The following is a 72,089-nucleotide window of genomic DNA, read 5'->3' on the forward strand; positions in this document are numbered from 1 at the left end:
CTACTCTGATTGCTGCAACACGCATCACCTGTTAACATAATACTCAGCGGTGGATCGCGTGAAATATTGAAACACGGAAAGTTAAGTAATTAAGGAGGACAAAAAGATACACAGTTTTCTACAAATGTTATTTTTATGAATAATGACAATGAAAGAAAACATATTTTCCAAAACAAATACAAACTATTTTACAAAAAGCTGAAACATAACTGTATTTCTAATTTAAACAATTACTGTAAAAACCTTTTAAAATGATATAAAACGTACAATTCCACAACAGTTAAAAAGTAATGCCATAATCTGAACCTATTTGTTTTGAAAGGGCATCAGTCACTAATTTGCATCCTTTGAAAATAAAATTAAGAAACTAAGGAAAAATAGATTCTTAACAAAATATCAAGCACATTACGAAGAAACAGAAAAGCAACAATTAGGCTATTTTTTTTTTAACTTCTTACTGTAGTTCTTTGTTGTTTTTGTTAATTTACGTCAATTGACTCGTGCCCTTAAAAGAAAGGATTCTTTTATTCTTCTTCGTCACGTAAATCAGCAAGTGTTTCAAAATTGGGAGTTATGTCAGACATTGCAATTGTGAGCTGATAGAATAAATTTTCGTCTGAAATGCGTGATCTTGATTTGGATTTTACAGTGGCCAACTGAGAAAGAAACTGTTCACAAATAAAGGTTGAGCCAAACATAGAAGCAATTTTCATAACAAAACTCCGAAGATGTGAATATTTTACTTTGCAAAGTTGTTTAAGCTTATATACTTCTAAACCAGTCATATTTGTGCACTTGCGCTTGGGGTTTCGCGGCCAGATGCGCTAACCGTTACTCCACAGGTGTGGACTACTATTATTATAAAAAATAAAATTAAAAAAAATTGTTCCATTAAAACGAGTCTTTTCATAATGTCGCTCAACGTGCTAGTAAAATTTTGTAGCATAATAAGCACCTAACGCTTTCCCGTTCTTCGCAACAAAATAATTAATTTTTCCATTCTTTGTGGAAATAATATTTTTGGACTTTTTACTTCAGGAGCTTCCTTAGAGAGCGACATTTTTTTTAGTGAAATCCACCGCTGACTGCCAGTATAGTACTTCAACCGGTCGGACAGGTAGCCCAGCTAGGGGTGTGGAGTGAGGGAGATCACGTCCTTGCGTTCGACTCCGTTCGACATGTACTACTGATGCCCACGTCTGGTTTAAAGTCATACCTGGTATGGGTGGCCAATGACCCCTCGTTTTGAAAATATTGGCTATTGTTTGTGACATACTTCCATTAGGTGTCTAATAGGAAAACATTAGACTGTGTAATGGCGTAGCTCATACAGTTGGATGTTGAGTTGTCATCCAGGCAACCTGAGTTCGAATCCTAATGCCTTCTCATTTTTTAAAGTTTGATATTATTATTATTATCATTTTTATTTCTTTTTTCTCTTTTTTTTTTATTCACTTTCAGTTGACAGCTCCTATATTCAAAGCCATGTTGAAATATGCGTGGTATGCATCAAAATTAATAAACGAATGAGAAGTGTTTGTGAACGTGAAGGATCTCTGTTTCGCAGTAGAAGTGCGGAAAAATGTGTGTGACTGTGGACAACCTTCTTTCATTTGCTGTGCATGGTGCAGGAAATATGTATCTTTTGTGTGTTTTTATAACATCATAATGATTCGGGTACAAAATGAAGTCGAATAGTAGCTGCTACAGAAACAGAACAGACACCAGTGGCACATCTTACCTGGCTATATGAGCAATATTGCATTGTTTATCCTTTACAATACAATGTTAGTCAATTAGTAATTTGTTTAAAACATGATGAAGCGTTGAGAAATATGATATATGTAAATATATAACTGTGATCACAATATTAATCATTATTAAAAGAAAAAAAAAATAGGACCAGTTAAGATTCGAACTTAGGTTTTCTGGATAACAACTCAGCATCCAACCATATGGGCTACGCCATTACACAGTCTAATGCTTCCCTATTAAGCACCTAATGGAAGTATGTCACAAACAATAGCCAATATTTTCAAAATGAGGGGTCATTGGCCACCCATATCAGGTATGACTTTAAACAGTACGTCTTGTACTTTCATCTCACAATCTTATTCCATTCGGTGATATACAGAGCGTGTCCTCTCCTTGTGAGTAGAGAGAAATGTGCATTTAACACACACACATATATAAGATATTTTGTAGCAAAACACTAACTACTCTGTTGTCACTTCTCTTCTGTTTTGAGAAACCCTAAAAAAGTGACATTTTTTTTCCTTCCTCAGTGGTTATGTACATAAGGTATTTTTAATTAAATCTTGATAAATGATATTAGTTTAAAATGTACATTATTTCTTATCTTGTTATAATTTTTGTTCTTTTCTAATTATATTAAAAAGCGTTTTGCTAAGCAATAATCCTCAAATATCAGGTGCTTGAATTTTATTGGTTGTGTTATGTAGTGTTCCCCACATGTCAGTTACTGTACTGGAAGAGTGATTGTGCGCGTGTGCTTGATGTGAAGGCATGACGATGAAGTTGTACAAGTTTGAAGAGACGAAATTGTGTAGTGATCTTATTGTGATAGAGAATGTGGTGATATAATGAAACCCATTTCTAGACTGGTAATGTTGGGTCCATAACTAAATTTTGCATTTTGCTTAACTAATTTTAAATGAACTGTTACTTTCTTTGTATGTTAATTTGTCACATGATCTAAACCCATGTTTCATTGGACAAATACACTAAAAATTCTTTAAAAAATGTGACATATTTTTCGTACCCAAATACTGTGTGATTTGACCTAAAGTTGAGTAGTTGCGTCACATGTTGGAAGGCTTGTTTGCTGCCAGTGTTGCTGATTTATATCTCACTTTACAATAAACACAGCTGGCAAATAAACCGTGTCTTTTGCTATGTCATGCAGTTGCTCAAAGATCACCAAAATTGGACACCTACTGTGAAACCCTCCAAAAACATGAGGATTATTGTATGGAAAGTGAAGATGTTTTATAACTGAGTTGGATGTCTCGTCTGCTACCATTTGTTAGTCTCTTAACACTTGCATCACGATGTGTTGGACATTAAAAAGAATTTTGCATGACACTAAATGATGAATAATTTTGAATCCCTGTGTATCCTTAATGTTACATTACTTCCTCGGCCAAATGAAACCTAATCCAGTGTCATGTTTCCTACTCAATCAAGTACAAAGAATTTGTTGCATTTATAACATTTTTCTACCAGAGGTCTGCATCGGACGTTTTCGCTCGAGCGCCAAGTAGTTCATAGCATAATCCGATAGGTAGCGCACATGCATGATGGGTAAAATTGTCACGAGCGATAAATCCTCGAATGGTATAAGCCGAGCGTTAGACATTCGTTCTTGTTACAGTGAAGAACTGTGTAGTAACATCGTAGATGTTTATCATTTCAAAACTTCGCAGTGTTTAACTAACCTCTCCATAGTACAACTACAAAACTTGCTTAAAAATGTAATATAAATGTTGTAGGTAAATGATTTTTTTTTTTTTTTTTTGTTTTCTTTTTCCCCCACAGGAATGATTTTGTTTTTGCCACATCTGATAGATGTTATTGGATGTAAATGTAATTATTATAAACGGAGAACACAATCACGATAATGCAAGAACTGTATCAAGTTTTATAATAATAATAATAATAATAATAATAATAATAATAATAATAATAATAATAATAATAATGGCACGTCCTCAGGTTGTGGATAGAGGAGACGGCCTCCAGATATGGAGGGTAGGTGCGAATATGTTGAATAAGCAGTCGTGGACAGCCGATAAGGGGTGGTCCTCCAGCTTGGGGGTTGGGCGAAGGGCTAACAACCCATCACCGTAAAAAACAGCTTGTTATGAAACCTAACAATAAGCCTCGGAATGGGACTGATTCTCCGGCACGACCACAGCAAAGGAACAGAGATTGAGGGTTTTTGAGAATGAGGTTCTTAGAAAAATATTTGGGGCTAAAAGGGATGAAGTTACAGGAGAATGGAGAAAGTTACACAACGCAGAGCTGCACGAATTGTATCCTTCACCTGACATAATTAGGAACATAAAATCCAGACGTTTGAGATGGGCAGGGCACGTAGCACATATGGGCGAATCCAGAAATGCATATAGAGTGTTAGTTGGGAGGCCAGAGGGGGAAAAGACCTTTGGGGAGGCCGAGACGTAGATGGGAAGATAATATTAAAATGGGTTTGAGGGAGGTGGGATATGATGATAGAGAATGGATTAATCTTGCACAGGATAGGGACCAATGGCGGGCTTGTGTGAGGGCGGCAATGAACCTCCAGGTTCCTTAAAAGCCAGTAAGTAATAATAATAATAATAATAATAATAATAATATTCTCTAATAATTAGTGCATCAATCTTTGCGTCTGTAACAGTTGTGCGGCATGATTATTCGTTTTATTATATTTTCTGTGACGTTATCTCTATACTAATATTGTTATTAATCTACTGCTATATCAATAATATTTTGTAAAACGTTTCTACATTGTTGCAGTATATAGGCAGAACACTATGTATGGACTTATCATTATATGTGGTAAATCAAATATTGAATAATTATTAATTAGCAATAATAACTGTACATCGAAGTTTTTCATACTATTTTATTTATAACTTCATGTTCCTGTTTTGGTACGTTCCATTGACTGTTCCATTAAACGTTTGTCATAAACGCAGAAAATAAAGCCTTATTTTTACCGTGTGAGCAGAACATATGTGTATCTTATCTGTCGCCTTCCATACAAAATAAGCCATGTCGGTGAGATGACCTTATACTGTGCTTCTATTTATTACGAGCGTATCACGACCGATCGTATCTCACTCGAGGGTGCGACACTCGACCGAGTTCAAGCGAGCGATTTAACTCCAATGCAGTACTCTGTTTTTTACATTCTGTGTCTCCCCCCCTCTTTTAAAGAATATATTTCATATACTTTTGTCAGTGGAATTAATGTTGCTAGACTGGTGTTGAAAAGAGTGCCTTTTGTTCCAGACTATAATATAATCTCACCGGTTTTTTTTTTTCTAAAGAATATTCGGTTTGAATCTGAATCAATTAAGCACATGTTTGATATAGAGTGTGGCAATTTTGATCTGTAACCTCCCATGTAGTTCAACGTATGTTACTTTTATCAATAATTGCATGCACATTATTACATTTTTATTTAATTACATGTACTAACCTGTGTTGCAGAAGTTGTTCAAATTGCTGTCTGTCTGCATGGATACATTCCAGACAACTTTTGATGAAATGAAAATTGACTCACGAGTTCACTGCCGTGGAGTAACGGTTAGTATGGCTGACTGAAGCAAGTGAGCCTAGGTTCAAATGCTGGTTGGAACAAATTACCTGGTTGAGGTTTTTTCCGAGGGTTTTCCCTCTTTCCTAGATTCAAACTTCAAATTATTTTCCTATCTTAATCCTGTAAACACTGAGAATTAAGTATCTGAGTGTAGCCTAAATCTGAATTCTGTATATATAATTTACATGGGGTTTGTGAGGAAGTCTGTTCGTTAGCATTATAAAAGCATTATTACATCCACTGCATAATATTACAAGATTTGTGCAGAACTCTAAATTGAAAGAAGAAAGCCTTTGTATTGTATTGTATTGTATTGTATTTATTAACATTCCATGGTATTCATACATGGCTTACAGCTAGAATATGGAACAAGTCAAAGAACTTAATACTATTATAAAATCTTAATTTATAGTCACAGTCTAGATGAAATATATACAGACGAGATTTACAATATACAGTAGCGTGCAAATTAATCCGAACAACGTAATTACTTATGCAAAAACACTCAAACGGGATAAAAAAAGGATCTAAGACATACCTCAGTAATCTATGTGGCCTTCCTTGTTCCTAATAACAGCTCTGAGACGATTTGGCATGGATTCCACTAATTTCCCACAAATATTCTTCATTTCTTCACCGTGAAACCATACACCAATGAGGGCAGAAATCATCTTCTCCTTTGTAGAACAATCCATTTTTTGCATTCTTCTTTTGCAAATTGACCACAAGTTCTCAATGGGGTTGATGTCGGGTGAGTTGCCTGGCCAGGGGAGGAGTACCTGAATATTCTTCTTGTTGAATTCTGTAGTTTTTCGAGACATATGGCATGGTGCCAGGTCTTGTTGGAACACACCTCTGCCATCCGGAAATGATTTTTGCAGCTGGGGCACGATTCTGGTTTCCAATAAGTGAATATATTTGTCAGAATTCATCATTCCCTTGATAGGTATTAATGCTCCAGGCCCCTCATGTGTAAAACAACCCCAAAACATTACTTTAGGGGGTATTTGGGTGCTTGTTGGAGATGAGCTGCTGTTACTTTTTCGGATCCTTTCCGTACGTAAGAAACACGGTGGCCGTGGACCTCGAAATGAGACTCATCAGAAAAAAGTACATTCTTCCAGTCATTCACTGTCCAGTGTTGATGTACTTTTGCCCACATTAAGCGTTTTTTGCACATAACAGGGGTTAGCAGTTGCTTCTTAATAGGCTTATGAGCCCTTCGTCCAGCTTCCAAAAGCCTACGCCGCATGTTGTGACGTGAATATTCGCCCAGTGGTAGCCATTAACTCGCGGGTTTAGTCGACAGCAGTTAGTGTAGGATTTAATTTACTTTTCCTGACAATTAAACGATCATCTGCAGGTGAAGTCTTCCTTTTCCGGTCACAGTTTCCTTTTTTCTGGGGTGTGATGGATCCAGTCTCCCTGTATTGTTTTATGATCGAATTAACAGTAGCCAAACTGATGTGACATTCTGCAGCAATTTGCCTCTGTGTCATACATAGAAGAATGCTCTGCTAATGTTATAATTTTAGACCGTTTTCGTGGAGTTGTATCCATTTGTGAAGACGACAGAAGGTACACAGGATTGCAGTATTAAGTCTTCAACACAACTGAAAAGCTTATAAGTACAAAACGACAGGCAAAATGTCACATATTATAAAAAAATGACAGACCTTCAACAATGGAATTACACGTACTACAGATGTCAATTAAAGCGGTATGAGCAGCTGTGAGGCCAACAATGAAAGAAAATGTAAAAATATGTCGTGTTCGGATTAATTTGCACGCTACTGTAGTCTACTAGTACAAAAGAAAGTTTTAGTATCAATTTCATGAAGTATTATTGAATGTCATGAATTCACCTACAGAATAGAAGGTGTGAGAAATTAGGTACTTCTTTAATTTGGCCCTAAATAATTTTATGTTTTGAGTTTCATTTTTTATATCAGTAGGGAGGCTATTAAAAATTTTTACTGCCATATAACGCACTCCTTTTTGATAGCACGATAGACTTGCCGATGGAGTATTAAAGATATTTTTTTGACGGGTATTTATGCTATGAACTGTTGAATTAGTTACAAAGTTTTCACGACTACATACGAGGAAGATTGTTAATGAAAAGATATACAGACAAGCCATGGGCATTATTTGTAGTTTTTTTAAAATAGTCCTACACGATTCTCTAGATTTGGCACCGACTATTATTCTAATTACTCTTTTTTGTAATAGAAATATATTGTTACTATCTGTGGAATTTCCCCAGAATATTATTCCAAAACTCATTACCGAGTGGAAGTATGCAAAGTATATTGTTTTTAAGGTATTGATATTTACTATCTTTTGCATAGATCTAATAGCTAAACAAGCTGAATTTAGTTTGGGGGTAATTCCTTTAATATGATTTTTCCAATTTAACACATTATCGATTTTTAAGCCAAGAAATTTGGTTGTTGTTTCTAATAGGGATCTATTATTAATTATTTTGCTAGAAATTTGCGACGTTGAATTTGGACAGGATTTAAATTGAATTATGTTAGTTTTGTTACAATTTAATACCAATTTATTGACTGAGAACCAGTCACATATTTTGAAGAGAATTTCCTCTGTTGAAGATTGGAATGTGTTGGAGTTATTGGCTGTAATTACTATACTTGTGTCATCTGTAAATAATATGGGATGACCTACATCTTTTATTAGGGGGGCAAAATCATTTATAAACACTAGAAAAAGTAGGGGACCTAATATTGATCCTTGAGGAATTCCATTATTAATAGTTCCCCATATCGATGCAGATTTCGTAGTTTTGTAACAGTGTGCCATTTTATTGCCTGTATTTTCTTTTAATGACATTTACAGTATATAGTATATTATATAGGGTGTAAGATCATGGAGTGCCTTTATGCTAACAGGTACTAAAGGATATTATTTGAAAAAAAAAAATGTCTAATGCAATTTTTAATTTGTTGAGTGGTTTTGCTGAAAATTGACGTTTACAAATACATCACTTTCTCACCACACAGAATCCTTTCTGGTCTTTGTTTGCTTTCATGTTTGTTCTGTGTTGTTGTATTAGGATCCTTTTTATCACGTCGGCAAGGAGTCATTATTATAAAGATAATAAAAAAGGTATGTATTATTGAGAGGACATGGTAAAATGCAATAGTGGCACCAGCATTCTAATTTGAGGAGGCATTACTTTGTGCAACCCACTTTTCTTTTACTCCAATGCATTGCAATTATTATGGAAGTATATTATCTTAAATAAACAAAATGAATAAGATAAATAAATAAATAAGGTGACAAATAAAAAACAAAAGAAATAAGGGAAAAAAAAAGAAAACACACACAGACGCACAGATATATGCTAAAACTAAAATTAAATGAATAACATTTATGAACATAGTTAATAGACAGTGATAGAAGCTATGAAGTAATAAAATTCCAAAGGAAATCGTGAGTTAAATATGACAAAGGAATGTCTAATCTTTGTTGACTGTGCCATGGACTATGTTTTCACTGCAATTTTAATATTAGTCGGGGGAGGTGACAGAAGGCTGGATAGCAGATAACTTTGGATGTGTGCTAATGCACTGAAGTCGTATTGTTGGTGTTGCCCCTGTTGAAAGAAACCACCCTTACGAGAAGAAAATATGAAACTAAATCTTTGGGAAATGTAGTAAAATGTTTTACTGTAAAATTCATTAACGTCTCAGAACATTTGGTTATCATTCTGTAACGAGAGTTGAAAATGTTGATGAAAATGGAAAAAGAACGAAATTAATATACGTACATAGATAATTTCGGTATGCAAATACTTCAGAAACTGGGACAATTACAAAAAAAAAAAAAAAAAATTAAAGCTAAAAGGACGAAGTGGATTGGAAGATTAAGTGCAGTAAGAGGCTCGGAAGGAAAATACATTAAGAACGGATGGTTTGAAAGAACTACCACACCGACGCAAGCCACTGGGAAGACCAAGATTTCGATACCGTAGGTACTTTGATAACTTAGGAAAAGACATGTAGCTGTTAAAAATTTGTGATTGGAAGGTGACCTTGCACAGATAAGGAAGTGCAAGATGGTAATTTGTCAATTCAGCAGCAAATAGCTTGGAAAGAAGACGACTTAGAAGATTGAACTTTTTTTTTTTAGTACAGTACGTATTATTTTTGATGGACAAATTAATGGTATATCCTGTGGCTTTGCTTGTTGGTTAATATCAATTTATTTCCATCTGAAAATAGAACAGGGTACTAGATTCTATGTCATACAGTATTTTTTGTACTGGTCTGCCATCTAGTCCGAGTAATTGTATTCTTTGTAATAGTCTGCCATCTAGTTCAAGTAATTGTAACTACGAAAAAAAAAATCGAACAACAAGCGCTCAATGCTATTATAGAAGTTATATATGTGATAAATATTTCAATCGAACTATTTATATTAATATTTGCATTGCATTTCTACATTCTAACTACATGATTTAAATGTATCATGTTCAACATGGCATACAGAGAGAAATTTTGATTGTTATCTTTTCGAGAGGGTAATTTCTTTAATCAAAACTGAATTGCAACGAAAATGAACGATGTTGGTTTTAGCGATGGCCGCTTAATTTAAAGTTAATTTCGTACCTAATTCATTATCAGTAGTTTGTAATCGGGTTATATTCATGACTATTTTTTATAATGGAAATTGTTAACTTTATTTTACGTGTCACTTTGTTTCTTGTGCAAAATATTATTTCCCTCGTTTGTTTACTTGCATCCATTTTCGTTTTAATGTGTGGTAATATACGTCCTGTCACATGTCTTGCAGATGATCTTGTGTTGATTAATACGGACGGATTTGTAGAGGAATATAGTTTTATTGGAACATTTTGAACCACATTTTGGTGTGTTTAGCCGGTAATATATATGAAGAATTAAGAATGGCATCACGAAGTAGGTATTCATAATAATTTATACGACACAAATAATTTGTTTAAAAAGTTAAATCCATATCCTGTGATAATAAGATTATTTGTAAAATAATTTAGTGTTATCTGGGGGACGGGGGCGGGGGGATTCTATTGTAATTATTTACTTCAGCTGTCTGCGCGTTTTCTCGACGAAATTGATTCTGAACTGCTTTATTTTACTTGGGGAATATGTACAAACTAGGCCTACTGAAATTGAGCGCAATCTAATTTGTATTTACGCCTTTATGTTAGCTATATATTTGACAGGGGGTGACAGAAGGAGTGTTTATGAGTTTGTTTTATTTGGTACATATTAGTGCGATTCGTGTTGCACTGTGGTTCACCTTCCACTAGCGTATATTTCTGTAAATATTGCATGTTAAACGTTAGGTTGAGTTAGACGAGGGGACAGCTAATTGAAGTGACACCGAGAAATGTGACAAGGTTTAATGTGTTAAATCAGGGGATAGCCAAGTGACATGAGGCTGAGGTATGCGACAGAGTTAGATGAGGAGATAGGTAAGCGACAGGAGACCGAGGACTGTGACAAGGTTAGAGTTATTTATTATTGCACTCAATTTTAGTAGTTTGTACGTATTCCCCAAGTCAAATCAATACATATTCCCTAAGTCAAATCAAGGAGTTCAAAATAAATTTCGTCGAGAAAACGTGCCGTTAGCTGAACTAAGTAAGGTAAAGGTTGAGTATGTATGCGCCACTAGAAAACATTTCTAAAATACCTTCAAAATCGCTAGGATTTATAGTGTGGATTAGTGGAAATTGGAAGTGATCACTAGGAAAGTTGTATGTCCACCAGCCCGCCCCAAACATGTAGGGGAGACTCGTCTAATTTGGCAATATTTTATATTTCGACACAGTTTGTAGTTACATATTCTGAAATTAAATATTCCTCTATTGTGGAATGTGTTTAAACATTAAATCCCAATAAACCTCTGAAAGAAAATTCTACAAATCTAAATTACTTTGCACATAACACACTAATAAATAACAAATTACATGTTTCCAGATTTGGTACTTCATCAGGATAATTTGGCAATAGTACAGGGGTAATTTGGCAATACGATTAAAAAATAAAATTTTCAAAATAAAACAGTGGTACAAGGTTTATAAGACTTAATTTACTGGGACAAGAAATCACTAAATACCATAAACACAAAACAAAAGCAAGAAAAAAAATTGAATGGATTTTTCCGACCACTCTTATTAATTATATTGAAGGGTTGTCTTCTAATTTCTGTTGTCGATAGCCCAAACCCAAGTTCTTGCATTCTGATTACATATGTCACCAGTTTTTGCTCTTCCTCAACGGTTAGAGCTAGAGGTCTTCCTTTCTTGGGAATGACAACGTCATCGGGTCCTGAGAATGCATACAGAAACCTCTTTAAGTTGTTAAAGGGCACATTGTACTTCTTAGAAGCCCTATAAGTCGATCATCTAACTTTCAAAACACTCCCAATCGCAGCCCGCAAATCATCTTTGGAATATTTTTCAGAATAATGTCCTCGTTCCCTTGGCATATCTGCAACACACCACACACACAGTGCTGCATTGAAGTCTGTAAAATCCCTCATACATCCCTATTCTTAAATTTTACCATCGAGTACACATTCTTGTACAAAGATAGCAGCAATATATCACTATAAAGGAAAATGGCTAATTCACATTACCCTGGAGAAGACATTTTTTGCTAAGAAGAACATAAAACGAGCTAAGGCCTGATGAGTTATTGACAGAAGATATTAATTATATAAATGGCTTACCTTATTATATGGAATCTCAGCTTTTGATATGTAATTCACAAACAACGTAGGTAATGGACAACACTTTTCTTCCGTCTTTGTATACACACGTCCACACAACCACCACGTCAAAAGGAAGTATTCAACACTTCTTTTTATTAGTAACAATATGTGCCACTATAATGCGCGGATTCGAATGAAACGAAAACTAGAAGTACACTCAGATGTTGCACTCTATGATCGTGTCATTGAATGTCTTAAAAGTCTGGAGGAAATTTGGCAATAGAAGAAATGCAAGAATATTGCCAAATTTCCCATATTGCCAAAATTTCCGAGTTTCCCCTACCTTACTTGTACAGAGCATTCTATGATATTCTTTATGGCACTCGGCAGCAGGCGGGCCCAGAATCAGCGCTTGTCATTCTGGTGAACGGGGACAGCTACAGTTGCTAGAACCGGCAAATAAAATTACAGTATTCATATTGTTTACTAACCTTGACTGCAGAAGGTGTTGAAAATGGTGTCCCTCTGCTGCAACACATTCCTGACATCTCCGAAGGAAATTGGCATTTACACGTGCAAGTTCGTCTTCTGTAATTCTCCCGATTTCTCGTACAATACTGTCTTCCCATCTATGTCTCGGCCTCCCCAAAGGTCTTTTTCTCTCCGGCCTCCCAACTAACTAACTAACACTCTATATGCATTTCTGGATTTGCCCATACGTGCTACATGCCCTGCCCATCTCAAACATCTGGATTTAATGTTCCTAATTATGTCAGGTGAAGAATACCGGTAGCACATAAAATTTGAAAATGTTGCTGATAACACAAATTCATGGAATATATTTTACTGAAATGAAAGAAAAAGTTTATTTCCAAGGAAGTTCCCTTTTTTCCTTTTGTATATTCTTGTCGCCCATCTATACTAGTCTCATTCCTTTAGATTGGGCTGGGTTTTGTTGTGTTAAATGAAGATGCGAGAGTGAACTTTTCTTGGAAATTACATAGGAAAGTATAGACTATAATATGCTAATACAGTTAAAGATACTGTTTTTAAACTCTGCAGGTATATGTAGCTACTCACTTATCATATGCTCCTTACGTGCACAGATAAGTTCTCGTAATTGTTGAGGATTCTCTTGACTGGGTAGCATGTAATTTTTCTGTGCTAAAACCAAAATTCAAACCTACCAATTTCAAAAGGTAGGCCTAATTTGTTGATCTTCAAGACAGCTGTATTTTCCTTAGCATAATATTTCTTCAGTGTAGGGCATAGTCCTGCCCTTCTAATAAGCACATTTACGGCACATAACAGGATATTATCTCTAGCTGTAGTAACTGAACACAGATTCAGAGAGAAAAATGTAACGAGTATGCAGTTATGAAAGCTTCTTTGTGCACTTTGGTATTCTCAAACTCTACGTTTTATAATACTGTATTAAAAATGCATTTTTATTTCTTTTATAGAATTTCGTATTGCTTTAATTCAGTTGGCTGTTGGTGAAGACAAATCAGAAAATGTCAAACGTGCTTTGAGCTTCATAAAGAAGGCAAAAGAAAATGGATCATCTCTGGTTGCCTTACCAGAATGCTTCAACTCACCATATGGAACGAGTGCGTAAATATGAAACAATTATCTTTGGTTCTCATTTCTATTGTAGTATATGTAGTAGGTAAGAAATTGCATGTATGCTTGGAAGTTCATGTACTTGCATATTTTTTTCCTGGAGAGCATAATTATTTTCTTATTTTATGAAACCCACATTGTGGCATTGCCACAACGAGGTTGAAACTCTTGCACACGTCCTGGGATCCTGTCCGCACAGCGACGGTCTGCGAAACGCTAGACACCACCAAGTACGATCAATTATAGCCACTGCCCTTAAAGATGCCGATTACAACACCTTTGAAGAAGTACATGGTCTCTCAGTCACTGGGAGTACACAGCGCATAGATATAATAGCTTTCAAGGAATCTACAAGATCTAGATTCATAATTGATCCCACTATGTGTTTCGAAATGAATGAGGAACAGCCAGCAGAAGTGGATAAGGAAAAAAAGAATATCTACAACCCTACCATTCCATATTACCTCCAAAAGTACCAGCTAAAAAGGCTTGAAGTAATCGGACTTCTGGTTGGAGCAAGAGGTACCACTACTCTCTTCATGAAAGATGTGTTTAAGAGGCTTGGAATACCGACATCTATTATTCCGATTGTAACTTTAGCTGCATTGAAAGGATCAATTGCTCTCCTGAAGCATCACCTATATTCGAAATGAAACCAAGTTCATTAGCATTCTTTACTTTTTTGTAACACTTCCTCTCTAAAACTAGGTATATTTACACCAATCACAAAATGTATTTGCAGCTATGTACTTGTAGGAGTTTCATTGTCAAAACAAAATTAATGGTTCACTGAACTTGTAAACATTTATATGGTTAAGTACTCTTTGTCCCTTGTGGCAGGTCACGAATAGTGAGAAGATTTCTAAATTAATCAATATACGAATGAATTTTTGAGTTTACTAAGCATGATTTTCTGTTGCATTATGTGCATATTTTCTTCGTTTTCTAAATGCATGCTACGTCAAGACCTAAACTGCATATTTATAAAATTTACAATGTTTTTTCCCCTCGTGGCTGCAAAAGCTGAACTGAGATAGAATATGTAAATCACTGTGATGAAATACGAAAAGTCAAACATCACGTGCTAGGTCGCTGACTTGCATGTCTCCATAAAGAAAGTTTTTGTTAAATGCCCATCAAAGAGTTCAGTTACTTACACCAATAGCACCTAATACTCCATTTCCACCTGCACCAATGTTCACCTGATAGGGAACGTGGCTCAATGCAGCATTGTATTATGTTCAGCATCTGCATGTAGGTAAAGATATGGTTAATTCATTGGACTCTAGTAATGCTACATCTATTAAGACAGCTCAACATATGCTGGCAAACAATGAGGTGGAAAGGAATTTTGTGTTTATATCTGCTCATTTTTTGGTTTACCAAAAGCTATCACATTATTTGAAACTGTTGGCACTCCCTTACATATGTTACAAGCCGCCTTTTAATAAACTCAATCTAATCTGAGATGTTTCTTTAGTGAAGGGCAAAAAATAAAGGAATAAGTGACTAACAATATTAAACAATTTTAGATACCAACAGTTGTACGATATTAGAGACATTCTCGGAGGAAAATCCTCCATTGCACCTAAAGAATTAACTCTGTCTGTGGAACAATAAATCAACGTCTTGTGACGTGGAAAGAAGGTTTCATGATACAAGAGCATCTTCAGGGACAACAGACGCAGTTTCTTAATTGAAAACTTCAGTCACATGTTGGTCGTGCACTGCAATTCATCGCTGTTGTTAGACAATGAAACTACTTCTGCTTCGACCTCTAAGGAGTAATGTAAGTTCATGCTGTTGCAGGACACTCTTATTTATTTGTGCACATTTTGCACTTTTTAAGGGCCTATATTCAGTAGGCATAGTTTTTTAAGGTATGAACTTCCGGGACCTACTAATTACAGACACATTTAATTAGGTTAGGTTAGGTTAGGTATGTTTATGTTTCAATATTTGTTTTATATTTCTCTTCCAAAAAGTTAGTAGCCCTTTTTTCTTTACATCCTACATTCCATATAAGCTATATGTTTCTCATTTCTGATAATTTTACGTATCTTATATCCATAACTGTTTTCATGTTTATATCACAGTCTAGTATATACAGTCATGAAGCTCAATATGTAGTAAATATGCTTCCATAGATAGTTGCTAACTACTAGGATCGCTAATATCGTCTCATTACAGACAATGCGAAATTGTACTGACACAGTCTATTGTTCCCAGCACCATCACAACTCAAGCTTCGTGACTGTATATACTAGACTGTGTTTATATTGTGGGAAAAATAATGAAGTTCTTTTTGTGTCGGAAAGTGTCCTGTAGTACTTTGCAAACAAACTGGAGACATTTTCTATTTCATGTAATTGTGAGTAGTTTTATTTTCGTTATTGAAAGAGTTAACATGTTCAAACATAAACTTACTGTTCTCTGTACAGTTATAAATATTTTTTTCACAAACTTTCAGTTACAGTAGACCCTCGTTAATCCGAATTCCAAGGGACTGAAAAACAATAAGTTCGGTTTAACGAAGTTCAACCTAGTGAGGTTTTGGTAAAAAATAGGTCCCTATCATGTAAAATGGCAAAATAAGTATATTCAGTTGATTTCTGTCACTGTGGGTAGTCAGCACTTCAGGGTTGTTTCATAAACACGATCCAGGGTACCCTATCAATAAATAAATCTATACTAATAATAAATCTGTAGCCAAAATTTTTCTGGTAATTTTCGATTTCCCAAAAATAATTGGTGTTAACATGTATAATTAACCATCCTGAAACCGAAAATCACTTTTTTGAAATTTTTGTTTGTATGTATGTATGTCTGTCTGTCTGTCTGTCTGTCTGTCTGTCTGTCTGTCTGTCTGTTTGTTACCTTTTCACGCGATAATGGCTGAACCAATTTATATGAAAATTGGAATATAAATTAAGTTCGTTCGTAACTTAGATTTTAGGCTATATGGCATTCAAAATACTTTATTTAAAAGCGGGGTTGTAAGGGGGCCTGAATTAAATAAATCGAAATATCTCGCTTATTATTGATTTTCATGAAAAATGTTACATAACAAAAGTTTCTTTAAACATAATTTTCGATAAGTTTTATTCTATACAAAATTTTGATAGGACTGATATTTAATGAGATAAATGCGTTTTAAAATTACAATAACAACGCCATCTAAGGCGCTGTACTGAAATAATAACAAATGACTTCGTCTATAAGGGGCCTTGGACAACAACAATTTTAAGCTATTAAACATAGCCTACAGAGAATGTTTCTGTGTTTGTATGAAGTAATATCGGAAGCTAATTAATTGTATAATTATTATTTCACCATTGGAAAGTGTAGTTTCTCTAGATGAACATAATTCTACAATGTTATTACAGTAACTTCTGAAACATATAGCAAGTAATATAAAGTATACACATTAAAACTAAATGATATGTCAATCTTCATTAAACTATGGTTGCATGTAATAACAATTAAGAAACATGTTAAAGGAATTGTCATTGCACCAAATGATTGCTCTCTGGACCAAAATGACCCTCATTTTAATTATTTAAATACAATTTAAATTAAGTAACATATTAAACGATTTATCCTTCTATCAAACACAAATGTTCCCTGGATCAAACGTCCTATTTTAATTATGCAATTACTTTATATTTATTTCTAACAGGTGCAGCGGAGCACACGGGTACGGCTAGTAAATAAATAAATACTTATACAGTATTGTATTTATATCTGCCTTCTTTAATGATTAACAAACTTTCTAGAAATGATACTACCTACAGTAAATGTCCTTCTGATCATCTTCTTCAACAACAACAACAACAACAACAACAGCCACCGGTGTGGCTCAGTCGGTTAAGGTGCTTGGCTGCTGGTTTGAAGTTGCATTCGGGCGCGGGTTCGATCCCCGCTTGGACTGATTACCTGGTTGCGTTTTTCCGAGGTTTTCTACAACCATAATGTGAATGCAAGGTAATCTATGGCGAATCCTCGACCTCATCTCGCCAAATATCATCTCGCTATCACCAATCTCATCGACGCTAAATAATCTAGTAGTTGATACAGCGTCGTTAAATAGCCAACTAAAAACAACAACAACAACCTGAGATGTTGATACAGCGTCGTAAAGTAACCCACTAAAAAATAATTTCAACAATACAATTCAGTAACAATAGGCCTACGTACTGAGTAAGTGGAATACAATGCTACAGTACATTTTAAAGGTACTGTAACATAAGTTTCAGTCAGAATTGAGGTGTTTCAAGCTATGGAATTTGCAACAAAGATAATTGAAACATGTATTACGTACATTAAATAAATACCAAAACGGCTAAGCCTTGAAAGCCCAAAGAATGAAACACTCCTGTACACTGTACAATATGTTCGGTTTATCCAAGGAATAACTTATGTAATGTGTACTGAAGGGGCAACATTTCAGTCTGTAGTATGGTTTATCCAAAATTCGGTTGAAGTGGTGGGTTTTTCTCTATTAATTCAGCCGGAACCAAACAGTTTGTTTGATTTAACTGAGTGTTCAGTTTATCTGATTTCAGATTAACGAGTGTCTACTGTAGTAGGCTATTTTCAAAGGTGAAAGTAAAATTTGTGAAACATTCTAGATACAAGTGTAAAATATATCATATATTATAATATTGCCTTCATGAGTAATTGCAGTTCGCAGTATATATCTCCATCCTTAGAAGATTAAGTAGCTAAACATTTTAGTATTATTTTAATTTTATTTTCCAGAATTTTTTCCGAAGTATGCTGAAGCAGTCCCATCAGGAGAGACAAGTTTGGCTCTGTCTGCAGCTGCCAAAGAGCACAATGTGTACCTAGTTGCGGGCTCCATTCCTGAAGAAGATAATAAGAAGTTTTATAACACATGCACGATATGGAATCCATCAGGGAATCTTATCACTAAACACCGAAAAGTAAGTTTTACGACAAAGCAAACGCCATTTCTTCATATAGCACGAGATTTTATCATTTTCCTCAAATTACATTTTTGCAAGTGGTGTGTAGTTAAGTTATTCTTTAAGGTTTCCTTTCTTAAAGAAACAAATAATCTTATCTTTTTCTCATTGATACTGAGAGAATGACATAATTAAAACACCGAACAATAATCCTACTTGTTCCTCATACCAGGCATATTCAGAGAATATGTATCATCTATGCACATCTTATTCAAAGATAAACCACACATGTTGGGCCAATTATACAGTGTTCATAGATTTGATAAGAAACGTAAAAAATTATATATTACATTTTGAATCTTGCGTACACTACTTTTAACACTTGAATATAATTAATTGGTTAACTAGCGGACTTACTCGTGTTAATTATGTAAGATTTGTGCGGCTTACAGCTGTTTCAGTGCTTCACGCACCATCCTCAGAGCCTACCAGATCTCGGCGTCATCTCGAACTTCTCTGCCTGTTATGTGGGTGTGTTTGATTGTTGAAAGGTGTTGAAGTGTGGAGTCAAATAGTGTGTGTGTGTACTGAAATTGATCTGTGTGTTGAGAATTTGATTGGGGTGTGTTTTAGTGTGTCTGTATATTTCGTATTGTTCTAGTGTGTTGAGTTTTTGGTTCTTGGGTTGTATGTGTAGGATTTCCATGTCAGAACACATTAAAGCAATAACCAGAGGACACAATACATCTACATATGCCGATCACATAACTAATGCTAACCATACATACAATAACATAAATGCGGACATGGAAATCCTACACATACAACCCAAGAACTAAAAACTCAACACACTAGAACAATACGAAATATACAGACACACTAAAACACACCCCAATCAAATTCTCAACACACAGATCAATTTCAGTACACACACACTATTTGACTCCACACTTCAACACCTTTCAACAATCAAACACACCCACACAACAGGCAGAGAAGTTCGAGATGACGCCAAGATCTATTAGGCTCCGAGGATGGTGCGTGAAGCACTGAAACAGCTGTAAGCTGCACAAATCTTACATAATTAACACGAGTAAGTCCGCTAGTTAACCAATTAATTATATGTTACAGTTATATGAACACTAATAAATATAATATAATTATTAGTGTTCATATAACTGTAATATGTAATTTTTTACGTTTCTTATCAATGCACATCTCTCATACAGCTGGAATATCATTGCCTCACTTACATAGTTACATATGAGGAGTTTTAAAATGTTTCTTCCATAGTGAGTTTGTGTGATGCCACTCCATGGATTGTCTTTTTGTCTCAGGCTTAAAATGATGAATCCATGTCCTGTCACCATATAATGGTGGACAGGAAATTGTTACCTTCAACCTTATAATGAGCAAGCAACTCCATGCAAATGGTCACTCTTTGTTAGGTATTAAGGAACCCTTCGGGCACTGGACAGGAAGTGGTTATCCTCAAAGTTATAATGAATAAGGAAATCCATGCAAATTGTCATTCTTTATTAGACATTAAGGAACTAATCGGGCAAAAGAATATCCTAACTGGTGAATTATTATATCAACGCATTTTCCTTATTCGTCCAAGTGGAGTTGAAATTTCCCTGGTTGAATTTCTTTGAACTTTCCAAATAAGCAATTCATTTTATAGTTTTCAGAGAAGTCTGTATTGTATATTAAAAGTATTTATGCTCGACCATGCCGAAATGTAGTAATTATACACCTGGTAGCAGTCCTTTAATGCATGTCATTAAAGTACACCTACTCATTAAAGTCATTAAAGTACAGGTGTTCAGCCAATGACAACTAAGCTTACAGGTGTTCAGCCAATGACAAGTCAGCTTTGTACCGTTATAAAACCGCAAGTATCTATTATTCTCGGATATGCAATCGAAAGAGAATTAGCGAAAAGTCACGGAGGCTGGAAATCCAATACTGTCGCAGAAGGTTATGTTCTGTTACTATAATAATTAGCGTTAATTGTAAATAATATTCAAATAAATTCAATTTGTCATCTCGTTTTTCAGTGTCGAATTCAATAATCAAGGTTATATCAAGTTTAACGGGATTACATCAAGGTCAATGACATTATTGTTCCTCGGAAAAAATCAATACTTTCGCGTCTGCGCACATCTCACAATTCACGACCTAGAACAAGGTCACTTCCGATCTTGTCAGATACAAATAAAATGTATACATCTGAATAATTTCAAGTTAGAAATATGGTCGAGCATAAAAAGTCGTATGAAACTTGCCTATAATGGTAATTAAGAAGCTCGTATGAAAATTATGAAACTCGCTTGCTCTCGTTTCATAAACATCCATACTCGCTTCTTAATTACTATCATTATAGGCTCGTTGCATAATGTACTATTATTTCAGTCACTGACTTCACAGCGTATGTTTAAGGTGTTAAATCTTTGCATTACATGTTTAAAAGACGTATGAACGTTTTCGTTGGACTACGCCCACATCATCAGATACAAAGTACATTTCAGCAATATCAATAAAATCTCTACATAATCTCTACAAATACAAAACATATTTAGTGACATGCAAAATAATACAGTTTATTACGATTACAGTATTGGATATCGACCATATATTGCCATGTAAGTTTCTATCCATTTAACATAGTACATAAATTAAAATTTTAAAATTGTTCAAAATTGGGTCATCAACTCACTGATTGCAATTATTTCCAGATTGGATGAACAGCATCATCGTCAAATTAAATATACATTAGTATCAACATTAAACAACCCAACTTATAATATATTGGCGTTTTTAAGACAACCATATTAATTTGAAAAACATTCAAGACAAATCACGAGACACACACCATGATACACACGTTCTGAATGGTTGAAATATGTGCATTATTGGGATATGAATATAATAAATGTAATTAAATACTGTAATTTGCAACTCTTCACACTCATAATACATAATTACCTTAGTTTTACATTTTATATTTTTATTCCTTTTATATCATGTTACTTCATTATTCCATGTGTGAAGACTTGCAAACATACATATTTTGCAACTTACACGTGTATTTTAATTAATTGACAATAAGGGCAGTCATGCAAGAATGTCAATGCGTATCATAACCATTTTGGTTTTTAGTATGTTTTATTTTGCATGCCATTAAATATGTTTTGTATTTGTAGAGATTATGTAGAGAGCACTGATATTGCTGAAATGTACTTCGTATCTGATGATGTTGGCGTAGTCCAACGAAAACGTTCATACGTCTTTTAAACATGTAATGCAAAGGTTTAACACCTTAAACATATGCTGTGAAGTTAGTGACTGAAATAAATACTTTTAATATTTCCAAATAAGGTTGTGTTAGCCACAGGACCAAGAAATGTTGACATAATATGAAGATCATTTTCAATCCTCTAATTCACAGCAGTCATAAGGAGGATAGGATTTGCAATCTTATTGTGCAAGAGTACTGTCATTGTAAAACAAAATGAGACCTCATTCATTAATTTATTAATCTTTGTTAAAATACTAGGGGAGGAAATGTGGAATGAAGTCACGTTAGTAACAGGACATGGGCCATGTTAGTTACAGGATATATTCGTCCACCAATGTAAATGAAGCTACCAAATGATCTGTGTACATTTATTTACCGATTTACTTGTGATTTTTGTTATTAGTTATTTTACGACGCTTTATAAACTGCTATGGTTATCTAGTGTCTTAGTGATGTGAAGGTGATAATGGCAGTGATATGAATCCAGGGTCCAGTGCCGAAAATTGCCCAGCATTTGCTCTTATTGAGTTGAGGGAAAGCCCCAGAATAAACCTCAACCAGGTAGCAGTAAAGGTAAAGGTATCCCCGTAACATGCCATGAAGGCACTTGGGGGGCATGGAGGTAGAGCCCCATGCTTTCCATGACCTCGGTACTAGAATGAGGTGGTGTGGTTGGCACCACGCTCTGACCGCCTTTGACCCCCGGGAAATCGAAAATCGAAAAAAGAGAGGAGAATTGGGAGGACAAATTTAAAAAGGTATGCAAAACTCGTCCTTGCAAGGGGTTGGGGGCTGTAAGAAACTAAATATGTGAGCTCCAAGTCTGCTGGCCACTAGTCTCACTCTGGTTTACACTGCTCCACTGAAGAAGTTCTAGAAAATTTTGAAGGGGAAAGCCGAAAATGGACGTAACCTCTTAGGTACCACATACACGAGGGGACGGAATGTGATCAAGTGATCACAGGACGGGACGAGGTGGTGTAAATCTACACATTGAAATGAACTGTGTCATATCGCAGTGCAGGAGGAGTCGAGAAGACTCGTTTGTTTACCGTTAGGATGGCAGGTTTTATCTTGCTCATTGAAAGGGGCTTAGCCATTTAGCAGTGCAACTGGAGTCGTGAAGACTCTGTCATCTGTTGTTCGATGACAAGGCAGGTGAAGGCTGTCAGAAGAAGTGCCGTGAAATCTAAATCTGCAAATTGAGAGGTTCCCTGTCCTTTCAAATTGTGACTGAGTGACCTCGCACATTTAATAGGCAATGTATAGGTTCTGAACTAGGGCATTACGTCGTTTGGTAGAAAAGGAGAATATATATGGGGAAGACCCGGTACTCAATTTTATAGGAGCCTGAGTGAACCTCGGGGCAGTTCTGAAAGTTTGGCAACGAGAAAAAATCCTGTCACCACCTGGGATCAATAATACCAGACAAAAAAATTCAGTCCAGAGTTGAATTATTGCCAACTGAAAGAAATTAATTCTAGTTACTCTGGGTATCAGTCAATTCATCAGGGTGTGATTTATGATTGGTGAAGTCTACCGTGGTAATGGTTAGCATATCTGACTGTGAAATGAGTGGGCCTGGGTTCAAATCCTGGTTGGGTCAAGCTACCTGGTTGAGGTTTATTCTGGGGCTTTCCCTCAACCCATTAAGAGCAAATGCTGGGCAATTTTCGGCACTGGATCCTGAACTCATATCGCTGACATTATCACCTTCATATCACTCAGACACTAGATGACCATAGCAGTTGATAAAGAGTCGTAAAATAACAATTAAAAAAACCACAAGTGAAAATTTTGTTTACCTACTGCTATAGTTCTGGAGAAAATTCAGTTTCTTTTAAGGTAAGGTAAAGCATATGCAGCAGCTGGAAATCTCTACTAAGTGTCCTTAAATGAATTACAGTAACTGATATTTGTGTGTACTGTTTTTCAGGTACATTTATTTGATATTGATATCCCTGGTGGAATTCGCTTCAAGGAGTCTGAAACACTGAGTGCTGGAAATTCTTTCACAACTTTTAATACTGATGTCTGTAAAGTTGGAGTTGGAATCTGCTATGATATAAGATTTCCTGAAATGGCTCAAATTTATAGGAAGGAAGGTATGTTAATATAAGTTGTCATTGATTCACGTTATTCTTCGCAAAATGTATCTGTTTAAATTTCAATACAGTGGCAACTACTGGAAAGAGAGTAGTAGTAGTAGTTTGTTTAAAGTTATCTTCAACTGCATACTTACCCAATGTATTGTATTGTATTTGATTGCCAACATTTACATCCATGTAATGTGGAGCTCACAATTTTTGTATCTGGTGCCACAATTACGTTCATTACAGATATACCTTTTGTAGACGCTCTTATAATTTGACTTTAGATCCCATTTAAATTGATCATTATTCTCACCTTTCAAAACATAACAACTTGATTTAGATCATTCAAAATTGCCACTTTTCGACTTTGTTCTTGATTTTCAGTACACTTATATCGAACACATACTGTTTCTAATAATACTTGTTACTAAAACATACTACCCCATTGTCCAATAAGTTCATTATGATGTCTGTTTGTTGTGTGCATTTCCTTTTTCAGATCTCACTAATTTTCTACATATTATACTTCGCTATCCTAGCTAGCCTCCTCCGCCAGACTCAATTATCTCTATCGTTTTACTTAACTTCCTATTACACTTCTCTAATTCATTCAGAATTGACACTTTTATCACTCTGTTCTATTACCATACACAGAAAGGGCCATAGGAAAATATCAAGCTGGCTTCAGAAGCGGAAAGTCGACAATTGATCAAATTTTTACTTTAAGATAAATTATTGAGAAAACATATGAACAAAATATTGAAACTCATCTCTTGTTTGTTGATTTTTCAATGGCATATGACAGCATCAGTAGAGCTGAGCTTTATAAGGCGATGGTAGAGCTGAACATTCCTAAGAAGCTGGTGAGACTAGTTAAAACATGCATGGATGACAGTCAGTGTCAAATAAAGATCCAATCTGAACTATCAGATTTATTTCAAACAACTAAGGGTCTAAGACAGGGTGACTCACTAGCGTGTCTTTTATTTAATATTGCCCTTGAAAAAAAAAGTGATAAGGGATGCAGATATACAAACTAGAAGTACAATACTCTACAAATCATCCCAAATACTGGCCTATGCTGATGATATAGATATCATTGGTCGATCTGAGGAGAATGTTAAGAGAACATTTACTGCTTTAGAAACAGCAGCCCAAAAAATGGGGCTGAAAATTAACGAACAGAAGACTAAGTACATGATTGTTGGATGTAAAAAACAAAAAAGAAACTTGACAACAACAACCCATTTAAAAATTAATCAATATAAATTTCAGAGGGTCTCTAGTTTTGTATATCTGGGCTCCTTAATCAATGACACTAATGATATTAGTGAAGAAATTGATAGAAGAATTCAAAGTGCTAATAAAGCATATTTTGGATCATTGAGGCACTTTAAGTCAAGACTTCTTACAAGGGAAACAAAATGCAATATTTATAATGTTTTGATAAAACCTGTATTAACATATGGCAGAGAAACGTGGACCCTCTCAAAGACTCATATGTCAAGATTGAGATCCTTTGAAACCAAAATTCTAAGGAAGATATATGGCCCAATATGTGATAATGGAGAATGGCGAATAAGATACAACTTTGAACTTTACCAACTATATAAGTCCCCTGATGTGGTTACAGTCATTAAAATATCAAGATTACGATGGGCAGGACATGTGCAAAGGATGGCAGATCATGAGATACCCAAGAAAGTTATGGGGAATAAATTTGAAGGAAAAAGGAGTGTAGGACGACCAAGACTGCGATGGATGGATGGAATGTTAGAGGATCTAAAGAAAGTGGGAATTAAAGGATGGTTGTTGGTTGCCAAGGACAGAGGTGCATGGAAGAGAGGCCGAGGCTCAAATTGGGCTGTAGCGTCGATGATGATGATGATCACTCTGTTCTTGATTTTCAGATCACTTAGACTATATCGAACACACACTGTTTCTAATAATACTTGATACTAAAACATATTACACCATTGTCCAATATGCTCGTTATTATGTCTGTTTCATGTGTACCTTTCATTTTGCGATCTCACTAATTTTCTACATATTATACTTCACCATCCTAGTTAGCCTTCACCCCCATACTCCTTACCTATTTTATTCCCTCTAAAAAACTGCTCATCATTAGCAGAATGCCGTTTTTTGTAGCCAGATTACTTGATGACTCTTCTCCTGTTCTGGGTCCTGGATTAAACTCGTCATTCTTATTCTTCACTTCACTTCTCACCATTTCATCTCTTGCACTCACAGAAACACTTTCACTTCTCCTCTCGGCACTGACCTTCCTTCCCACTAATCTGGTTAAATCACTTGCATTTTTACTCGTGTCATTAAACTTCATTGCCATTGTGGTACTTGAGCCGTTCTTATCTGATTTCTTCGCATATGTTTGCTTCTTCTGTATTCTTGATCTCAGCATTTCTTGGTTCTGTCTCGCTTCCTCCGGCGCGATCTGCAATTCAGCTAATTCTCAGTCGTCTACACATACCTGGTCAACGATCTTGTTTTGATAGTCACTATCCACCACAATTGCTGATTGAGCAGACTGTCCATCACTTGTCAATTACCCAATGTAGAAATTGAACATGAGTGAGAAATTGCCAACGAATTTTGTCTGGAGCCCTGTATAAGGGTCAAAGTTGTTACATTCTGTGAATGAAAGACACAGGCGTCACAGCTCTACTTTCCACCGAGAGGAAGCCAGGCTTAGTATTTTATTGCCTTTTGAAATTCAACATCCTTATTCAATTTTACAATTCATTTTGTCTTCAGATAAATCTAATATAATATAATGAAAATTTTTCAAGTTCAATCTTAAGATTTATACATTTTGCAAATGTTTATTTGCTACAACATTGTATATAGAATATTAACGTTTTCGCCTTTTCGGCATCATCAGATATTGTTAAGAAACACGTAATCTAAACCTTGAACAAATTAAAAAATGTACATTGTAATATGCGGGCAGCCGGGTAGCTCAGTTGGTAGAGCAGCTGGCTACGGACTGGAAGGTCCGGGGTTCGATCCCAGGTGGTGACAGGATTTTTTCTCATTGCCAAACTTTCAGAACGGCCCCGAGATTCACTCAGCCTCCTATAAAATTGAGTACCGTGTCTTTCCCGGGGGTAAAAGGCGGCCAGAGCGTGGTGCCGACCACACCACCTCATTCTATTGCCGAGGTCATGGAAAGCATGGGGCTCTACCTCCATGCCCCCCAAATGCCTTCATGGCATGTTACGGGGATACCTTTACCTTTACCTTTTTTTTACATTGTAATATGCATTACAAATAGATTTTCATGAGTTTTATGTAGTATGTCTTATAAGTGAAAAGGTTTATGTAGAAAAAGATTTCCAGGAAATATAAACTTGGAAGGTCGATATGATTGCAGATACATATAACTCATGTTACAAAACACATATGAAATGATTAAAATGACAAGCATATTATGTTATATCTTGCATTAAATTATTAACAAAATACGAATGTCAGCAATAATTAATATTGGTGGAAAGGACTTAATTGTTGAATTTTATAATTAATTATGAGTAGAATGGTGATGTAATATCAATATATTTAAAAGACAATTTATAAAATCAATAATAGATGATTAATAAAATTAATAATAAATAATGATAAAATTTGATAAAATCTTATGTGTCATATATTGCCATGCTGTTACAATTGATCCTTAGTAGTTGTTTAGCAATACATTTGGCTATTCTTCATTCATCAATCTTGAATTTATTGATTGCGTATATAAGTACTGCAGTCAAATAGTAGCAAACATCATTGTGTTGGTAGAAACATATGCTTGTACGATCATTCTGTTCTCAGTACGCATTAAACCACCAAGTAGAACACCCACACGTAAGCTGAGGCGTACACATACCATATCACCCATTCTAAAACCTACAAGCAATCTGCAATCATATCGACCTTCCAAATTTATATTTCCTGGAAATCTTTTTCTACATAAACCTTTTTACTTATAAGACATACTACATAAAACTCATGAAAATCTATTTGTCATGCATATTACAATGTACATTTTAAAATTTGTTCAAGGTTTAGATTACATGTTTCTTAACAATATCTGATGATGCCGAAAAGGCGAAAACGTTAATATTCTATATACAATGTTGTAGCAAATAAACATTTGCAAAATAGATAAATCTTATAGATTGAACTTGAAAAATTTTCATTATCCTTATTCAAGTTCAAACTCGTGATCCTCATGTCAACTACCTAACATGGTAACTGCAATACCAGTGAGGACAAATACACATATGGCTGCTGGAGCAGGGGTGAGTATCTGAACACTCAATAGAGGAGTGGAAAATGGATCTTGCTCACAAAATACTACTGCCAGCTCTCCAGTGCAAAACAGCTGTGCAGAGGCAGTATACAAATTACAGATACATGGCGAAGTGCATCAACATCGGTTAAAAACGCAGTAATCATAGATTATGAAATGACGATTGAACAGTAACCGTGGTTAAAATGTAATTTCTGTGCACCATTCATAATCACCGATTACTAAAACATGGCTAGCTGACACCTCATTTAACCAGAGTAAAGTCTATGAGGGTACATTGTTTCTACAAAATGACTAAAGGAAAGCATCCATACCACTGCGAAGATAATAGTCAACATCTAAAAACAACTGCGCTCACTATGTTCTACATCGAAATGAACGTGTCCTACATTTTCGCGTTGCATTTGTTTGCCTTTGGGTGCTGTTATATTTGCAAGTTGCATTTCTTTGTTTTTCAGTACTATTAGGTTAAAATCGTACAAAATGGAAAATTGAATGCAAAAATGATTATATCCCAATGTGAGGTTGAAGTATCTATAGACTTAATTACTAGATTTAAATATATTATATAAAAAAGATGGAATATCCATAAAGGAAAATGATGCAGAAGATTAGTAGGAATGTGTGTACAATCGTGTACCCCATTTACACCAGGGAATTGTGCATTATCCTAAGATCCATCCATAACCTTTCTTTGTTCAGCCAGTGACATAGAGAAAGAGATATTCGAGTATTCCCTCTTAAAATACAGAAAATAACAGTTACATAGAATCGTAATATAAGGAGCCAATCCATAGGGGAAATATGACTGTTCTTGTGTTATTTCAAGTAATCCATTTGTAGATTTTGATAAACGAAATCCCTCCTGAAAATTTCTGTCACCCAATTCCTCGTAAGAATTCTCTCTTTCCCTAAAGAACCTTCACGCTCATGCTCTAACCAAGTAATTCAAGTACTGTACAATAATAATCGTCTTCGAAATAATCACCTGTGGCTCTGGCTGCCATTTTCCTTTACTTGCTCTACTAATCGCTGGTTAGCTCCTTTAACCGCTCGAATATGGCTGATTAGAGATTACTGTGGTTAACATCCTATTTAAATCATAACCGAGGTTGATCCGCCGTAAAAATGCTTAATCAGGGGTTAGGTGGCAATTTTAACTGATGGTGACACTAACCGACGTTGATGCACATGGGGATGAACAGAGTCTTATCACACATTGATATAATAAAAATCACATTCACAACAATTAATAGACATTAAATGGGATTGAAATACATAATTAGAACATTAGTATTTGAGAAAATAAACTTACACAACTGGTATATGACATTTAGTAAGAATACCTATGTAGTATGAATATTATAAAGCTCAACTTATGTACTGTTTTATATAATTACAATCATACTTTATCATGGTGACATACAAATAATCCATCACTCTGCAACAAAATACAAAACATTAAGAATAGTCAATATAGGCTTATTATAAATATCCGTAATATTTGGTATTGTTTTATTTAACGCTTCTCAACAACTAGGTTATGTAGTGTCAACATTCATTTTCAGACGACAATTGAACATGCAAATCACATATTTCCACCACAAACTCTTCAGTGGTTTTTTTTTCTTTCTTTTTATTTTTCTTATTATTCTTCAAGATAAGATGACGTTAAAATTAATTCCATTTGTCTTCGTTGCTGTTCAGACAGAAAAATCCTTTATCAGTAGAAGACTCAAGTACAGTTACGTCGTCACCTACAGTTTTGATTATGGCATGATAACACAGTGTTATAACTTCAAGTTAGATTTTCAATATTTTAGTAAATTTTTAGACTAATATTTTCAAATGCTTCTTTATAATCGTCAATCATTTTCATCCTATCATCTTCCGCGACATTCTTGTATTCATGGGAATTATTTACATGGAATGTCGCTCTACATTTAATTTCTTAATACAGTAAAACCCCGATAAGACGCTGTTCAAGGGACCGGGTGTAAAACGCGTATTAACCGGGACCGCATATTAGGCGGGTATACTAATTTTGACTTATATACAGTATCTATTAGCATTTTTCTTTATTGAAATACATGATTCATGAAAGGTAATACAGTATTACTCCATTATGTAATTACTGTACTGTACGTCAAAGACATTTACAATATGTACTGTACTTAATTCTTTCGAAAAAAAAAAGCCATTTATAGTTGTTTGCCATGTGCGTGTTCTCCAAGTCCTCATGTTTACCACACTTCAGTTTCTGTGATTACATCCTCCCGAAATCGCAACTGTAGTGATTGAGTCGCGATTTTTTATTATCGTTCTTAATATCGATGATGGATTCCTAATGCATCAGAGAGTTGTTTCTGAGTAAGAGTACTGTTCTAATCGTACTTTCGTAAGATTTCCAATTTTTTCCACACAGAAAGGGCTTTTCGTTTAACACTCATTGTAATCACATTCGCAGACACTTCAATAAACAAAAGGACAACAAACTGCCCAGCAAAAATTTCCAGAATTTTATTACGGTCGAGTGAGGAATGTTGTTTGAGAGAGAGGGTTAGCAAGAGGGTGAGGTATTGTAACTGTGTGTAGGCTTTAAGTATGCAGATAAGGAGTCAAATAAGAGAGCGTAACAAGAGGGTGGGGTAGTAGTATACTATGAAGTATGAAGGTTTGAATGTGCAGGTAAAGGGTCGAATACAAATACTTTTCAGGTTAATAGCACCAGTGAGTTCAATGACCAAGGTGTTTCATTGCTATTACAGTACACTGCTGAAAATTACATCGAAAGTATTCCACAAAAACAGTGTATTGAGCGCAACAAACGGGGTATTTTATAAAGGCTTTATATATGAAATGTTCAGGGACTGGACAAAAAAGTGTATTACACGGGATAGCGTAATAAGCGGGCGCGTCTTATCGAGGTTTTAATGTATATATATATATATATATATATATATATATAAATTTCAGTAGATACTGTAAAGCAAGCAATCATATGTTTCGTACTACTGGTGTATTTATTCACTTCTGCCACCCCTCTTGTGGCGTAAGAGGGAAGGATATCAGTGCCCAAGAGCTGAACTGTTTACATGGTGGGCGACTTACTCATAGCGAGCTGATGCTGTCATGACTGGTGTAGTGGCTTATATGCCGGGCATGATTTGTAACCATCTTTTCCAAAATTTTCTAAAGGAAAGTGGTTAGTCTGACAGTCGATAGTTCTTTGGCCTAAGGTAGGCATTTCTACCAGGTTTAGAAATAAACAATACTCTTGCTTTTCGCAAGGAACTTGAATTTCATGTTTTCTAGATGAGGTATTCGGAATTTTATTAACAATTACTGAATGATAACTTGCGTTATCCATAACAATTATACTGTATTTTCTTCTTCCAAATAATTAATGAATTGGTTCAAAAACCAGTCTTCGAATGTAAGAGCTGTCATTTCATCATGATAGTTTAACGTTAATTTAGATCGAAATAGCCACTTGCTTTCTGGTGAAAATTCCATTTTTTCCGAACTTTCATGGCACACAATAAGTAAGCTCCCCTTTCCTATGGATACCTTTAATACACCATTTCTCGAGGAGTCTTGGCAAATACATTTTTGTGTGTGGTTTTGGTTTATCCAAGTCTCGTCTAAGTAAAATATTGGTCTCTTGTCGTCAGGAACTAGAATTTCATATATTTTTTATTGTTTAATCAACTGTCTGAACACAGGTCTGAACCTCATAAGTGATACCAAGAAGCTACAACAAAATTGTATTCATTTTTCATGAATGGAAACTAAATCTGAATTTCATTACATTGTTACACATTAAATAAATCTGAATTGTTACAACGTGTACTGCTGTTCAAAAGTGAGCAAAGAATGTACGAGTTGGACCAACTTGCTAATGAAAGAGGTCATCAAATAATACGGTTAGGCCTATATTACACTATCAAATTTCTGTGTCACAGAATATGATAAAATTTTTGATCAAATAAATATGATCAAATGTAAGATTTTGAGTATATTACACTACGTCAAAGCTTTTATCATATCTTTCATCACAGTTCTAATAATGGATCCACAACATTTATATGCCTGTTACAACTGTACATGCAGTAAAGGTTACCACATTACTAGGCCTACTAAAGAAGAAATCCAAGAAAAAACGTATTTCATCGGCTTAGAGTGTAAACCTGCTAACAAAAAAGGAAATTTTACAGGGGAAACAAAAACCTGAGTATAAATGAACTCTGAAATTTTAGGACCAAATCCAAAGTACAGGTGGTGAAGTTACAGTTAATTTATACTCAGTTTTTTTGTTTCCCCTCTAAGCAGACGATTTAGGTTAGAGATTGGAGTAGGGAGAAAAGTTACAAAAGGAATCCATCAAACTCTACTGAGAGAACTTCAGTGTGAAGATGTGAAATCCTATATACAGAATACTAAGTATTTTATAATGGATGGTGAAACATTTCATGTGTCTCATAATCTAATATTAAAAATTTTGTAGTTCTCACAGACCATGTGTACTTAATGTTCGCCATTTTCTTTCTTCTCAGTCACAGATTTTATCAAAGGTATGATGATGACTATAACTTTTATCACAGAACTATCCCACAGCTAGATGTGATCAAAGATGATATATTACACTGTAAAAGATTTTATGCTCGACCATGCCGAAATGTACTAATTATACATCTGGTAGCAGCCCTTTAATGCATGTCATTAAAGTACACCTACTCATTAAAGCACAGGTCTTCAGCCAATGATAACTCAGCTTACATGTGTTCAGCCAGTGACAAGTCAGCTTTGTACCGTTATAAAACCGCAAGTATCGATTATTCTCAGATATGCAACCGAAAGAGAATTAGCGAAAAGTCACGGAGGCTGGAAATCCAATACTGTCGCAGAAGGTTATGTTCTGTTACTATAATAATTAGCGTTAATTGTAAATAATATTCAAATAAATTCAATTTGTCATCTCGTTTTTCAATGTCGAATTCAGTAATCAAGGTTATAATATTATAATATTATCAAGTTTAACGGGACTACGTCAAGGTCAATGACATTATTGTTTCTCGGAAAAAATCAATACTTTCGCGTCTGCGCACATCTCACAATCACGACCTAGAACAAGGTCACTTCCGATCTTGTCAGTTATAAATAAAATGTATACATCTGAATACCGGTAATTTCAGGTTAGAAATATGGTCGAGCGTAAAAAGTCGTATGAAACTCGCCTGTAATGGTAATTAAGAAGCTCGTATGAAAATTATGAAACTCGCTTGCGCTCGTTTCATAAATATCCATACTCGATTCTTAATTACTATCATTATAGGCTCGTTGCATAATGTACTATTATCATATATATTTTATCAAACTTCTGTGACACAGAAATGTGATAGTGTATGTCAATACAGTGTCATTGAGTTTCTGTGGGCTCAAGTGAAGCATCAAGTTGCCAGGAGAAATAATACATTCAAAATTGTGGACGTTGAAAGATTTGTTTACAAAAGAACTTGACAAAGTAATGCCAAAACAATGGGCCGTCTGTGTGAAACGCTTAGAAAAATTACAGGAAGACGATTTTGTGAAAGAGATAGGATAGGACAGTAGTTTAGAAATAGGATAGGACAGTAGTTTAGAACCAATTGTAATAAATTTAAGACAGTGACACTGAAGACACTGAGGACGAAAGCAGTGTGGTGGGTAACAATGACGACTGATGGGAGTGAGGAATAGCCCCTTGCCGCCCTTCTGGAGTAATCACTGTCAGATATGTCTACTTGTCCACACCTGTGGAGTAACGGTTAGCGCATCTGGCCGCAAAACCAGGTGGCCCGGGTTCGATTCCCAGTCGGGACAAGTTACCTGGTTGAGGTTTTTCTGGGGTTTTCCCTCAATCCAATATGAGCAAATGCTGGGTAACTTTCGGTGCTGGACCCCAGACTCTTTTCACCGGCATTATCACCTTCATCTCATTCAGACGCTAAAGCCTGTGTGATGTATCTTGTCTCACTATGAAAAGAGAGAGAAAGGAGATATGTCTTACCTCGTCTGTGTTATGGCAATGGGGGAGTGGAGCGATGCCGTCCATCCATCCAGTGGCGGAAGGGACTAGTTGATACATTCTGTAGCACAAAATAAAATAACAAACTATCTCTCTTCGTACTGTGTAGTTCCGTCACTGAGCTTGTCCTTTAAGAAATTGAGTTCCGATAGCCTGTACAATAACATGATTTTGAAAAGAATCCTGAAAATTTACAACCCTCCTATAATCTCCACCCTCATTTGAAGGGACTTGGTTTTATTGCTACTGAGACAAGATAAACCTTACCAGGTATAAATAACCTAAGCTGTTGATAAAGCGTCGTAAAATAACCTACTAAAATAAAATAAAATATGTCTACTTTATATTAGCATTTCTCTCATTAACATCTTAATATGACATCTTATAAACTACTTGACCCTGTACGTTATTAGAGATGCTGTCTTCCTCTCACTCCAGTATCTTTGTCTCTCTCTTGCACAAGACTTCTCTCTATCATAGGAGACAGCGATAATACAACACTGCAGTGATCTGCCATTGGCTGCTGTCATATGCAGGAAATTTGCCACGGATAATAGCAGGTCACTATGAAGTCCAAAATGCCCTACAAATTTTATTAGATAGCCCACCTCACTTCTTTGGATAGCAGGATTGCTAACTGCCTAGGCCTATTTCATAACACAACATTTAAAAAACCTGTATTGAAGTGGTGAAGATATATCAAACTTAATAATTTGTATTATTACATCAAGCACACTTTTCAGAATTGTTGGAATTTTTTAATTGTAAGAGCCAGCCTGTATAAAATTTTGCGGCTTCTGTTCCTTTGTGAAAAACATTTATGATTCGTGATGAATTTTCCTTCATCTTTTCAACCCATAATCATATGGCATAACTCCATATGTGATTACATTTATCACAACATAATTATTGGGTCATTCAGTTGAAACCCAGCCATTGCTAATGGAAAGAAATTAATACTTACCACAGTTGTCAACCAGACAGACTGTAAGTGGAACAGCATTGTAGAAAATTTGTCCATGTTTAAACTTAAAAATTCTTCGGAATGTATATGATAAGAACTTTCTTGTGTTAAATTTTAACATACCTTGTTAACATGTTTCGACCTATTTTGGGTCATCTTCAGAACTGGTCGTTGTTGGTCTTGGCGCCTCTTGTTTCCTGTGTGGGTGCGTTCGTAGTGTAGAGTCAAAGAGTGTATGTTTTGAAATTGAGTTGTGTGTTAAGAATATCGTTGGGGTGTGTTTTCGTGTGTCTGTATATTTCATATTGTTCTAGTGTGTTGAGTTTCTGGCTTTTTGCTTGGATGTGCTATGATATATAGAACAATATGAAATATACAGACACACGAAAATACACCCCAACAATATTCTCAACACACAACTCAATTTCAAAACACACTACGAATGCACCCTCACAGGAAACAAGAGGCACCAAGACCAACAACGACCAGTTCTGAAGATGACCCAAAATAGGTCGAAATATGTTAAGAAAGTACGTTAAAATTTAACACAAGAAAGTTCTTATCATACATATTCCGAAATGATACAGTGTTAGAAGTTGTGTAATCAAGATGTATTAAAAATTGTGTTGTTTGTAGGATGTGATGTGTTGCTGTATCCGGGAGCATTCAATATGACAACTGGACCATTGCATTGGGAGTTGCTCCAACGTGCTAGGGCAGTGGACAATCAGCTGTTTGTTGCGTGCATAGCTCCTGCTCAAGTGAAGAACTCTGACTACGTATCTTACGGTCATTCACAAGTGGTGGACCCTTGGGGCAAGGTTATTGCAAAAACTGAGTTTGATGAAGGCATTGTGTATGCTGATATTGGTGAGTTCATCTCTGAAAGTTTTGGAATTATATATTAACTGATAGGTATTGTGCCAGCATGACCTCATAATTTGCCTCTTGTCAGCCATTTTGTTCATTTTAATTTGCATGATTTAGAGTTAATGATTGTGGATAAATTATATATGACACGACCTCTGTATCTCGGTAAGATACAGTAGCGTGCAAATTAATCCGAACAACGTAATTACTTATGCAAAAACACTCAAACGGGATAAAAAAAGGATCTAAGACATACCTCAGTAATCTATGTGGCTTCCCTTGTTCCTAATAACAGCTCTGAGACGATTTGGCATGGATTCCACTAATTTCCCACAAATATTCTTCATTTCTTCATCGCGAAACCATACACCAATGAGGGCAGAAATCATCTTCAACCTTTGTAGAACAATCCATTTTTTGCATTCTTCTTCTGCAAATTGACCACAAGTTCTCAATGGGGTTGATGTCGGGTGAGTTGCCTGGCCAGGGGAGTACCTGAATATTCTTCTTGTTGAAGAATTCTGTAGTTTTTCGAGACGTATGGCATGGTGCCAGGTCTTGTTGGAACACACCTCTGCCATCCGGAAATGATTTTTTGCAGCTGGGGTACGATTCTGTTTTCCAATAAGTGAATATATTTGTCAGAATTCATCATTCCCTTGATAGGTATTAATGCTCCAGGCCCTTTATGTGTAAAACAACCCCAAAACATTACTTTAGGGGTGTATTTGGGTGCTTGTTGGAGATGAGCTGCTGTTACTTTTTCGGATCCTTTCCGTATGTAAGAAACACGGTGGCTGTGGACCTCGAAATGAGACTCATCGGAAAAAAGTACATTCTTCCAGTCATTCACTGTCCAGTGTTGATGTAATTTTGCCCACATTAAGCGTTTTTTGCACATAACAGGGGTTAGCAGTTGCTTCTTAATTGGCTTACGAGCCCTTCGTCCAGCTTCCAAAAGTCTACACCGCACTGTTGTGACGTGAATATTCGCCCCAGTGGTAGCCATTAACTCGCGGGTTAAGTCGGCAGCAGTTAGTCTAGGATTTATTTTACTTTTCCTGATAATTAAACGATCATCTGCAGGTGAAGTCTTCCTTTTCCGGCCACAGTTTCCTTTCTTCTGGGGTGTGATGGATCCAGTCTCCCTGTATCGTTTTATGATCGAATTAACAGTAGCCAAACCGATGTGACATTCTGCAGCAATTTGCCTCTGTGTCATAGAAGAATGCTCTGCTAATGTTATAATTTTAGACCGTTTTCGTGGAGTAGTATCCATTTGTGAAGATGACAGAATGTACACAGGACTGCAGTATTAAGTCTTCAACACACCTGAAATGTTTATAAGTACAAAACGACAGGCAAAATGTCACATATTATAAAAAAAATAATGACAGACCTTCAACAATGGAATTACATGTACTACAGATGCAAATTAAAGCGGTATGAGCAGCTGTGAGGCCAACAATGACAGAAAATGTAAAAATATGTCGTGTTCGGATTAATTTGCACGCTACTGTATGGCACGACCTCTGTCCCTCGGTAAGATATAATAAAATGTACCCTCTGTTGATTCATAAACATAATGATATCTTGTATAGTGAAGAAACTTGTGCATTAGCTAGAAAATAGGCTTCATCCTTTGTTATTGAAACATTGTCCTCTATAAGCCTTTCTACAAAATAGTACTGGTACCCAGAGCACTGATAGATCTTCTTAAGTAATTCAAGAGCCATTACAATGAAAAATCAACATTGGGACAGGCTAAATTCTTGATTGACAAACAAAATAAACGAAGACTTGAATTCGATTGCACTGTGGGCACACAAATTTGAATTAAGGTTAAATCCAGAGAAATCGCAAGCAATCGTAATGGGACATAATCATCTACAAAGCACTCTTGATAGTAGTACTATACCATATATAATATTGAATGGGATTATTGTTAAATACAGTGAAACAGTTAAAAATCTTGGCATTTTTATGGATAGCGATCTAAATTGGAACATTCAAGTAACACACATTTGCAAAAAAATATTTTCTCAACTTCACTCCTTGTTCCATATGAAAGAATTTCTACCACTTACTCTAAAAAAGAATCTTATTCAGACGTTTGTAATGCCCAATTTTGATTATTGTGATTCCTTGCTAACTAATATAAATTCACTCTTAGCTGAGAGACTACAATGTGTTCATAATGTGTGCATACGATTCATCTACAATACTCGTAAATTTGACCATATAACACCTTCCCTCCAGTTACTTTCATGGGTGCATCTGAAGGAACGAAGAACAATACATTCACTGTCTCTTCTGTTTAGAATCATGTATATTTCTACTCTGAATTATCTGTTATCACGCTTTCAATTTCTTACAACTCTTCGAAACTGACATCAAGCACTTCTTTCTATCCCTCATCATAGAACGTCTTTATACTCATCTTCCTATACTGTAGAAATACCTCGCCTCTGGAATTCGTTACCTAATGACGTCAGGGACTGCCGGACTTTATTACAATTCAAAATTAAATTGGAAAATTTTGTCTTAGTTAATGTTTTTAGGTATTGCTAGAAGTATTGATTTGTGTTTTTTTCTTTCTTTTTCTTTTTTAATCCAGATTAAAATTGTAAATTTCTTGTTTATGTTAGTTAATTAGTTAGGATACAATTAATTATGATATTTAATCACTCATTTAAATTTTGTGTGACTGCAACCTGTGTATATTTTGTGTGGGTTTACTTTGTTTAAAGTGTTTTTTTCTCTCTCTTTATTTTTTGTGTAGCTTTATTTTGTATATAGTGTATTTTTTTCTCTGTTTATTTCTATTATTGTATTTGTATTCCTGGTGTTGTGGAAGAGAAGGCCTGATGGCCTTAACTACATCAGAATAAATAAATGATATGGAATTACTAAATGTTTTCTAATATATTAATACATTGTTGGAAAAATTTTAAGTTCAACCTTACAAATCGTTTTATTTGACTACTGGTTCCAAAAATTTGTTTAACAACTTTATGATACGTTAAACATGGAAGATTATGCTGAAAAAAAAAATTATTTAGCTGAAACTGCCCAAAAGGTGTGTATATATTCATTCAGTCATAGTGTTCTGCCCAAGGGCAGGTCTTTCACTGCAAACTCAGCATGCTGAGTTTCTCTTTGTCTCCTCATATGATTCATATATCTTAATGTCGTCTATCATCTGATAGCTTCTTCTGCCATGAACTCTTCTTTCGTTCACCATTTCTTCCAGTGCATCCTTCAGTGTAGTTTCTTCTCAACGAGTGATCCAGCCAATTCCTTTTCCGCTTTCTGATCAGTTTCAGCATCATTCTTTCTTCATCCACTCTTTCCAACACAGCTTCGTTTCTTACTGTCCATTTCACATGCTCCAGCCTTCTCCATATCCACATTTCAAATGATTCTAGTCGCTTCTCTTCACTTTGTCATTTCTCCAGAAATAAATTATGGAAGGCATTTAACTACAAAGTGTGAAAAAATTACAAACATTTGTACCTTAAAATTTTGGAAGGTATAATGTTTCTGAAGATGGATATTTTGAAAGGTATCTGCTAAAAGTAAAATAAAAAAAAAATAAAGATTTTAGTCCAGATTTCAGAACATTAAACCTCCAGAAATTTTAAGTTGGAATATTGTTATAATTTTTTAACACTTTGCATTTAAATATCCTTTCATAACTTAGTCTATTACAGCCTATGTTTGGATCACAAAATTTTGTTTGTAAAAAAAGTGGTGTACCTTGTCTAGTAAAAATAAAAAAAATAGCCAAAAAGCCATTTAAGTTTGAGGATTTTTTTTTGTGTGTGTGCGTGTTTTTTTTTTTTTTTTGCTCAGTATTTAACAGTGAAGTCTTTCTCCTTCTTGCTTCCAATTATGACAGAATATCAGAGTTGATAAAGAGAAAAGTGTGAGTGTAAGACTGATAGGGAAGTAACGTGATTTGTAAGGATGATCTTAAAATTTATCTGACACCTGCATTTACCTAATTACGAGGATTTTAATTTTGTGGCAGTATAATGTCAGGTCCTTTCCAAAATTAATATTATAACAGTTGTATTGTTCTTATATTTAGATTTGCAAGTGATGGAGAATGTAAGACAGCAGATTCCAGTTTACAGTCAGAGAAGAAGTGATTTGTATGACATAGTGAAAGTGCAACATTAAGGTATGTCCAGATTTGTCATACACTTCTCATGGAGTATTACTCGTAACTTTATGATGTTTAATTTTTCCATAAAATATTATAATATAAAAATTGGAAATCAATTAATAATACGCCATTGTTAAATTATTGAAATGTACAGAATGTGACAAAAGGTAATTTTAATTATACTTTAATTACTTTTTTTTTTAAATACTTGATATATGCATTAATTTTGCCATCCAGTCTGCTGTCAAAAAAGCTGAAAGTTAGAATTTATAAAACAGTTATATTACCGGTTGTTTTGTATGGTTATGAAACTTGGACTCTCACTTTGAGAGAGGAACAGAGGTTAAGAGTGTTTGAGAACAAGGTGCTTAGGAAAATATTTGGGGCTAAGAGGGATGAAGTTACAGGAGATTGGAGAAAGTTACACAACACAGAACTGCACGCATTGTATTCTTCACCTGACATAATTAGGAACATTAAATCCAGACGTTTGAGATGGGCAGGGCATGTAGCACGTATGGACGAATCCAGAAATGCATGTAGAGTGTTAGTTGGGAGGCTGGAGGGAAAAAGACCTTTGGGGAGGCCGTGACATAGATGGGAAGATAATATTAAAATGAATCTGAGGGAGGTGGGATATGATGATAGAGAATGGATTAATCTTGCTCAGGATAGGGACTGATGGCGGGCTTATGTGAGGGCAGCAATGAACCTCTGGGTTCCTTAAAAGCCAGTAAGTATTGAAATCCTGGTATTCTCAAAATTTTGTTGCAATCATGGTTTTCCAATTCTTCACATATTTGGAAAATTTTCTGGAATTTAGTTGGGATAGAAATTTTTTTCCGAGTCATATTTTGTGTGTAGATAATCCTGGAATTGATACCAGTAACGTTTAGAATGTCGTAAAAAATTGCAATTGTCTTTCTGTTGTATGGAAGGGGATGATACATTTTTGGTCCAATATGTCTGCATCCCATTGGCCATATTGTGGAATTTTGGTTTCTTTGTCTTCTGGTTGACAATAATCATAATCATTTATTACATCCACTGATCATATACATGATATGGAACATGTCATATTTACAAACTAATAATTAATTACATAATATACATAAAAGTAATAACTATAATTAAATGCGACACAAATACAAATATAAAAAAACTTGGAACTTGAATGAAGAAAACTACAGGTCGGTAGATTTCGGCTGTAAGTCCCGTTTGCAGTATGTCTTGAAGTCAGGATTCAATTTCAACCATCGCGTCTTTCATGAGAAGACATACTTCTCGAAGTCAGGATCTGGAAAACAGGAAGTGAAGTTTTTTGAAGTAAGGCGTTCTTTCTATTCAGTTATGACAATTTTCAATAAATTCATTCATACTGTAAAAGCAGCTTTTGATTAAAATTTTATAAAGAGCTTTCTTAAATTTCTGATGTGCAGATATTTCTCTGAGATAATTTGGTAAGCTATTGTACATAAGAAGACCAGCATGAATGACACTGTTTTTGTATAGAGTTGTGTTAAAACTTTTAATAAAAATATTATCTTTATTTCTTATATTGTACTGGTGTGTGTCTGAATTTGTAGGAAAGCTATGCAAATTATATTTGATAAAATTTAAGGTTTCATAAATATAAATACAGGGTAATGGCAAGATATGTAATTTTTTGAAGAATGGTCTGCAGCTGGTAGTTTGAGACACTTGAACTATGGCTCTAATAGCTCTCTTTTGTAGTTTAAATATTTGGATTGCATTGGATAGTAACATTAGCACGAAATAAAAACAATAAATAATAATAATAACAATAATAATAATAATAATAATAATAATAATAATAATAATAATCCATGGCTCAAATAGTCATGAAGGGCCAAGGCCGAAGAGCTGGCTGCTGGATTCATGACCACATTCCCCAGTAGAGGTGAACGATCATCCAACCAGGATGGCGGTATAGTATGATCAGCATGATCATTCCAGTCATTATAGGTGGTTTTCACAACCGGATTTCGCTACCTGTTGTAGCTCCCACAATGCTTAATAAGTATTAGTGCCATTACACTGGCCGAAATTTCATGAGAAAAAGTTCCTTCCCCTTGAGGACTCAAACCAGAGCCATGGATAAATATATAATAGGATGCGAAACTGCGGTCAGCACCATCTGGCAGCGGGGGGCTGAAATAAGATGATCAGCGCCCAATGTCGTAGGTGGTGAACATTAGAACTACACGTTGGGTACATTACCCAGAGTTCTCTATTTATGCATTCGAGATATTGCTCGAAGAGACAAGATGACAGACAGAAACTTGCTAATAAGTGAACATAAAGTGATACTACGTGTGTATAAGCAGTGCATGTTAAACAGTGATGTTTATGGACGTTGTAAAAATAGTGTTATTGAATGTACTGTAAAGTAATAGTAATATAATTAATTGAACTATTTAAGTAGTTCTTGCAGAATTTTCCATTGCGCTGTACAATAAATACCCAAAGAATACAATCCCAATTATCTAACCTTTTTCTTTATTTTTTTGTCTCTGTCTGGTTATATTTTAATTGGGTAGTGTAAAATAGATCGTCTCTTTTATCTTCCTGTTGGCTCCGGTAAGAATTTTCAGTAGAAGATGCTGTGAGGAATAAAGGTGTAAATAGTTTATTTTAAATTGGTTTAGTTTTGAATATCGATGAGGGTGGGAAGGAATACTTTCTGCACAGTTTAACATTTTCGTCACCAGGTGCGCTGCTAAATGCATGGAGTAATTAGTTACTCTTTTTGCTACTTGGTGCTTTGCTAGATGTAATAATGCCCCTCCTCCCAACAGGTGGCAGCAAGATCAATTTCTACAACAGCGCCTCTAGTATGTGTTACGGGAAACTCAGTAAGTTTCGCATCCTATTATATATTCATCCATGCCAGAGCCTATTTCATAATGCAAGTCCTAGGTATGATGCCTTGGACCTTAGACCACAAGGATACAGCTCGAGACAAAATAGAGACAAACCTTAGCATGTTGTGTAGCACTGATGTCCCAAGTAGGCTCTCACTAAAGGTAAACAAACTACTTTTGCAGTTTATAACACATTAGCAGAGAGTTCAACATGGAAGGAAAAGGTACTCAGGAAACCAGAAGTCTCCAGTGAAACAATCGCCAACAATGGAGAAAATAAAAACCTGCATCGTAAATTTTACTAGCATGACCTGTCTAGGGTTAAGAACTAGTAATGAAGAAATTGATTGATTAATTAGATATCAATTTAGTCCTTAATTTATGAATTTGAGTAAAACATTGTAATATATTTGATTTTTATGTTTCAGATGACCGTTCAGTTGTGCCAATCTTGCCTGATACGTTGGAGCAGAATATATTTATGTCATCTACGACTGGAAAACAAACTATCTCTGTGAATATTTGTTTAGTTTGATGAACATGAATCCTCATTGTGAGAAGACTGAATCACCTACAGAAGGATGTGGCCTTTATACCTTAATTTCAGAATGAGACAATTTTTACAACTCAGAATCAAACTTTTCTGAAGTATGTATGAAGTTATAATTTAGTGTAGTTGGGTGTAGTAAGGATGTGGCCTTTATACCTTAATTTCAGAATGAGACAATTTTTACAACTCAAAATCAAACTTTTCTGAAGTATGTATGAAGTTACAATTTAGTGTAGTTGGGTGTAGTGAGTATGTGGCCTTTATACTTTAATTTCAGAATGAGACAATTTTTACAACTCAGAATCACACTTTCCTGAAGCATGTATGACGTTACAATTTAGTGTAGTTGGGTATAGTGGTATTTTGTTGGACATGGTCATTGGTTTAAAACTTAATTGTATTGTTTATAAGGAAATATATAATAATGTTGCAATGTTTTTGTTTTGTTTTTATGAATTACTTATCCATAAGATATATGAATCTAAAGACCCATTCACAATGAAAATTAAACATAACCGTAACATAAACGTAGAAGTTTGCGGCCAGGTTACCAAATGGGATCATTCACAATGATTCACATAAACACTGACATTACCGTAAGACGTTAACATGGAAGTTTGCGAACTCCAAACTTTCATGCTTATGCTTACGTGATTTGCAAACAGAACAAAATCGTGGAGTGCTGAAGTATACGACAGAATATGAGGAAATGGCGTCGTTGTTATGTTACCATGGTTACCAAGTATGTTTGCTGTTATGTTTATGTTCCCATCGTGAATGATGGTATGACTTCTTGTTTTTACTGTAACATTTACATTCTTATGTTAACGCTTACGTTATGATTAATTTTCATTGTGAATGTGCCTTAAGACAAAAAGCTGATTAATACGCTGTCAGAGCAAAATCAGGTTATATACACTCACACGTGTACAAACTTTAAGGTAGAAATGTAGCAGTAATAATATTTACTTATCGTGTAACAGTGACTACAGTTCCCAATTCCAACAGAGGGAGGTATTTTGATTCATGATCACTTGACAGCAAATGTCTCCTTCTAGAAGTAACATATTGAAACTGCAAATCATTCTAGCATTCTCGACATTGTGCCATGGAAGGTGAACCTACATTAAACTGAAGTGAAAATAATGTAATTAATGGAGAAATTATGGGATATTGACAAGAAAAATGAGATTACCCTGTGAAAACCTGGTCTAAACACGTACATCCACCATAAATTTTTCCAGGTATTGTGGAAATTGAACCTAGGACTTCCGTGTAAAGAGCTGATATTATAGCCATTTATCTGATAATGCGCCAGTGAGTATATTTTTGCAAATATTTCTTCCTTTTCTCTTTGGAGTGTTCTTCTGCTTGGCTCTAGCTTGTCTCTGAAATTTAACATCCAAATGGATGTTGTAATGGATCATAGGATTCTGACTATTGCAAAGTGTACGTTGGTCGAAGTTGAGTATGTCTTTCTGTTTTAAATTAATTTCCAAGTATTGAAAACTATTTTTTTTTTAAGGTTTTGGAGATACAAGTACTATAATTCTTGACCTTCAAACTTACTTACTTACTTACTGGCTTTTAAGGAACCCAGAGGTTCATTGCTGCCCTCACATAAGCCCGCCATTGGTCCCTAATCCTGAGAAAGATTAATCCAGTCTCTGCCATCATATCCCACCTCCCTCAACTCCATATTAATATTATCTTCCCATCTACGTCTCGGCCTCCCCAAAGGTCTTTTTCCCTCTGGCCTCCCAACTAACACACTATATGCATTTCTGGATTCGCCCATACGTGCTACATGCCCTGCCCATCTCAAACGTCTGGATTTAATGTTCCTAATTATGTCAGGTGAAGAATACAAGCTCTGCGTTGTGTAACTTTCTCCATTCTCCTGTAACTTCATTCCTCTTAGCCCCAGATATTTTTCTAAGAACCTTATTCTCAAACACCCTTAATCTCTGTTCCTCTCTCAAAGTGAGAGCCCAAGTTTCATAACCATAAAGAACAACCGGTAATATAACTGTTTTATAAATTGTAACTTTCAAATTTTTTGACAGCAGACTAGATGACAAAAGCTTCTCAACCGAATAATAACACATTTCCCATATTTGTTCTGCGTTTAATTTCCTCCCAAGTGTCATTTATATTTGTTACTGTTGCTCCAAGATATTTGAATTTTTCCACCTCTTCGAAGGATAAATCTCCAATTTTTATAGTTCCATTTCGTACAATATTCTGGTCATGAGACATAATCATATACTTAGTCTTTTCGGGATTTACTTCCAACCCTATCGCTTTACTTGCTTCAAGTAGAATTTCTGCATTTTCCCTAATCATTTGTGGATTTTCTGCTAACATATTCACGTCATCCGCATAGACAAGAAGCTGATGTAACCCGTTCAATTCCAAACCCTCTGTGTTATCCTGAACTTTCTTAATGGCATTTTCTAGAGCGAAGTTAAAAAGTAAAGGTGACAGTGCATCTCCCTACTTTAGCCCACAGTGAATTGGAAAAGCATCAGATAGAAACTGGCCTATACGGACTCTACTGTAAGTTTCACTAAGACACATTTTAATTAATCGAACTACGAGGGGGATCCAGGAAATAACGACCGTTTTGTTGTAATAATTAAAAAAAATATATTTATTTGAAAAAACAAAATCTGTTACATAACTGAAGCTTCCTTTACTTCTCTACATAATCACCACCTACATTTAAACATTTGTCGTATCTGTTCACTAGCTTTAGAATTCCCGTGTTATACTCCTCTGCCGCCAGTTCATTAAGCCAGGTGTTCACTGTCTTCTTCAACTCTTCATCACTTCCAAAACGCGTACCACCCAGAAAGTCTTTCAGCTTAGTGAAAAGGTGAAAATCGCTGAGAGCAAGGTCTGGACTATAGGGCGGATGATCAAAGATTTCCCAACCGAATTGATCCAGCAATTCTCGAGTTGAAGCAGCAGTGTGCGGGCGGGCACAGATTTTGTGGTAGCCAAGATGTTGGGACACAATTTCACCAAACAAAGAACGAGAAATGTCAGGAAAGGCAATATGCAATTCGTCGAGTGATGTGCGCCTGTCTTGCAAGATTCTGTCGTTTAATTTAGTTTTCAGGTCTTCTGTGATGAGTGATGGGCATCTGGGTCGAGTTTCATCGTGGACATTTGTTCGCCCATTGTTGAACATTTCGCACCATTTTCTCACATTTCTTTCATTCATTACAGTATCACCATACACTTCTTTCAATTGCCGGTAAATTTCTGCAGGTTTCAAATGTCAGGCATTCAAAAATCGAATCACACTCCTCACCTCACAGTCGGCGGGATTATCAATCACGTCGTTCATTTTGAAGTAACACAAAATGCACAATGGCGACTTGTTGCAACCAGTACTCACAAAATTATGAGAACACATGTTAAGGAAGCCAGTTGACCTTCAAACAAGGAAGGGGAGTCAGCTGCGCGGCGGGTATGCGCGAACGGTCGTTATTTCCTGGATCCCCCTCTTAGTTTCTTGGGAATACCAAATTCAATAAGAATATTACTTGACCTTCAAACACCATTGTCATTTACAATAATCGCAGGGAAAGTAATTTTCCCCTCCCCTTACCACGATTGCAGACAGATGACAGGCAGCAGGTGGGCAGATGGATGGACAGGAAAAAATTTTGAGTTGATTTCTGATAAATGCAGAAGGAAGGATCTATATTTCAATGCTGTCTTCATTTCCTTTGTGGCGCCAGAAAGGCCAGTGATGAATCCATTTTCCAGTGGCTGGGGGATCTAGGAATTGGGGTGGAAGAGAGTTCAAAAATAGGTATTACAGAGCTACCAGAAGTAACTTCCTTGGCTTTGGGAGTTATAATTTAAAACATTAAATTTATGATGGCAATGCCTGCTAAATCTAGACTGTAACAGGCAATTAGTCCAAATACATGAAAGCAGGCACATAGCCAAGGGAGGGCTGAATGGGCTTTAGTCCCTCCTTTGGACCACAGCATGCACTAGATAAATACGTTCAAATAAAAATATTTTGTATTTAGTTTCATACTTTATAGTACGTCAGTAAATGGCCAATGCATTACCCAGAACAGAACATTCACCTACAATAGTATTCGACTTCTTTAAATTCAGTAAATACCGTTACAGGATGTGTGATTAGCAGGCTTCGAGACTTCGTACCCAATAGAGCAGTTCAGTGGGAAATCCACCTAACGGCGTGCTGAGTATACTGGTAAAGCGTACTGTAGAATGAATGCCAACAAATACGCAAAGGAAAACACTCTGGATTTGAAGGTTCTGACGAATAATTTGGTTTTCATACAAACCCATTTTCAAACTGTGTCTGAAACTATTACACGGTTAGAAAAGTCAGAACAAGAGATGCCGGAAGCCCTCAAATTAATTTAGAAAATGATGCAGAGAATTAATGAGACACCAAATACACCGGTTACTGAATGTGTAAAACAGAAGTGGAAATCAATTTTATGTAAAAATAACTGATATGGAACATTGTGTAACATAAACAGTAAATTAGTGGACATAGAGTCACCCGAGAATAAAGAACTGTGTCTTAGAGACTGGAATGATGTTAGGTTTTTTCGTTTTGCTCCTATTACGTCATGCGACGTAGAGCGCAGCTTTCTACAGTACAAACTTTGGCAGATAACCGAAAAAGATTTATGTTTGAGACACTGAGAATGTATCTTGTAGTACATTGCAATTTGGTACTGTAACTGCACTTCCTAAAGACGACCAATAGGATAAATGAAAAAATTAAAATTGCTACATGCTTATTTCCACCATTAACACTGTGTATAATTAAACACAAATGCTTATAAAAGACAGGAGAATAAATGCTTTTCACATTCTTTTGAGATTGTCATTGTGTAATGTACATTTACTTTCAGAATGTACATATGTGTGTGTTTCCCCATACTACTGTACTCTACTCTAAATAGCAACGTTGTTACCTCAACACATCTCTATCTACCTGCAGCGAGTCAACAACCTATAGTGCATGCACAGTAAACTTATTGTATCGGGTCCAAAGTCTCGAAGCCTGGTGATTAGTCTATGAGGCAAGCCAACCGCCCCTCAATATGCTATTTGGAGCAATTGCAAATGTTTAAAAATGACCTTATAGATTTGCGAGCTTATTTGCAGCTGAAAATCTGTGAATCAAAAGACAGCACAGTTAATGTTTCAATTGTTTAGGACAAGGCAGCAATAATCGAGACAAACCGAAAAAGATTCCAATAATGAAAACAAAACTGTCCTCTGCCCGGCATTTATTTACCAATAAGAGACCATCGTGATGATGATCCATTAAGTGTTATTACTAGGGACCAGATTTTTAGGTGTCTAAGAAGTCCATTTTAGGTTCTTGGAGTAGATGAAATAGGATTTAGGAGTTTTTTGTCCGAACTGTGAAGGTGTTGCAAAAATTGCGTGATTGTTAAAAATGTACTCTTTTAAATAACATAACTTTTCCCTTGGTAGTGAAGGTGACATCATTTACAATCCATTGTTGTAATAAATGTAATTTCACTTGTTCTAGTATAGCTTAATAAAAGACAAAATATAGAAATTCAATGTTAACACCAGAAGCACAAGAATAAAACAGACTGCACAGAGACCTCAGAAAAGTTCACAGCTCGTACCCGAACATGCAAGATCGCAGTCTCCTATAAGGGGACATGCCTGGAAACGTCACCAATTTCAGCAATGCGACTTTTTTGCAGGTCATTCACCTCAAGAGAAAGTTCAGTCACTTCTTCTACTGGCATGTAATATCTGCGATCAATGGAAATTCCATGATACCTACAGTCCCAATCATTGCCCTTGAGAGGGTAAAGCCTCTGAAGGGCAGCTCACTATATAAAGAAAAACGGAATTCCCTATGTCTCATCTTACCATTTACAGGGGAAAATACACTACTGTTAGATGAGAGGGCAAACGGCTTTTAGCTGGGAACCTCGAGCTAAAGTTAGTGAATTGCAAGTCGGGAACCAATGGAGGCATGGGATGCTTACCCTGCCTGCCATTTTAAACATCATTCATTCTTTCTTCGTCCCCTTTCATTCATCATTCATCATCCACCCTATTAATCATTTTATCCAAACTGAAGGGATAAAGACTGCAGATTGGGTCACTTTCTCCAATGCAGGAGATGATAAAAATTGTAAGTTATATTGAAATTTCTAAATATACTGTATTTTTATAAAAACGCAGTAAATATAGAAGAATACATATTAATTATGATTTAGGTTTTTCTAGTTCTTAAGGTTCAATTTAGGTTTTTTTTAGATTCAATAGAATTTACATATATGACTCTTATGACCATGAATCGGAAAATTATCTAAGAAATTTTGAGTTTAGAAGTAAGGAAAAAAATTAGGTAAAAACCTATAAATTCGATTCCTAGCTATTACCTCAGTCCTCAGTAGAGCCACTTCTATCAGGTACTCAGGGCATCTAGAAGAGATGCAGGAGATAAAGGTGTACAGAATCACTTTGGAGGGCAAGCCTCAATTGTACCATGATAAGCCCAAGTAAAAAATATATACTGGGAAGTTACTCACACAATCAGAAGCGAAGACATTAATTATGCGAAATATTTCTCAGTTTTATGTGATGAAACTACAGACATCGACACAACAGAACAGATGATATTGAATCAGATATTTGAGTATGACGACCTTCATTATCACACAAGAATTTTTTATTTTCATGTTGGTGACCTCAAGAAAATGTATAAAGGGGGTAATTGAGCAGGAATTGAAGATCCTGGGTCTATACTAATTCGTGGACAAGGATACAATGGAGGATCGAATATGTTAGGGAAGTTGAATGGCTTGCTGGCTCTCATCTTAAAAGATCACTCTACACACATTGTTTTAATTCTCCATTTCTAAACCCTGCGATATGTCATACATAAACAACATGATGGGAATACTGGGTTCAGTTTCTACATTTTTGTCAGCATCACTCAAGAGAGTGGCTGTACTTAAAATTATTATTTCTGAAGCTGACACTCTCTATCCACCAAAGGAGACGACTGAAATCATTGTATGCTACAAAGCGGGCTGTTAGTCATGATTCTTTCTTTAATAAGGCCAGCGCTTGGTCAACAAGTGAAGAAAACAGGTTAGCTGTGCTGTGGGATATAGATGATAGCTAGGGTTGCCATCTTTTTTTGAAGAAAATACGGGAGACTAAGGAATCGACAAAATTTCACATAGAAAATAGACAAATTATACAGTTCCGTTACTAAAAACAACTTTATTCTACACTTTCGCAGCAAGACTTAAATTTAGAGTATTTTAAGACAGATTTTGTCTCGTGTAATAGGTGAAATTGACTGCAGTTTACAGTTCTGATTGATTAGTTGAAATTCTTGTTCATGAGATGAAACACCCCCTCTTTTATGAGCATTACTAACTACTTGGCATGTTTAGAATTAAAACTCGCCAGTTTTTTTCAAATGTATAACATTAAAATGATTTTATGTTAAACGAGTGAGCATTAAAATTAATTTCTGGCAAGCATTACCTTCTACATTTTAGTATTTAGTGCATCTCAAAATTCATCATATAAATCATCATAATTCCCGGGAAAATCGAATGTTTCGAATGAAAATGTTTACATTATGCAAAAATAAGAGGAAAAAATGCTTGAAGAGAAGAAAAATACGCGAACTGGAAGTCTGTTAAAAATTAGGGCCAAATACATGAGATCCCGGGAAATATGGGAGAGTTGTTAACCCTAATGATAGCACACGCACATGGGATGTAAGGTATAAGCAGCGCGGAATGTAGGAGTAAAAGAGTATCGATGGTAACATGGATAGGTGTCTGATTTAAACTGTTTTTTTACCGACCTGTGAAGGAAATTGGAACATACAGCCATATCATAAACGCACAATTCACCCCATCTCACCTGGCGTGATTACAATAAAATTAGTGAAGGTCTGCATGTTTCGGTGGACGAGGATCATGCCAATACACACATTTTATATATTATGCACCAATAACGTCTTGTGAAATTCAAACACGTTTCACAAAGTATTATCTATCATTGCTTATCCCAAAGAAGGAGGACAGTTTTGTTTGAAAATTGTAAAATGTGCATAGTCATTTATTGTAGGCTTAATAGATTTAAAGAAAACTGCTGAATGTCACAGTCATAAAGATTATTGTTTTTATGTTTGAACAGAGATTATAGTTTTTAATTGTTGTGAAATTCCTGCAATTACAATTATAATTTACTATACAGGGTGTATCTAAATTGGTGTCAAATATTTCGGGGACGTGTTCCTAACACCAAAACATTACAAAAAGTTCATATGAACATTGGTCTCAAAATAATTTATTTCAGAGTTACAAGACAAAATTTAATGTTACAAAAATTGCTCGAAGTGGCTTCCTTCTGCTTCGATGTGTCCCCTAAACCTGCGTTACATGCTCTGGCGTACTCTGTTGAAAATTCCTGGAGTATTTCGTATTTCGTGAAATCTAGTTTGGATACGCTCTCAGAATATCAACATTAAGTACAGGAGTCGCATAAACCAGGGACTTTAAATGTCCCCAGACGAAGAAATCCATTGGATTCAAATCAGGCGATCGAGCAGGCCATGCAATGAATCCCCTTCGACCAATACATCTTTGGGGAAATCGATCATTAAAAAAATTAGGAACTATCAGACTGGAATGAGCTGGAGCAGCATCATGTTAAAACACATTCGTTGGATGACATCCAGAAGCACATCTTCAATTAAATGATGCAAATCATTTCGTTCTGTTCACTCACAGAATACATTTTCTTCTGATTTCTTTGCTCTACAAAATACAAACAAACAAAAAAACCACCAAACAATCAGCGGTCAATGGAGGGACAAATCCTTTAATAACTCCCTAACGAATGGTTTTCAGACCCATGTTCTAATTAACTTTAATTGTTTTGATGTTAGGAACACGTCCCCGAAATATTTGACACCAATTTAGATACACCTGTATGCTGTAGATCAATTCCTTTTTTAAAATTATAAATAATCATATATTGTCGCTGTGCCTCCAAAATCCACTGTGTGTTTTTAATAAGATTTTCCAGGAGAAAGGAAAAGCATTGTCGCTCTTAAGTCCCATGATTTGAAAATCTGCTTTCGATATAATGTCAATCATTACATCATTAATGATGAAAATATAGAAAAGTAGCTTTGAATATCAAGGGAATTAAGTGACATTGCTTTTTTTTTCTCCTGCAATATCTTTTTAAAAACATGTAGCGCATTTTGGAGGCGCAGCAACGATATATTCTTCTTATAATCATCATCATCATCATCATCATCCTTCACGAATTAGGCCTCTGTAGACCTGTTTCGGCCCCATCTAGCAGTCTTCTAAAAGGTCTTCCTGGTCATCGATGTCCTCTAGGTTTATACTGCATCATAATTTTTGGGATTCTTGAATTTTCCATTCTTCTTACATGATCTAGCCAATTGAATTTGTATCTGCTGATTTTTTCTTCTACTGACTCTACTTCTAATTGTTCTAAAATTTCTTCATTCCTTTTTCGGTCTAAAAGATTATATCCTGCTGTCCTGAAAAATTTCATTTCCGTTGCTTTGATTCTGTTCATATCTTTTTTCTTTAATGTCCAAATCTCGCTTCCATATAAAAGGGAGGGTAATGCATATTTTTATTCTTGTAGATTTTTGTACTAATTTAGCTTTTAATGTATTCTTCTTATAATATAAACAATAATCATTTCCTAAAACCGTGTTTTGCAAATGAATGCACTAACTTTTTTCGTGAGCTGATTGAACAAGTTTTTATACATGTTTAGTATCAGTAGTTGGGTCCTTGCCACATCGTTCTTGCACAAAACGGTGCAGAGCATAGGCATATGTTCGCTAAACTTCTAGTTCAATGTGATCAAACATTGGACTTTAGTCATTACATTTCAAAAACTGTTTCCTTATATTGTGATTACTCTTGTAGAACTAGAGCATGACCATGATGCTGATACTGCAAGCATAGCTGCAAGTTTCAGTTCTCCGATCACATGACGTGATTTGGTTGCTTAGAACTTGTTGACTGCTTCTCCTGCACACTGCAATTAAGGAAGAATCTACAAAGCTCAAATAAGAATCTTTCAGCTGCTACCTCAAAATGTTGAAATATTAGTAAATATTTTCATGGATATGAGAAATAGTGTTGAGAAACTTTTAAGTTGCTTTTTGTAACTGTTTCCCAATGAGCCACTTCATTAACAACTGTTATTACCACACCAAGGATATGTGGCTGGCAAATCAAATAACCCTGGTTTAGGATGGCAGTACTTATACTACACCGTGTTCCGCTTATAAGTATAACAAAAGAAATAGCTATAACTTCTGAATTAATACAAGTATATAGTTGAAACCAACTGCTACAAAGAATGAAAACTGGGAATTTTTGTTACCTTATGTTCCATAAACCTCAACATGGCTTCCATTGGTGGCACGGGAAATATCCAAACGGTATTCAACCTCGACCCAAGTGTTATGAAGCATCTGTGGTGTAACATTGTTGACAGCAGCATAAATTCTTTCTTGTAAGTCTGCCAAATCACGTACTGGCGTCCTGTAGACCTGGTCCTTAACAAACCCCCACAGGAAAAAATCAGGTGGTGTTAGATCTGGTGATCTGGCAGGCCATGTGATGTACGGTGATCCTCTTCCGATCCATCTTGCAGGGAATTGTTCGTCTAAGAATGTGCGAACCATGTTGGCAAAGTGTGGTGGAGCCCCATCTTGCTGGAAAATTGCTCCATCTGGGAGTTGTGGCACAGCATACAGTTGCAACATATCCAGGTACGTGTTTGCAGTGACTGTCTTTTCAGCAAAGAAATAGGGACCAATGATTCTGTCACGCATGATCCCACACCAAACATTCCATTTAGGGGAATCCCGTTGGTGTTCAATTACGACACTTGGATTTTCCGACCCCCAGATGCGACAATTGTGTCGGTTTACTTTTCCACTGACGTGGAAGGTTGCCTCATCTGAGAAACAGACTCGAGTTAGAAATGTGTCGTCATCGTCCACTTTATCCAACATTGTTTCTGCAAAGCGTTTTCGTTCCAGTTTATCATTCGGCGTAATCATCTGATGAAGTTGCAGCTTGTACGCTAGCAAACGCAATCTTTTATGGAGCACTGTATGCACTGTTGTTGGTGGGATGTTCAACTGCACACTAGCCTGTCGAATGGATTTCCGCGGGCTTCTCTGAAATGCCTCGCGAATGCGTTCGACATTTTCGTCAGACACTTTATGCTTGGAATGTTTACCTGCATTAGACAACAAACTTCCTGTTTCTCTGAGCTGCCTATCCCATTTCATTATTGAGACGTACGTCGGTACAGCTTCCCTCGGTCTAAGATTGTACTGACGGCGAAACAAGCGCTGTACACGAATTATGGATCTATGTTCTGCTAATGACAGCACACAAAAGGCTTTCTGCTGTGGCGTCCACATGCTGACTGACTAAAGATACGATACGAATTCTCTTATTTAATGATCTGCGCATGCGTGAGTCTTCTAAAAATAAGTAACAACAATGGATTAAAACTTCCCAATTTCCTCTTTACAATGGTACCAATCTTAACCCATTTGCATGCATTGTTATGAAATTATAACTATTTCTTTTATTATACTTATAAGCGGAACACGGTGTATTTATTAACCAAGTTGTTATGGAACTGAAATACAAGTTAATTTTGAGAAGTGTTACTTGAGGCACTTATTCCATTTAAATTCGATAAACATTTGAACATTTTAAGTGCAGCACATATTTATGACAACGATCTGATGGCAAACTCTATGACAGAACCACAGTCTAGTATATACTGTCACAAAGCTCAATACGTAGTAAATATGCATCCATAGATAGTTGCTAACCACCAGGATCGCCAATATCACCTCATTACAGACAATGAGAAATAGTACCGGCACAGTCTATTGTTTCTAGCACCCTCACAACTCAAGCTTCGTGACTGTATATACTAGATTGTGACAGAACTAAGACCTGAACTCGTTTTTGGCGAAAGAAGTGGGCTGGAGTTACAGATATTCCAAAATATTGCCATCGAATCCCTTAGCTATAAAAATGTTGTTACAGCTTTTAGCAATTTTTCCAGTATCCATTGCTACTGTATAGAAGAGTTTCTCTACATTAAGAAAACTCAAAATCCGCCTTCTCTTAACGAAAGAGAAGCTTTTCAGTGGCCTAGCCCTTGCTGAAATTCATAAAGATATCATAGTTGATGCCAGTGAGATTTTAGACGATTTCACGAAACTAAAGTCTCAACGAATGGAGCCACAGGACTGATCAAAATACAGATTATCTGTCTGTTATAAAGTTATTTATTATGTTGCATTTTCTGTGATTTAATAATCGGTGTTCTGCTTTAGGTAACTACAGTAGGTATATCTAATATCAATATGACTATTAATATGGACATTTTCTTATATTATGTTCATATTTTATTTATATTTATAGTACGTGATTCTTTGACTGTATAAGCCCCCGTTCACATAAACCCGGCTACGCGGCTGCATAAAAGGAAGATGAAATTTAGTAATGCTGCAACCTTTTGCTTACAGGTACTCATATTTCCCGCTAATAACACCATCCAATAGAATTTCGATTCTAAATAATCGATAGTTTGTCATGGTCGACAGAAGGCTATATTATCGGAAGTTTCTCATTAATCGACTTTGAATAATCGCTTTTCAGTTTATTATTATAATCGACAAGTCTCTTTCTGTATCGATATTAATATGGCGAGATCTCTAATTTTTTACGAAACGCGGCAATTATGCCATCGCCCATCACATTTATGAAACGTATTTGAATATGTTAGCCTACAATATCTCGGATGTTGTACTTGTAAGAATTGTTGGTTAGTAAAACGAAATAGTTGCATGTAGAATGACACAATTGTAGAATTTTCGTGTTTGTCGGATCTGTCACATTTTATGAAATAGACCCCAGATAAAAATCTGATACAGGCAGGTTCTGTTTGGAATTTCTTTGACGTTTATACAAATATCCTAATGATGGCAGTTTTTTTTTGTCTGAATAAGGAAACTTTTGGCTATGGAATGACCAGACGTCCCTGTTAATCGGGATTTATCACTTGCCCATTAGAATGTAAAGAAGCTGACAATTTGTCAATCGTAAGAAAACGTTGAACATGTAAGTAAAATATACGTATCTGATGTGCCCCTGGACCTTTATTGCAGGGAAAATGACCTGGCCGATTCTTGCTACGTAATAACTCCGATTTCTTTTAGAAAATTGTCTTTTGTCTCGATTAGCGCCAACATGTAAAACGCTTTATAATTTTACCATATCAATGATGATTTTAAGTTGATTTAAGCCTTAACTAGAATATCATATTGGGTTTAACATAGGCCTATTGTCGACATATTAGTAATTTAATATTATAATTTTTACTCCTTTTGTTTTTAATTTTTGGCCCAGGGGAAATACTGATATAATGTGAACACTGTGAAGGATATAAATCCACTCACCCACCCCAAATTGTATCCATTCTTACATACTAAAATATCGTGAAACAGATTTAATGTACGCTATTTCTACAAAACTTCTGTGATATTATGTCATTTTTTCAGTGCTGCCAGCATATACAGAGGATATGACACTACGCGAATTTTTTCGTCCATTTGGTTTAGTGTTTGTCATGGGATGCAGGGGTTCAAATGTGGCTGATGGTAGTGAATTTTAAAGAGTGACAAATATCCTTAGAATGTCTTTTTTTTTTCTAAGATAAGACCTGCATCACAAATTGATGGCATGTAAAATAACCTTGTTTCTGAGTGAGAGAGCTCCTGGCTAAATTTACTGGCCATTTGTCACCCATGTAAATTTATTTTCGGAGGTAGAACAGTGACCTCAGTTGGTCTAAGATCGCTTGGATATGTCTAACCCTCTAGCTATAATCCATTTATTAAATTTTTTTTTTTCATTTTTTTTTTTCATTTTATTACCCAAGATGCGAGTTAAATTACCTTGTTCGTACCTTTATATTGAATTAATTTGTATTGAAATATCATTATTCATTTTGATAATGTATCTTAAATATTTGGAAATTTTTATATCTTACAAGAAGTTAACCCAGATATGCCTACTGTCCTATTAAAAGGACAGTTGTCAATGTTTCAAATTACCCTCTCTACAGTTAACGCATTTACTTTTTCACAGGTGTCACTATTACCGGTCTTAATTAGAGGCTTGCTAGGTGTGGAAAGACTAGTAATGAGAGTTCTAGTCATCGTTGAGTGTGAGATTTGGACATTAGAGTTGTTCGTTTATTTCAGCTGTGGCATCCAAGACGCAAATCAGATAAGAATGTTAAATATTTTTACAGTTCGGAATTATTTTACAAATTGTTGTAGATCAAATGACTCCTAATAAACATAAATATAACGTGAAACCACAATGCATTCGAAATATCTATTCATTGCGACATGACAATGACGAAAACTTATGTATCCTTTAAAAGGACAGTAGGGATATCCCCATATATTTTGGAATTGTTTCGCTTTTTCAATTTTAGTGGATTTTCCCTGCATGAAGTGCTATCTACATTTGAAAATTATGCTATGGGCGAAATTTCATCTCAAATACAGACATATAACTATAATGCAGCCTACAAATGCCACACAGAGTTCGTGTGCACTCAAAATTGGGTTTCTGGCGTCTTGTCAGCCCACTGAGGTGTGTGGATATGAAGGGAAAAGTTGAGAGTGTGTCGGGTGTAGTTGCTGGGTAGCTAGTCGGCAGAGTATTGGTGCGCTAAGCCAAAGGTCCCGGGATCGATACCCGGCCCCCGAACAATTTTTCCCTTGAAATTATTCAAGTCTGCTTCACAGGGAGATATACCTGAAAGCCAGATTTGCACAGCAAGATCTGTTTACAAGTGGAGGACTGGTGACGTTCTGGAGGGAGGTATTGAACGGACATAAACGGACTATTGTTTTTCATTTAGTATTTTCGGAAGAGGTCTTATTTTCTATCTAAATTGTCATTATGATAACAATGTCGATTTTAGAAAACGAATTGAAACCTGTTTTTCGACATTGCCACAGCAATTGCTTCATTATATGTATCGTCACTTCTCTCCCAATATAACCTCCTCCTCGAAACTTCAACACTCTTTTCGCCTATTACTTATTTTTGTGCCAGATCGTGCGTATTTGCTTGCTTTCCGCACACAACCAATACGCGGTAAGTGTGAAATACCACATTCAGTATTCCCAACGTAACACGCATAACAATTTCCCTATTCTTACCGCTTAAACGTCATATTCATTTTACTGCTTTAGGCTTTTAACATATTATTTTTAAAGACGTTCAATATAGTAATAATTATAAATTGGAAACTTACCACTGCAATTTCACCTAAATTGCACTGCTAATTATTGTTTTTAAATATTTGCAAAAATTAAGTAAACTCTACAACACCACAAAAGTTACTGCATTTGTAATGCAAGTAACATTAAGGAAGCCGTGAAAAAATCAACAAGATTCCAGACTCAACATAGATTGGGGGGAAAAAAAGACAGACGTATATCACGGCCTGCTGCAGTATAGTAAACACAGAAAATATTTTATAGGAACAATGTTGAAGATGGATATATTTGTTTTCCAAAGTTGCTGTCATTGAACAGAAACCAAGATGGAGATTTCATTGCAACTAATTAGAAATTCCTCTTTCAGGTATGTAATAAACGATCTTCGCACAAAATAATGTACGATACACGAGCGGTATGTTTGTTTTCATGTTCACGGAAATTAAAAAAGCTCAACTACGTTTCGCTTTTTCAATCTATTCCTCGAACATGAAAACGTCAACATACCGCTCTTGTAACGCATATTACTATTACGTATCGATAGCAATACGGTACTATTCAATGACGAAAGCATTCCAGAGTTAAAACGAATTTAGCCACACTGCATCGTTCTTCAGAATAATATTATTAGTAATAATAAAGAAACTATAATAAAATAACATAATAATTTAATAATAATAATAATAATAATAATAATTGTAAATTACAACAATTACATTGTTTCCTTTCATGTAAGCATAGTATACAATTATTCCTCAAAATGTATGCTCATATGCCTACTGTCCTTTTAAAAGGACACCTGTTTCTAGTTCAACCAATTACAACTAGAATGCTTCGACACCATACAAATATTTCAGTTATATACTGCATTAAATGAGATTTGAAAAATACACAAAAATTGCAAAAAAATATTTCAGGCATATCTGGGTTAATTTTAAGGCGTGATCCAATGTGGAAGTAGCACATGCATTAAAAAAAATATTGGTGTTTGAAATAATTTTAACCCTCTTTTTTTTCTTACAGAATATTTTGTGGAAGATAGAAGATAATTAATTCCATTGAAGTAAAGGACTGTGGCATGAAGTGAAGTGTCTCTATAACTTCTGATTTCGGCTTTGCTTCTGTTGTGCATGCTTTTATCGCTTACAGCCTGGATGCTTTGCCATGTAAGTCTGTCTCACTATTGCGGTGCTATGTGGTGGTGGAGTAAATTTTTGTCACGGTGCTGGTATGGTAATCTATAATTATTGCTTTGAAAAGTCATACTGAACTGCAGTAGCTAGTTGGCGTAATTATATATAATTTCATTATTCAGTCAATTGTTCCCCAAGATTGTCAGTGTTCTTTTACATCAGTGATGTCAAAGCAAGCGCATTTTTCTGACCTTGACGTCGTGCGTGGGCAGCAAGCGCTAAGTATGGAAAGAGGAAGGGTTCTGTATATGAATAAGCAACCTGTTGGATTAAGAAAACAGTGGTGCACAAATTCAAGCAGAACGTGAAATTTTATGTCGTTATTTTTATATGGCGCCTTTCTGTTTAATATTACCTATATTGTCTGTAAAACAAAAGTACTAACACTGATTTCTTAATATTGCACTTGTGTTTTAAATCTTAATAACATAATAGAGCGTTAAGAAGGAATATTCACTTAAATTCCATAGTAGTATAATATTATACTGTATTAAGTGGATGAAACACATCATTCATAAAGAAAGTGATATTCCAAAGAAAGAGATTGAGTATGACATAAGTTGGAATTTATATTGATGGTATCTTTATCCTTACAAAAGTAATCAATAAACTAATCAAAACAATATTACAATACAAAGCAAAGTTACCTAGGTATTGTATCTGTTTTAAGTGTAACTAATACTGTATTACATAACAAAACTCTTATTGCATTATGCTTTTAAGGTGATATTTGTGAGCAACTTCCTATCATCAGAATATTAAATTATTTTCTCGAAATGTGCTGAAGCTATAGAGCTGACATTTTGCTTATGATGTAACAGTAGTTGCTTTGTTAATTATTTTACTTACAAACAATTTCCATGCGAATATTTTCAAAATTGTCAATACACTATCTTCAGTAATACGTATATACGGTATATTAGATTTACGAAAACATTCTGTAAGGCTACTAAATAAATAGGCCTATATCTGAAAATTTCACTTTTCTATACGAGAAGTTGAGAAAATATTTCTTTTGAATAAAAGAATCAAACTTGTGAAAAATGAGCATTAAAATTAAAACTTACATTCTTATAATGCACTTATACTTCTCAGGCAAATATAAAAATTAACATGGATACAGTTTTAATAAGTTCTCTTCCCTTTATCTATTGAATCAGTGCTGGCCATCCCTGAATATAGCTCGACCAAGCGGCATATACCACCTCTTTCGTCTGTCTCTTTCCTTTCCGCTATAAAGCTCTCAGGCTCTCCTGGGCTCTAAAGCGCGTGCTTGATCCTGTGTGCATCAATTGACATGCCTATTTTACATGTTAGTTAAATTGTTTTCTCCTCTCACTGATGTCAAAATGTGACGATGATGGACACAGGAGGTTAGTTGGGTAATAAAGTCAAATGGAATATGGGTATGCTAATTTTAGAGTGATGGGATTTCACTTTTTATAATTTTCCCAGTTGCAACATCAGATGCATTTTGGGGAAAAGCACATATTTGTGTGTAGAAACTATGCTTTTGTACAAGACAGGCATAGGATTTTTGTCTTATTTTTTTTTTAGAAACTTCGGAAATCAGTCTGTGTGTCATTTATATTCTGAACTTCGGTATGTTGCATCTCATTTTTGCTTTTTAATTGTATTGTTAGTTCTGCATCATTTTGTTTTCGTTGATTGATTTCCCATTACTTATTATACAATTTTACCTGTGATTCTGGCTGATATGTACGTCTATTATCAGGCAGTGCATTTCACTTGATGATATGTGTCAGAGGAAGAACAATTGTTTGTATGCATCTGAAGTCTGATTAGTGGAATATGTAGCTAATCGGCGATGTATGCTTTGGAGGGGGAAAGGTACTGGCCACCCTACCCCATTATCTCCTGGCCTAGTTGCCTCATGAATGATGCCTTATTGGTGTTACTTATGAGGTTCAAACCTGTCTTCGGACAGTTGACTAAACAACAACAACAATTATACAATTGGAATAACTTGCTAAATTCGTGGCCATCTACAATATTTCGATTTAAATTTTCTGTTTGTTTTTTTAACACCGTGCATATTGATGTGTAGCCATTTGCGCCTCTGCGTACTTTTTTGTCAATTATGATGACGATTACCCATTAGGTCAGATTTTGTTTGCCTCATATAGAATGACATACGTGTATGGAAGTAGGCAAGATGGATAAAGATGAAGGTGATAATGACGCCGAAATGATTCCAGAGTCCAGCGCTGAAGTTACCCAGTGTTTGCTCTTAATGGGTTGAGGGAAACCCCATTTTAACATTCTCATTTTTAAGGAATGATCTGTTAAGTCCTAGCCAAGTCACCATAAGGCCCGGTTGCAGAAACGCAAATCAAATCAGTCCCTGATCGCCAATCAGTTGATGTCTGATTTATTTGATTGTTCATTGCGTTGCACAAACGTGAATCTCCAATCAACTTGTTTCAATTTACTAATTGCTGATTTGAGAAAGAAATGCATTTGACAACAGCGCTATTTAGCAACCACAGCCAATTTGATGCTCTTTAAAAGTCACGAAACGAATGCATCAAGCGGGCGGTGACTAGGAAAACAAGTGAATGCTTTGCTGTTTTGTTGCTTTTTGTAGAAAGGAAACAGGCGTAGTCTATTTGTATATAGGCTACAATATAGTGAAAAAAATGAAGCAAACAAAAAACATGAGTGGGTTTCTGTTGTGGGATTTGCTAGGTGAGTCGACAAGAAATTGTAACATGCATAGCCTCCATAGCCCAAAAGAATTCCATTTCCCATCTCTCTGTTTACAAATTGAGCTCGCAACCTACTCATTAAAAATATTGTGTTGTCATGTGTAGAACCCTGCCAATGGGCTACAACATTCCAGAATTTCAATGATGGTATAAGCTACATATTGCCTGTACATTCACAGAAAAGAAACCTTTTCTATTTCGATAAAGTTCGGCATAATTTTAACCAGGTGATTCGATGGGTATGGGAGCAGTATATACAACCAATTACTCTTGGAAATCCTGACATGGCTGAAAATTCTCTCTGGATTTCAAGTCGTTCCCTGTCTGAGGTTGGGGGCTTTATGAGATCCTGCAATAACAAAGCAATTTCATATGTAACATTTGTAACTACTCGGCAAATAGTTGATTTGTGGACCCCAACAAGATCACGTAAGACTCCCTGAAAAATTCCAACAGCATAAAATTTCAGCATTATTAGAACTTGGTTCATAGGAGAAAGTGGAAGGTTTCGATTTGTCTGTCTGCATATATTTGTTTCAATTTTTGGAAGTAACAAAACACACGAATCCTTACTTAATCTAAATCTTTGCTCAAATTCTCTGTCATTATACATAAAAACAATTCATGTCTCACGGAAATGCCGTCTTCTTAATATTTTTTCATTCTAAAATTTCTTCATCAGAAAACTATTGTAACGCTATAACTATTTACTGTATAAATTACAGTAAGTGCACTATAAAAAGAACAACATAAATACTTGATCAATGATCAGTGACTTAACCAGCAAAAATCTGTTGATCAAATCTGATGGAAAACTGATCTCCGATCAAATACTGATTGTTCTTTCTGCAACAGAAATAGAACTGATGGCTAATCAAACCCTCCTTGATCGCCAATCATATTTTGATCAGTCTTTCTGTAACCAGGCCTAAGAATAATGTAATTAATTGCTGCTTTTAAGGAAACTGGTTTGAGGGAAATCCTGCTTTTAAGAAATAATTTTCAATTGAATTTTGTGATAATGAAGCACGAAATATCTAATCAGTTTTCAATAATGAATAGTACCAGCATATTCGATAGTGCATCTGAATCGATAGTAACCTGGCACCACATGGCGACATTATTCTTTATAGTTCATTATGGTCTTGCTTTGCATTGCTTTTGTAGAGTAGTTGCTTTGCTTGCATTGTTCTCGCGAATTGTGCTGATCCTGTTTCCAAGTTTTTTTTTTGTTAGTTTATGCTGTTTATGCATCTTCATAATCGCGAATAAACAGAAGAAATGAACTATTGGACGGAAAGTGAAAACAATAAGGGATGTCGAGGTTAATCTTCAATAACACTATCGCATATGGCAAAAAGGCATGGTTTGCCAGCTACTTCATTGTGGGGAATAATGAAGAAGGAAGAAATTTTCAGTACCGAGTTTCAGTGTGGTTCAGGTTCAACCAAACAGAAAAAACATTTGAAGTGTTGGAAAATATAATGAAATGTATTGTAAATAATAGTTTTATACCTAATTAAATAATTATTATGTTTGGTAAGTAACACACATATTAGTACTAGTTATTTTAGTCTTTCCCTACCATTTCATGTAAAACCCCTTTTAAGGAAAAAAAAAAAAAAGTAATCCCTCATAGATTCATTGAAAAGGGCTTCTACTGTATCTACTTCAAGTGATGCTTCTATTTTTTTTATTATCCAATTTAATAAACCCTATTTCACCCTCAGGTATATTAGGGTTATAGTTGACATCAAAATATATATTTTATAACCAATATACAAAATAAAGTGATAATATAAAATAGTGATCACAGTTACAATTCACGTGAATTATGTAGAAGTACGCACATTAGTGATTAATGAGATGTTTGAGGAATAATTAACGCAAAAGATATACAAGAATGTCTAACCATTTCAGAGTAAATACATGACTTTAAAAAGATAATCAATAGTAGATTGATAAAACAAATTAATACTGAATTCATGAACAATGAAACAGTTAAGAGTAGTAAAGAAATATTACAAGTAATGATTTACGGTTACAAGTTACATGATTCAAGAACAATTACAATAATTAAAATAGTAACACAAGTAATGGCCTCTATGCTTCTATTGAACTGCATCTTTGGAACAAAACCTTACAATAGGTATTGCATTTATCCAGTCTTTAACGTAAATGCAAGACCTTGAATTATCTACAATTGAAGAACTCCCCAGATAAAGGATGTAACATCAAATTAATGAAAATGTGACTTAGATGGAAAAAGTAATTTTGAAGCATTTGTTCATAACATTATATGATTACATCCAAAAGCTGAATAAACTAGCATCCTATCATCAGATGGCTCTGCTAGTAAATATAGGTCTAACGAAATATGTCCCTGAAATTATTTTTTCTCCTGAAACGTGTATTATAGATTGTTGGTTACACCCTTATTCTGGGGAGGTCTTCAACTATGGGGCTAATGAGCGACCCTTCTTTAATGTTCAAATCTCTTATTTTATGCTTGTAAATCGAAGATTCATGAATAGGGGTGTGCAGCCATTTATATGTACACTACTGTTTGTGAAAAGTGCAACACCCAGAAAGAATGACCCAAACGACTCCAAACTCGGGAGATGTTGTTTTCTAATGCCAGGCATTTGACAGTAAAGTAATTTGACCTCTTGCATTCCAATATTTTTCGAAGATATTGTCATGGTCAGCCACTGAAGCACAGATTTTGAGGTGTTCCGAATCCATTTCTTGTTTTGAGTTGCACAATGGGCAGTTAGGAGACTGATGTATTCCAATTCTATGCAGGTGCTGGGCCAAACAAACAGTTATGGCCTGTTGCCAATCTAAATGCAGCTACAGACGATTTGCGTGGTAAATCGGGTTTTTATCTGTGGATAATGATGCAGGGAGTTCCATTTTTTCCCTTGAGATTGTGTTATCAAATTTTGTTTGTTGAAGTCTAAGTATGTAGATTTAATAAATCTTTTCACAGGGTAATACATAGATTTAGTAACAGGTCTGTAAGTAGCAGTGCTGCCCATCTTTGCCAAAGCACCGGCATTCTCGTTTCTCAGGATTTGACAGTGGGATGGTATCCATTGGAATGCAATTCTTTTATTGAGTGTTATTAATTGAGAGAACATTTTAGTTATTTCGGCTGTTTGAGATTGTGTGTGTCTAGAGAGTATTGATAGAATAGCTGCTTTGGAGTCTGCATTCTTAAATTTATTGATTTGGCATAGAAGATTCCTGAGGCTTCACACCATACTGAAATCTCACGGTCACCGATCATGTACAGTTGTAACTCTAATCATTTGTGTATTGTCATTACCTAATCTGTGGTATCAATTTCATTTGTCACATGTATCCTTCTTGATGTTGCAATTTCCACAAACATTAGTGTATATTACTAGAGTCTATGGCAATTCGAAAGGTGGTAGTCTGCTAGCATTTGCGTCGAGAGAGACAGATAGAGAGAGCAAGGCAGTGTACAACATTGCCACATCGTACTTCATGCGCACGTGCAATACAAATAGCGCAGGAGAGAATTTAAATTATCAAAAGACAGTAATGACCTTAGCCGTTGATTACTGTAAACATGACAACAGACAAATCCTTTTTCCTTCACTAACAATATTCTTTGCACGGTTCTCAATCCCACACCACATGCTTCTGCAGTCATTTCTTGCGCATTGGCAATGTTGCAGCCAGCATCAAAATGGCTGGCAGCGTTCTGCTCGTCAACGTTTTTAAAATAATTATACACCTTAAACATTATTTTCCGTGCCTGCCTGTGCAATACTTGCCTTTTTACAGTCTCTTCTTCCATTTATTTATCTTACACACACACAGAAAATGTTAGTTTTAGTTATTCAATGTATTGAAACACTCACACGTGAACAAACATACCCGGGAAGTGCTTGTTATAGACTGATTCCGATTGGTTCTACTGTACAAGCTTGTGACGTCACATACCAGAAATGCTATGGCACACATAGCAGCTGACCGCCTTCCGAAATGCCGTCTAGTCTAAAACCTTACAAAGATCGGCTGAAAATGTATTAACAGAGAACTTGGGTTTGACCTGTGTAAGAAGTACCTTAGTTGTGGTGAGCTATTCTTCTTCCCACCTTTGCCATAATATGTGCAGTTATTCATGAATGTTCTAGTTGAAATTTTGTTCCGCATTTTACTTCCTTTGAGCAAACTTGACAGTACACGACGACATTTAAATATTTGCTTCTTCATTTTTCTTTAAATGAACACTTACTGTGATGCAGACTATTAAAAAAAAAAAAAAAGTAACTTATTAACTGCATCACAGGCAGGCAAAGGATCAGGTCTCCAGTCAGAACTGGATGCTTTGGCTGAATCAATATGATGACACCATGTGCTTGAAGAAGCGATCCTAACGGACTTCAACAATCATTCCAACATAAGAAGGTTGCACAATATGTCAAGGGCTGCTGTAACTGTGTGTTGGCATTGAATTGTGTGGTATATGACCAAAAAAAAAATTCGCATGTACAGCTTCAACCCTTAACAGTTCGTGTACATTTTTTTTTTGTAATAGACTTTTAGGTCCAATTGGGGTAATTTCATTTCATCAAGAAGATCTATTTGAAAAAGTAAGTAAACTTGAAATGTTATGTTCTAGAACCATATGGATTGTCTGTAAATTCATCAACAAAGGTATCTTAAAAAATTCAATTCTTCAGATGCCACTGGGTAATTAGGGGTTGGCTTATATTTGAGTAAGTATGATAATTTGAAGAACAGTTTGTGAATTTTGTGCACATCATGCACCCCACCTATAGACAAAATTCTTAGTGCTCCCCACAGCATAACAATGGGTATTGAATACGAGTTCCCATACCACAGAAGCAATGAACCCACATTGAGCGCAGTACTCTATTGCAGCTATGGTTTTACATGAGTGTGTCTTGGTATTGTCCTCCTCCCAGGGAAGAGAATGTTGAAAATTTGAAATTCCTTGTTTTGTCCTTTAAACCTGCAATTTTAGTGCTAGACAACCATATGTATAAATAATTGAGTAAATGCCGATCTTACTCGTGTTAATTATGTAAGCATGTGCAGCTTACAGCTGTTTCGGTGCTACTTGACTCCATCCTCAGAGCCTTCTGTGTCTTGGTGGCATCTCAACTTCGCTGCCTGTTGTGTGGGTGCGTTCATGTGATGAAGAGATGGCGCCGAGACACAGAAGGCTCTGAGGATGGTGTGAAGTAGCACCGAAACAGCTGTAAGCCGCACATGCTTACGTAATTAACATGAGTAAGATCGCCATTTAATCATTTATTTATATTCAAGTGTTAAAAGTAGTGTACGAAAGATTCAACATGGACATATGTATAACATCTAAATTTGAGTATTAGATCTTTAAAAATGCAAAAGGGGGCCCAAATTTGGCAATTAGCCCCCAATTTTAACTATTTACAAAAATTGACATAACTCAGTTTTTTTTTTTTTTATATTTTAGAAGTTCTTTCACCATTATATTCACAAGAAGATTTACTACAAAATGACTTCACTTGATTTTTAATACGCTTCACAGAAACATTATAACTGATTTTACAATATCATGAATTTCAGTTTTCGAGTCCACTTCTTTGCGTATTATTATTTTCATATTCAATTTAAACATCAAAATTCTAATGAAGCCGAATTTTTTTAAATAGTCTGTTTAAGATCTGTACAAAACTTTGAGCTTCCTATTATTAATAGTTTTTTAGTTATATCAATTTATGCTGAGCACAGTGACCAAAACAGCAATGTAAGGTAAAAACGTCTAAGAAATCACTTTATGTAAACTTTCACTGAAAGGGCCAGGCAATGATTCTTTTTGGCTTACTATATTTACTACCTTTTATTTTACTTTTTCTGCCTCGTTTTTCGAGCAGTTCCTCATAGTTTTCATATTATTTTCAAGTCTAGCATTCTCTTTACTAATTCTTCCATGATGTGTACTATATAAATACAAATGCACTCTAAAACACAGAACTACACTAACTGCAACCTATATAATCACACTCTTTACATAATATGTGTTTTAGACACCACAGTAACTATTTCTGTCAAGATAATATAACAACCACATTTATATACTTCAGATCAAAACAATTTCCAATCATGTCTGACAAAAACAACTGAAGGAATAATACCATCTCCTGCTATCTAGTGAATAAAACGAAAAACTACTGGAGATAGGGTTGCCACACTATTGAAGAATGAAATTGTATAAAATAAACAACCAAAATCTGATTGAGAATGTGGTAAATTTGAAAAAAAAAAAATGAAATTGGAAAATGAAGTGGGTGTAGCCTTTTAAATACCCAGCTAACAGAGTTTTAAAATTGGCATGATTAAATTAGCTTCGAGTTAGGACTTAAATTTTATTTGTAATATATTCTCTACAGTCAAAAGATTTTAAGCGAAAAAATAAATAAATAAAAAAAAAAGTGAATTTTAGTCAAATTTCAGTATCCTCTTCCCTCAAAATACTTACTTACACTTTGAATGATTTTAGCTGTCCAGATTTTGATACACAGTTTGTCAGATGACAGGTAAATGATTGACAATTTCTACAATTCGTAAATTTTTAAGTTTCAGTTCAGTATTGTGTCACCACTTTTAGGAACACAAAAATGTAGCGAAGTTAATTATCTGCCGCGTGGACACTTACTGACAATATAGCCTATGAAAATTAAAAATACAAAACAAATTTTCCCATCTTTATTTACGAGATTAAATTTATTATGATCGAGGGCACAGAAAACAATGTTGAAATTGTTTGTAATATGCAGTCGTAAAGTCCGACAGCTACCATATTTTTAGTCTTGTAACATTTAACCCTTCGTTAGGTGCATTCTTTTTTGTGACATGGTTAGGCGCGTGGGGTACAGCTGTATCCCACTGCTTTAATTCAAATTAAATTCTCTTGAAGCTCATCTGATGTCTAAGTACAGTGAAACCTGTTCAAATTGGAACCTGAATAATCCGGAATCCTGTCTATTTCGGAACAATTTATTGGTCCCAGCGAAATTTGTATGTATTATATGTAATTTTTCCTGAATAAAACGGAAACTGTCCAACGCAGAAACGGAAACTGTCTGCTACTGTTCAAAACGGAAACAATATTTTGGACACACTATATTTTGTAACTATATTTTGAAACAGCGTGTAATTTCAAGGAATATACGAAACATGTAGGTCACTAAGATAAAAGCAAGTTTTCTTTGCAAAATTCAGAGGGTACGAGGGTGTGTTGGCCTGTCGGTCATAAATTTTATTATCCTGTTGACTAGGCAGACGAGTCCCTTCAAAGATTTTCAATGCTTCACACCCGTAGCTAAACAGAGCACAAGTGTAGTGATTTCCAGGTAAAAAAAAAGTTGCACAAAATGTGGCATTAACATTAAGTGATGAAGTAAAAGTTATCGAGATAAAGGAAAATTAGAAACAAAGTCTGTATGAAATAATATTGAAGTACAGTTGTGGAAAAATCAGGTGTGACACTTTAAAAAATAAAGATCATAATGAGTGAGTGGCGTGTGGCCAATATTGGTGACACAAAAGGAACCAGAAAGCAACTGTTTATGTGGAAATAAATGAACTGTTGTGGGAGTGAGTTCTTCAGGACATTTCAAAGAACAAATTTCTGGATCTGTTCTGCAAAGCAAGCTATTGAACTGGGAAAGAAATTAAATAAACCAGAATTCAAGGCTTCTAATGGATGGCTCCTAGTCTAATTAATTAATAATGTGTAGTGATATGCAGTACAGTATTAGAGTATAGTGTTAGATATTAAATATAATTAGATTTGTGAACTTTAGTAATGTTTAATGACTAATGAGTCAGTTACGATAATATTTATACAGAAAATGAGATTTTAGTCAAGATGATTCACCAACATAGTAAGCGACAGAAAGCTGATTTAATGTGATAAGTGTTAAATGGAATATTTTGTACTTCTTGCAATTTGGGACATCCCATTTTGTTTTTCATGTATATGAATGACAAAATATTCCATTTTAATGTCACACCTGAATAATATGGAAACCTGTCCACAACAGAAAATAAATTAGGACCATGTCACTTCCGTCTTGAACAGGTTTCACTGTATTTTTTTTTTAGTTTATTTGCGTGTTCTACATTGCAACTGGCACATAAAATTAGTGTTATTGTTACGATATTCATTATAATGTTCGATAATATTAATGTTTAACCTTAACCTTATTTAACCTATGTGAATAAACTCAGACTGAAATTAACACTAAAGTACTGTTATTTGAAACTCTATAGATATCGTCATAATCAATATCTTCCTCTTCTTCTTCTTCTTCTTCTTCTTCTTCTTCTTCATTACCTTGGTTTGGTTTAGGTCTTATAAGACCCAGGGGCGGCTCGTCCATAAGAGCTGCGGAGCTGCAGCACTCCCTGCTTTGACAGGAAAATAAAAATAATATTTATTTTAATTTGTAGAAGAATTGTTACAGCTTTTATTGGTAAATTGCTTTATATTTCATTTGGCCGGGAATATGTACTATTATCTTATGCATAATCTTTTTGCGCGTCGACTGTATTGGAATTGACACTGCATTCAAAGTCGTCCTGGGATCTTCAGGATGGGACAGCTCGTAAGAGAGTGTCTTTTGCAAGGTCAGGGGGTAGAGAGGTGAAGGGGAGCAGAGGGAAACTGCCGCTGTTTAAAACCCATATTTCATTGCAGTGGCTTGCAGAGCCAGGCGACAAGGGAAGATCTTTCCTCCCCTCCCACACCGCTACGTCAAATGGATTCTCTATGCCCTTGAAACTTAATGACAAAATTTTTATTTTCTTTTCACATACTTGTTGTAGAATCATCGAGTTAATATAAC

The 72,089-nt window shown here is 35.4% G+C and overlaps 1 protein-coding gene across 1 annotated transcript; it reads left to right on the forward strand.

Moving 5' to 3' along the window:
* Positions 1–10,025: 10,025 nt before the first annotated feature.
* Positions 10,026–44,280, forward strand: LOC138708154 (omega-amidase NIT2). Its single transcript, XM_069838409.1, has 7 exons — positions 10,026–10,290; positions 13,534–13,680; positions 18,455–18,639; positions 23,859–24,027; positions 36,004–36,237; positions 40,331–40,423; positions 43,722–44,280. Exons 1-6 carry the CDS (start codon positions 10,278–10,280, stop codon positions 40,420–40,422), a joined length of 840 nt encoding a protein of 279 aa, XP_069694510.1. The 5' UTR covers positions 10,026–10,277; the 3' UTR covers position 40,423; positions 43,722–44,280.
* Positions 44,281–72,089: the final 27,809 nt, after the last annotated feature.

The sequence above is a fragment of the Periplaneta americana genome, chromosome 10, assembly GCF_040183065.1.
Source record: "Periplaneta americana isolate PAMFEO1 chromosome 10, P.americana_PAMFEO1_priV1, whole genome shotgun sequence".
NCBI lineage: Eukaryota > Metazoa > Arthropoda > Insecta > Blattodea > Blattidae > Periplaneta > Periplaneta americana.

Bases quoted from the DNA above. Each gene is read 5' to 3' on its own strand.
- LOC138708154 (XM_069838409.1), top strand. The intron at 13,681-18,454 runs GTGCGTAAATAT...TTTATTTTCCAG, and splicing joins CAACTCACCATATGGAACGA to AATTTTTTCCGAAGTATGCT. The intron at 36,238-40,330 runs GTGAGTTCATCT...TCTTATATTTAG, and splicing joins CATTGTGTATGCTGATATTG to ATTTGCAAGTGATGGAGAAT.